This window comes from Scophthalmus maximus, chromosome 15 (assembly GCF_022379125.1).
Source record: "Scophthalmus maximus strain ysfricsl-2021 chromosome 15, ASM2237912v1, whole genome shotgun sequence".
NCBI classification, from domain to species: Eukaryota; Metazoa; Chordata; class Actinopteri; order Pleuronectiformes; family Scophthalmidae; genus Scophthalmus; species Scophthalmus maximus.
Window position 1 is genome coordinate 4,883,817 of NC_061529.1, and position 72,089 is coordinate 4,955,905.

At 45.8% G+C, this 72,089-nt stretch overlaps 1 protein-coding gene and 1 long non-coding RNA gene across 4 annotated transcripts; one reads left to right on the forward strand and one right to left on the reverse strand.

Moving 5' to 3' along the window:
- Positions 1-1,301: 1,301 nt before the first annotated feature.
- On the forward strand, positions 1,302-13,513 carry tmem229b (transmembrane protein 229B). Its single transcript, XM_035611050.2, has 2 exons — positions 1,302-1,623; positions 10,421-13,513. Exon 2 carries the CDS (start codon positions 10,460-10,462, stop codon positions 11,015-11,017), a length of 558 nt encoding a protein of 185 aa, XP_035466943.2. The 5' UTR covers positions 1,302-1,623; positions 10,421-10,459; the 3' UTR covers positions 11,018-13,513.
- Positions 8,942-59,557, reverse strand: LOC118286553. 3 transcript variants are annotated; one of them, XR_007029775.1, is made up of 5 exons: positions 59,258-59,557; positions 30,861-30,949; positions 30,701-30,767; positions 21,756-21,784; positions 8,942-9,075 (listed from the first exon to the last, which is right to left on the reverse strand). It is a non-coding gene; the product is annotated as an uncharacterized LOC118286553 (long non-coding RNA). The 3 variants fall into 3 exon arrangements; XR_004785409.2 differs by lacking the exon at positions 8,942-9,075 and adding an exon at positions 13,508-13,943; XR_007029776.1 differs by lacking the exons at positions 8,942-9,075; positions 21,756-21,784 and adding an exon at positions 27,685-28,201 and having other exon boundaries at positions 59,258-59,556.
- Positions 59,558-72,089: the final 12,532 nt, after the last annotated feature.

The window sequence follows — 72,089 nt, forward strand, 5'->3', positions numbered from 1 at the left end:
CTGGAAACACACGGGGAACAAACAAGGTCACGGCGAAGGTCGGGACAGTTCGAGAGCAATAAGTCTCGACAGGAACGAGGAACAATGGATGTTTGGACGTGATGTGCCGCTGCACAGTTGTTTTCCTGATGAATGAAATATATATTTCTGCTTGAAGGATCATCAACTACTGAAGTTTCACCTTCAACACGTTCTACCAGAAGGTTCTTCGCTGTGAAATCATCAATTTGAACCCAAATGTTGATCTTTTAAAACCCGACCGAGTCGTGTTGTTGCCTCAATCTAGTCCAGTTTTGTTTTGTCTTTATCTTTTGACTCTCAACTGATGGATCAGACACTGACTGTTCCCACTGGGTCACGTGACGTGTTCCCACGATCTTTATGTCATATCTCTATTGAAGCACATGACGGGAACGTGGAAACGATTTTCCCAGCTTTGTATTCGCCGTGTGACTCTGAACTATTGAAGGAAGTCATCAAAGGGCTTTTTGTGTTCAGCAGCATGATGTGACCATCTGAGCCGTGTGACTCGGGGGGTGAGGGGTCAGCGTCATCGTTCCAATTCTTTTTTCAATACTGAAAAATATTCATATTTTAACTTGAAACAAATTTACCCCAAACACAATTGGAGGATTCATGTTGCTGACAGATGAAATATGACAATAAGATAACATTTAAAACTGACAAATAAGTTAAAATAAAAGGAAATAAACAATAATGATGATAATAATATTAAAAGACCAGTAAAATAGAATAAGATTTACAAAGTAATTAATAAAGTAATGTCTATAAACCTCGGTAATGACCTGGGGTCAGGACCCTGGAACTCTTGGAACATATATGACCACGGGAACATACATGTCCACTTACATTTATGGAAACCAGCTGCTTTTCTAGCTTTACATTCATATATCATATTCATAGATTAATGCCATTGCTTTTTTAAAAAAATTCCTGTATGTTTCTGTGTCTATTTGCCTGAGAGTTTTTTGTTTTTTTTTATTTGAAAAATATATATTATTTGTATCTGCTTATTTTTTTTATATGAAACTATTATATAACACATACAGAGAGACTCCCTCTGACAGAAGAGATGCTGTATCTCAACGGGACCTTCCTAAAGAAATGAATGAATGAACAAAAGGAAAATGAACTCTTCCTCTTCAATGCACCCAAAATCTGCTGAGAGCATGAAGATGATGAACGGGGGCGTTTCCAGTGTCACTGCGTCACGCGCAGTTGGAGGGTTATGGATGATCGCCGCTGTGCGTAAAAGCTTAAACTGATGCTCAGCCCGACGCAGGCGGGACCGTGGAGACCCATGGACCCCCCCGCCCCCCCCCATCTGTCTCATCTGTCTCAGTCGGTGTGTCCTCCGGACCCTGAGCTGCTGCGGGGAAGAAACGGTTAACACAAAGATGCGCGAGTGCGTCTGAGCATGTGCCGCCGCTGCTGCAGTGAAGGAAAATGGTCCATTTCCATCCGACAGCAGAGACACGGAGGAGGAGAAGGGACCACCACCACCACCACCACCAGCAGCACCGACACATCCAGGACAACCGGACCCCGCAGTGGAGCGCGATCGGCCGGCCAGAGAGCTGAGGGAGACACCGCAGTCTGAAGGTAATAATCATACTCATAATCATAATCATAATCATAATAACAAAACAACCTGCTCTGTGGATGATTCACGAGCTGCACCGGCGACGTGACACGAGTTCCACATGTGAACATGTGTTGGAGAAGTTTTTCCAGAGATTTTATTTTATTATTGTTATTTCTAACGAACGCAGGCTTTAATGGTGTTTTGCGCTTCGAATGTCCTGAGTGAGTGTTTGCATGTTGGCAACTGTGCAAACGCGTTTTTTTTATTTTTTATTTCATATAAATGTGTCCCAAACTTAACGCATCGTAACTTGTGCAAAGAAAACTGGTGAACATTTTAGTCTTTATAACTGGATGGATTCTTCTTTATCCGGCATGTTGTTTTTACGCACAGTTGGAGAATTACGCTTGTTCGAAAGAAGGTGCATAACTTGCTCCGAGGAGGACCCCGTCCGCAGCTTGTCATTGACTTATGGATTTCATTGACGTCTTATGAGGGATTTTTGAAGTGGGGTGGGGGTTGGTTCATTATTATTAGTGGTGGTGGGGGCTCAGCGCCAAGGAGGCGTGATGCTGCGGCGGAGTCCCGGCAGCAGCCCGGGGCCTGCGCACTGGCCCGTGTAGTTTCCAGGGACAAAAAAAGAAAAAAAAGAAAAAACAAAGAGATGGCTTTGGACATCCAGCGTAATTACATCCAGGAGGAAGTGTCTACAGACCGGGGTCATGTCTGTTGATGCTCTGTGCAGGGACATGAGGTTATGTGGGTGCTGCTGCTGCTGCTGCTGGTGGTTGGATTTTCCAAAAGCCCTCATTGATTTCTTCCATATAAGGCCCAGAGGGTTCACTATGATCTGGGGGGAGATAATCCCTCCATGCTGCTGCCCGGTGAAGCCTTTATTTCCCCCCTCAGACTTACACGTACACCGACTGACCCGCCGCACACCGGCCTTCGCTGCAAGGACGCCCACAATGACCCCTGGTTCAAAAATATCCCCCGGCTCCTCTCAGCTGCGAGAACTATTGTAGCATTGTGTTTGAATGATCCGTTTCTCTTTCGTGATGCACTGCAGGCTTCTCGGCTCTCCCTTCGTGTTTTAATGAAACAGAAACGTGACCTGGTGCCTGTGGAAAACAGCATCATCGCCCCCAACACTGAATTAAAGCAGATTTCTATCGCCTCATTGACAGATTATAGACAGATGTTGGTTACAGTCGAGTCAAGGTATTTAAAGATGGATTATGGAGAAAGAGGTTGGCTTGTCCAGGATTTTTCCTCCGGATTTGAAGGGTTCTGATCCCAGCGTGAACAATAAGACAAGCTTATAACTACAAATATCTACATACACGGGGAAAACTGCAAGATACACAAAAGATATTTACTTAGAATCTGTAGAACGGAAAAGATGCAAAGACGTTTGAGGTAATGCGGAGACACTGTCATGACATGATCCACCAGAGAAGATATGTTTTTTTGCCAAATGGAAAGTGTCTCTCTCTTCAATAACAAAAAAAAATATGACGAGGTCCTTATTGAAAATATTTCTTATGCAGGTATGTTTAAATCTCAAATATCGACGTCTATTGGCTGCAGAAATTCAGCTTGAGACAAGTCTGTATTCAATGACAGATCCAGATTTTCAGCCAGGATCCGTTTATTTATTACACCTTTAGCAAACATGGAGGCGCGAACACCTTCGCCACAGATCAGACACAAAGACACGTGGAAGAGAGGATGCGTAGTATTCATTAAATCATGCAAAAAATATGTAATATGAAGGCTTGAAATGTTTTATTGAGGTACGCATTTAAAAGAATATCGGAAGTATTTTCCACACTCAACATATTGGAGTCAATCGGATTTTGAAAGTGTGGCAGGATTATGATTTTTGTAAACTAGCAGATTATATCATGTAATGTAATGACGTATACAAGACTGTTAACCTGTTAACATGTAAAAAAAACAACAATTATGATTTCAAAGTGATAAATATGCTGTGTGATTGTACGTTGGCCTATAGGGGCAACACACTTGTACTATTTGCGTGTGTGTGTGTGTGTGTGTGTGTGCGTTGGGGTTTGCTGTGGGTTTGTGTCCAGGGCCTGTGGACACAATGATCCGTCAGCGTCTGTGTCAGTGACTTTTGTACAGTCACGTGCATCCCTCCGTTAAAAAGGCGTCGCGCTCCACGGCACGATGGCGACGACCAGTCGATCTCCCGCTTCCTCTGTAGCTGCTCCAAGACTTTTTATAATCTCCCGGCCGTGACCCACATGCCGTTCAGGACAAGAGGGCTTAGCTCCCACGCAGGGTCTCCCGTTAAAACTGCGAAGAGCCCAAGAGCCGTGATGAGAGTGAGGACGGGGAGAAGTGAGAACTGTAAAGACTCAGTGTGTTTATAATGTAATTGATATTTATTGGCGATTCAGAGAGTACATTACAAAAGGTGAAGAGGAGGATCAAGTTCTCCAGGTCCCAACATACCAAAGACTCCACATTACACTATAACATCAGTATATGTAATGTGAGCGGGTTATTATTGTCCAATAATGGATCCTCACCATAATCGTAAATGTAGCACACCACACTTACAAACACTATGAGATCCACCAATCACAATTTATTTTCCCTCTTCATCCCAGACGCTGTCGACAGGATATTGGCAAATACTGATCGTCAATCCAAACGCCCTCTTGATCCGATATTCACCTGCCAACCAGCCTCTACATTTATATGGCACAATTGACATGAACGATATTTAAGTTCACCAGTGTTTTTCATGGTTTAAACGGCGACAACATGAAACATGAAAACTTGAAAGGATGTTTTTAGGCAGGCAGTGTAATGTGATGTAACTTTGATTTTAATAATAACCATGTTGGGTCCAGTGGGTGATATGGATCAAATGTTTTACCGCGGTTTATCTCATTGTTTTTCACGATAGAGATATTTTTCTTAAATTTCAAATGAGACTAAATAACTACTTGAAGCACATTGAACAAACCAGAGACATCTGAAGCTCATCTATTGTAATATTTACAAAACTGTAATGATATACCAATGAGAACATTTCATTTTACTTAACTTAGATTAACTTTACTTAACTTTACTTAACTAAAGGTCACAATCAACAACATTTAACGTCTTGGTAACTTCACCAGATTTCAGATTCTATTTTCAGAAAATTGATTTTAATTAGAGACTCTAAGGGATTTTTGGGGTCCGGCTGGTTCCTGATGTGTTTAATCAAGTTAGTATCCGGATGCTGCTCCAGTATATTGTGATGATTCATCACTAAAAAGTGACTTTCAAAAGGTTTTCAGGTCATTAAAACTTCTGCACGTCCCTCTTCGATACCAGAGACCAGAGACACAGAGTCACCAGCCTGAGCTGACCTCAGGTTTTTTATATGAGAGTGCAGATCCGAGCGAGAGCCCCCCCCCTCCTCCCCCTCCTCCCCTCCTCCACTCCGCCTGCTCCGTCTCTCGGGCGTTCACCTTGCGGATGTGGAGAAAGGATGCTCACGGTGAAGTTATATGAGCCTCTGTCGGCCCCGCTGCGTCTCTCGCCAAACGACTGCAGCTATTTACATTCTCAATTAATATTGCAGCTTCTGAAATGCTGACGACTTTCTGGATCTCTTGTTCCGAGACATTTGAGGACGTTTGTGGCGGAAAACAAATGAAAACAATCGTATTTTTTGGAAATACAACTCATCTGTCACCCACTTGGATCAGTTGACCATAATGGACAGTAGACGGCTCTGCAGGGAACAAGTTTGGCTCAAATTCCAAGAACTTAGCATAGAAATACATATCAAGTCACTGCCCAATCGCACCGGGTGATGCTAATGCATCGAGCCAGCCAAAAATAGATAAAAATAGAATTTTACAATAATCACCAACAGTCTAATACTCAACGGCGTTAAATTTATTTCCAGCTGTACTTCAGAAGAAAAAAGGACTGAAAGTATAATTTGATATTTATCAAAAGAGACTGCTCTCATGCTGCTCACACACCGGATGTTCCACAGTCATCGACCGGGCTCCGCCACTGATCCGGGGGTCAGTTTATTTTGTGCCTCCTCTCTGGAGGTTCTTCGCGCCCCCCCCCCGGCCCTCGTCCTGTACGTCCCTCCCTCTCACCCCCTCCTCACCCGTCACTCTCTCTATCACTGGAGAGGAGAAATTTGGCGGCGACTTGGGAATTCACGTGCATGTCAGTCAGTTTTTTGGTTAGGAGAAACTGCGTGTAGTTTCTCATCTGACAATTTTTGCCATGAGCGATTCATCTTCCAGTTATTTCTCCATCAGTGGATTCATTATAGCGGTTTGCTTCACATTCCTGTCGTAGATGACGGAAAAACCTTATCTACATGAAGAAAATCACTGAATTGACCGGCCGTGGCAGCTGCAGCTGAGGAGATGGAATATTGATCTGCAGCTTTTTTTTTCCAAATAATTGATTGAGTTTGATCGACGGCGGCGTCTTCATCTTGTTTCGTCCTCTCCACAGCCCGAACCCTGGAGATATTCAGCCATCAGACAGAGGAAAGACGCACACGCTCACGTCTACAAACCGCAGAGATGCAGAATATTTGCTGGACTACGACAAATATTCCGCAGTTTTTTTGCTCGAGAGCCTTGTTGGTTTTTTTTTTACGATGACAGATGCATAACTCTCCAGGGCATTGTGTGTGTCCCCCCCCCGCCCCCTCCCAGCGGCTGGTGATGAATCAGGGGTCAGGTCACCTTGGTCACAGCCATCGGATGATACCGCCGGCTTTTTCTACACGCCGCCCACAGTGACCTTCTGCAAAGTCTGCAGAGGCCTGGGATCCGTGCCACGGCCGGGGGCCGGGCCGGCGGCAGGACGAGGACGGGGGATTACGTCGTGACGCCAGGTCAGCGGCGTGTTGTGTTTCTGATTAAAAATCTCGCCTTCACAGCTGTCGGCGCGGTGGCGGCGCAGTTCGACCTCGGCTGCCTCCTGTGACCGCGGTTGCCTGGTGCTAATCCGTTAACACACGTGACACACACACTGAGTTGGTGTCTTCCCTGTGTGTCCGTCGACGTCCCTTCCCGTTCAGTTCAGACGTGTCTCCCGTTGGTCAATCGTGAGGTTTTAAAAGAAAAGAGCGGGCGGCTCCATCACGTGCACCGTTCTGTCCCACCGTCACACCGCGGCAGCAGGGGTCAATACAGGGCAATGGCGAGAGGGGGTTGCCACGGCGAGAGCTGGCAGGAACCCCCGCGCAGATCGATGCATCGGGCCGATGAAAGAGCCGGTGGGAGGGCAGGTTGGTGAGCGATCCCGACAACAGCTGCCCCAACAACAACAACAACAACAACAACAACAACAGTGAAATCAGAGAGTGGCCCGTGTTTGTACCGCGTCACGCTGAGGCAACGCGTCAATAGATGAGCCAAGGGCAAGTGGGGGACGTCCTCCTGAGCCTTGATGGTTTTCAGACGCTGACCAATGGAATCGCAGCAGCCGCCAGCGTGAGTCCGACCTGCGACCGTTTGTCTTCCGCGTGTCTCAACTTTCACCTTCTAAAAGCAGAAAAATAAAAAGGAAAACTGTCCAAAAATCCATGAAAGGTCCATTGTTAACCATCAACATGACGACTTTTACAGTCGAGTCGGTGCCGTGAACTGCATTGTACGGAAAAAGACACTGTTCTTTGTTTGCTTTTGATAATAATTCAAAGTCTGACTTACTAGGAATTTTTAAACAGGCGCCGTCAGTTAGCAGCAATGCTTGTCACTTAGCAACGGATTTGGCTTCGTGACGTGACAATTGTTTGATTAGGGGGAGGTTTCTGTGGCTCAGGACGTAGAGCGGGTCGTCCACTAGCCGGAAGGCCGCCGGTTCGATCCCTGGCTCCTCAAATCTGCCTTTCCAGTGACCTGTGTGACCTGGAGGCGCTGCCAAACGTATATGAATGAGTTATTATGACGACCAGAATGTCTCTTGGGTGCAGAGAAAAAAGCCCTGAGGACACTGACTTATGAAAATTGAAAATTAGTAAAAAAACACGTTAATCGTCAGTGCTCGCAGTGACAAAACGATTTCTCGCTATTTAGAGCCTCTAATATTCCCAGTTAACCTGGATTAACCTCTCCTGGAATAGCTGTTGCACCGCGCATGTACGTCAACGGGGAGAGGACCACAATCATCATCCAGGCGGACACGCATTAAGATTTGATGAAATGTGGATTTTCAAGTGTAGAGCGAAGGAGTCTGTATATCTAACCGGCGGCGTCCTTCTCAAATGTTATATTGTATATATATATATATATATATAAAGGCCATTTGGCAGGAGGTTGAGTATTACACAGCTGAGTATTGCATTCCAGATTTTTCATCATTAGCGGCTTAGTGGGCATGTGAGTGCCTGAACAAATGATGCAGGCGGCCGGAGAAAGAGGCGAATGGAAAGAAGGGGGGGGGGGGGGGGGGGGGGGGGGGGGGGGTGTGATGATGAGAATGAAGGCATGTGAGAGATGAGAGGGAGAAACCGCAAACAGAGATTTACACATTACATCTGGTTTATTCAATATCTATTAAAAAATAGGCGTGATTTAACTGTTGGGTTGAAAGTATAGTTTCACAAAGCTTTGGGAAAAATTTCATTTTTGCCGTGGTGATGGGAGTTTGATGAGAGGATCGATATTAGTTTACTGTTCGTACTGTAAATATAGGGCTACAAGCAGCAGCCGATTAGGTTAGCTTAGCATAAAGACTGGAAACAGGGGTAAACCGCTAGCCTGGCGCTGTCCAATGGTATTAAACTCTGTGTATGAAGATCATACCAGATACATCTGGTAAATTAGGGGCGACCAGTCCGGGGAACCTCCGGACCCACTCCGGGCCCCTCACTCCGGACCCACTCCGGGCCCCTCACTCCGGACCCACTCCGGGCCCCGCACTCCGGGCCCCGCACTCCGGGCCCCGCACTCCGGGCCCCTCACTCCGGACCCACTGCGGACCCACTCCGGGTCCCTCACTCCGGGCCCCTCACTCCGGACCCACTGCGGACCCACTCCGGGTCCCTCACTCCGGGCCCCTCACTCCGGACCCACTGCGGACCCACTCCGGGTCCCTCACTCCGGGCCCCTCACTCCGGACCCACTGCGGACCCACTCCGGGCCCCGCACTCCGGGCCCCTCACTCCGGACCCACTGCGGACCCACTCCGGGTCCCCCACTCCGGGTCCCTCACTCCGGGCCCCTCACTCCGGACCCACTGCGGACCCACTCCGGGCCCCGCACTCCGGGCCCCTCACTCCGGACCCACTGCGGACCCACTCCGGGTCCCCCACTCCGGGTCCCTCACTCCGGGCCCCTCACTCCGGACCCACTGCGGACCCACTCCGGGCCCCGCACTCCGGGCCCCTCACTCCGGACCCACTGCGGACCCACTCCGGGTCCCTCACTCCGGGCCCCTCACTCCGGGCCCCAGCCGACCTTTGAAGACAGGAAAAAAAAAATAAGAGCCCAAAAAAGGCTTTTGTTGTTCAGGCGAGCTTCTGTACTTCTAACCTCAATCTGAGGCGGTGTTTTACAAAGCGGTTATGATCCGCTGTGCACAATGGCTGGCGTTTCCTCCGGAGGCATTATCTCGTAGAGCGATACACACTCGGGGGCCCGTGGTCTTTGAACCCCTCCGTATGATGCTGCGCTGATAAAGAGAGTGGAGAGGAAGGATCCGGCCCTGCGCGGGCCTCCTCACGCTCCTGACGCCGAAGACTGCAGCATGTGGATCAAGAGCACACATGACGTAGGCAGTCGGACCATAAAGCTACAGATTTAACGTAAGAAAAAACCCCTCGGTCAATCAGGCGCTCAGTAAATAGCGTCGACTGAGGGAGGGGAAGTGCTCCGCAGCCTCTAATTTAATCTTCCCGATGTCAGCCGAGTGGTTCATCGCCTCGTAAATTAAAGGTTTTAATCTTTTAGACTTCAGGCCCGGTTGATTTGGCATCAACACAGTGGTTCACTGGAGATGACGGTGCCTCACCGGTGCAACCAAGCAGACGGATGTTGTTTCAATGAAGACGAGTGGCCCTGATGATTTCATGTCAGTAGTTTTCCTCTCAACAGCGGTTCACAGTTAATAAAATCGAGCTTTTTATCCTCTGAAGAGTTGGAGACGTGCGGCCCGTCGTCTCCCGCAACTCATCGTCTTCTGTCCGTGCAATTCTGTTCTGCTTACATTCTATGTATTATTTCTATTTTTAATACATATACTGTATATATATTTCCTTGTTTATTACTTTTTACTGACTGGTGTTTCTTCTATTTTTTTAATATCTCGTTTGCTGCTGTACAGTAACTCGTAGCAAATGTCCCGATTGTGGGACCAATGCAGGATGATCTTATCTTATCTAATCAAACAGCTCAACTCATTATCTGCACTATTTTTAAACTGATTTACAGTTCAAATTAAACAGCTGTTGTCTTGTTTTAGTCTCCTCACAGTGCCAGCTTCTTCGTAACTAAAGTCACCTTTCCTGTGAATCACTGTGACAGTATAGGACATGTCTGCAGTAGCTGATATTTAACACAGATTTGACTCGGTGTGAAGGATGAGGCAGATATTAATCAAAACAGAATTATGCTGGATCACATGTATTTATAGCTGCCGGCAAATCCCTCGGTCTTACATTTCAGACGGCCACAAAAACTCCTCGTCCTTTTTCTCAAGGATTAAAACTTTAAATGAGTTTTGAAGGGGATTAATATACTAACGTGCGTGTTGCCTTCTATGTCCCTTACTGACACCGGTCTTTTCTCTTCCTTCCTCTTCAAGGCGCGGCTCGTCAGCGCGGACGGGACGTCGGCTGGAAGGATGGAGACCTCGGAAAGCCCGGGGGCTCCTGTGCCCCTGACGGCGCTGTCGCGCTGGTACCTCTACGCCATCCACGGCTACTTCTGCGAGGTCATGTTCACCGCCGCCTGGGAGTTCGCGGTGAACTGCAACTGGAAGTTCCCCGGCGTGACCAGCGTGTGGGCGCTCTTCATCTACGGCACCTGCATCCTCATCGTGGAGCGCGTGTACCTGCGCCTGCGCGGCCGCTGCCCCGTGCTGCTGCGCTGCGTCATCTACACGCTGTGGACGTACCTGTGGGAGTTCGGCACGGGGCTGCTGCTGCGCCAGTTCAACGCCTGCCCCTGGGACTACTCCCAGTTCCGCTACAACTTCATGGGCTTGATCACGGCCGAGTACGCCGTGCCCTGGTTCTGCGCCTCCTTCATCGTGGAGCGCCTGGTCATCCGCAAGACGCTGCGGCTGCGCTTCCACGCGGGCCCCGACGACGGCTGGTCGGACGCCGAGGGAGGGAGGGTGAGGGGGAGGAGGAGGAGAGGGATGGGCAACGACGCAAACGGCTACCTTAAAGCGGAGTGATCCAAGATGCAGGGGGGAGAGGACGCAGTGCTCCGCCACACCTCCTCTGGCCTCCTCAGCCACATTGACGAGCCGCCCCTCCTCGGTAACTGTGTGGGAAACGAAATACAAACAGACGGCTGTGTCGACTGGGCCGGTGTATCAGAAGAGCCAGAAAAACAAAACCTAACCGGGGCCTAAGACCCCCCTCATATCACTCACTGTCAACGGAGGAACTGTAACTCCGTGCTGCTGCGATCTCATAATGCACCCACCCATCGACCTTCGGGTCAGGGCTCTTCAGTGACCAGGGCTTCACCCTCAGCTCCCTACTGTCCCTGTGGTCGCAGAGAAACCGGCGAAATGAAAACCAACAGTCGTCGCAAAGTCTCGCGTGGACAAGAGGAACCGAGGACAAACCTTTTTCATTTCAAGGGCACGTCAATGGATCTGAAAGCTCAAAGCCCTGCTGCATAGAAGAACAAACGAAAGAGTAGCCGCAGTTGTGACGCGTCCTTTTTAAAAAAAAAAAAAAAAAATGTACATACTGTCCCTTTTAGTATTTATTCAAAGTACTGTAGTAATGTAGCTTACAACGAGGCTCTGAGAAGAACATAATACCCACAATGCCTGTGGGGGAAAAAAAACTGCATGACAAAAAAAACCCAATTGTCTTCCAATGTGATGTACATTTTCGACGGAGCTCCTTCAGCAGTCGCACCGCACTGACTGTACGTCTTCACTGGACGCTCGGGAGGCGGTGTGGCTCGACCAGTCACCCCAGTCGGGTCTCGGCTCTCTCCTCCTCCTCCTCCTCGACGTGTCCGAACGCGTCGCGACGATGCACGGCAGCTCCTCCGCATCGCGAGGCGCACCGGACAAATGCAGTCCGTTCGTCAGGATATAGCAGGGACGCCTTTTCCATTGATGGTAACAATCGTGACCATCGGCATTAATCTCCAAAGCTTTTCTTTTGTGCAACTTTTCTTGACTCACTGTCTCCGTCTAATTCATGCACTTTGATCGTTGTCTCAGATCTGCCAGGATCATTCAAGACATAACTTTCCTTCGTTCGTGTCGTCCTTTCGTTCCTTCCATCGTGGGCTGTGAAAGGAAAACGCTCAACGATCAATTCAATTCATGCCGGGAGTCGCAGGGCACGATTTGTCTGTTTCCGGCCCTTTGGATTACTGTATATATGACCGGTTGTATGGAGCAAACGGCAAGAAATATGCAGCTATTAGTGATTATTGAACGAGGGAAGACGCTCACATATCGCCTGATGTAACCGTTCTTTCCCACATGCATGATTTGCGAGCCGATTATGGATTTTGTTTCCTTCGACCCGGTGTTAGTCCGAGAAAGGGCTGCAGAGGTGACGTCGCAGCGTCGGCTTGTGTCCATAGGAGCAACTGTTCAACCACTACATGTTACCGTCAACAGCACTGATGTCTTCCAAGGTAACGTTAGGACACTTGAAAACGCACATACAAACACACAATCCTCGATGACGTTGTCGTCCTCCACGTTGGATGCTGGCGACTAGCTCTGCACATTGGTTTTCATGCAAACAAGAGCGCATAGCATCACTCTGGTCGGTGTGCATGAGACATATGACCACGCACGTTGTGGACTCTTGACTCAGCTTGTCACTGTTTCCCCAAAAGAAATCTGATCTGAGTCCACGTCTGGTCCACACTCCTCTGTGACTCTGTGGATTCGACCTCGGCCGGCGCGGCTGCGGCGCCGTCCAGCGTCTGCCCTCGACTCTCTGCCTGGAAACCCGGAGGTGGCGGACGGAAGGATTTATCGGCCGTCGCAGATTAAGTGCTGCCATCCGGTGGACAAAATTGTAGACTGCAACCGGAAACCTGTCCAGCTTGAAAAGAAACGACGACGTGTGCACAAAACACTTGAAGGTCGGGAATCCCTATCAGGGTCAAGGAAGGAGAAGGTTGCTTGTTTATCCGATAGTGGCTCAGAAAGCAACGGAGGTTTTCTGACCCAACAACTCAACAACGGCTCAAGGCTTTTACCTCTTTCAAAAAAATCTATTAAACGGCATTATGACAAGTGATATGCAGCTAATATCTTTATCCAATTCTACCGCTTAGACGAGACAAATCAGAAGAACGCGCAAAAAAAAAGAGGCGTATTTGTTCTACGTGTGAGTGGAGTATTGAGTGAGTGTGTATCGTGTGTTGTACAGAGACGTCTGCCCTGTGTGTGTACGTGCATGTTGCGAATGCTTGAAACTGAACTGAATTCTCGGGTATTTTTACTTCCGAAGGCTGCATGTCCTAAAGTTTTCGATCTCTCCTCTGAACTCTGACTTTACCCGAGTAGTTATTATTAATCCCATGTACTGTAATTGGTTCTAACCTTCTTATTTTTCTTAATAAAAATGGATACAGATTGTTGGTGAGACGACTGCACTCGTTTATATCGCTCCACGTTGATTGTGTTCACGTATGATTTGTCCAAAAATTTGGGATTAAATGTATTTATTTGATCGTACACATCTGTGTGTTGTGGAGAAATTTTCATTTCAGTCTGCTGACGAAACATTTCCAAATAGATTGAATCGTTATTAAATACAAAATGTGGTGTTGGCATAGCATCGTCAAGTAAATCACAAAAATGAAGTAGCTAAAAACCAACACAATTATATCAAACATAAAAGTATATATTGTAGAATAATAATAAACCAAATTCATGTTTGAAAAATACATATAGAATACAGACATAAGATAGAAAGATACCTAGATTATACATTGTACTGAATACACACACTGTACAATGATATTAATATGCACTGTATATCAACTATACATAATAATTTATACATAATTAACAATAATAATACAAATTATTATTAGTAGAAGTACTGATTTTCTTTAAGCATCTTCCTGGGAGCTCAAAACAAAGATGGCTGCCGGTTGGCTAACTGGATGGAAAACAGAGTCACAAGTTAGAAAAAGAGTCAGACATCTTTGTTCCCGAGCAGTTGACTAAATCTTTTTTATCCTGGTGGTAAGAAAAGTGTCTTGGGATTTTAATAACACATTCAGAACAATTAAAGTATTTTTAAAACGACCTTCTGCTTATTCAAATATTCTTACAGTGATGTTAATATTTGCACGGTTAATTCATGCCAATGCCAATGTGACATTCAAATTCTTTTCTTTCCACCTAAATGAAACAAGAATGTGAGCGAACGGCCACGTTCATAGCGAGTGTTCAGACATTTAACTTAACCATAAATATCCACCCAATGATGGCACCAGAGGAAACGAGTGTGTATCAGTAGGATTCATCCTGTGAGGACCATGCATGTGCAGAAGTGTACGACAATCCATACAATAATTAATATACACTTAAAGTCTGAACTAAATTACCATCGATAAAAACCAAACAGGGATTCTACAACAGGTGAGTTGTGGAGTGTGGGTCTCAGTGAACTACAACATCACGTCCATGTCTTGTAGGAATTCAGTGAAGTTGTCCCAGTAGACACCGTCCCTCGTGTTTGTGCCTTAGAAACATGATTGTGATTGGATTACTAAGAAATCAGATGTGAGCATCAAGACCGAAGCAGCTCCTCCGACAAGTGATATGAAAACTGACTGGTAAAATCAAATTCATAAATCAACCTCAGCGCCCGTCCAGAGCTGTAGTACACCAGTTTGGCCACACGATGGCTCTTTTTCACCAGAAGAAAAGAGACGAACCAGCCGCGATTTGCACAGCCCGAGGACACAGGTGGACCCTGAGTCATCAGTCTGCATTTGTAGATTAGTTTGTGATGGAGGCTTTTTTTTTATTATTATTCTTTTACGACTGGACTTTCCAACGATTGGCTTAAAATATAACCTCTGGACAGTTGTTTGGTTTTATATCTGCCAACCATCCTCCCTCAGTTCAGTCATTGTGAAAAGTTCTTTGCTGTTTAACCCATCATACAGTTACGAGGTAATCTTAAAGGGATAGTTCAGAGATTTTTTGTAGTGGGGTTGTATGAGTTACTTATGCATAGTCATTATGTTATATTATATGTCATAGTAATACATGGTCGACGTACGCTGAAAAAAAAGGGCAAACTTAACCGTTTTTTTTCGATGGTCCCCTCGGCAACAGTGGGACTGAGACTCACGCTACTTCCACCTCTCCTACAAACTCCGTTAAATGACATCGCTGATCGCCATCTCCATAAAGGCAACATATTAACTATGCATAAGTTACTCATACAACCCCCCAAAAAAAAAAATTGAACTATCCCTTTAATAAGAAAACATATAGCCGATATATAATTAATGCTGCGATGACAGATTTGTTATGGCTTCTAATAGAGGCCTCGAGTCAAAAAAAAAAATTCCACCTCCTCCCTCTGCTGCCGCCACACCTTTGGCCAGGTAGTGAGAATCTGGGTCATTTACATGTCTTGGCAAATCCTTTAATCGCCCGGGGCCCTCGGCTTGTGCGGGGAGGTGTGGTCCGCTTCGCATTCTGTGGCGTGAACCCGTCGTCGTTCTCCTCCAATCAGCCACTCGCACTCCAAATATGGAGCTTCGCGCGCTGTAATCAGTGCGACGCGGGTGACGAGTGTCCGACCCCGGGGCAGGTTTCAGGGCCTCTTATGTGACACTGTTAATGCGTTGACATGTGTGAACCGTACTGTAGTTTCACGGTTTAGGTTTCACCGGGCTGGTTCTCAGTGTGACTTCATTGTTCCCTCAGTGTCGGTCCGCTCGACAGGAAATATAAGTGGACAAATTTCCAGGAAGTAATATCCTTAGTAGGGCAAGAGCAGCGCCATGAACTGGCACCTGGCTGGAGTGATGGAGGGAGCAGATTACATCAGAACTAATTGAGTTTTTGAAAATATTAAACAATAAGACAAAAAGTCGCAACTTTATAAAAAAATGTTCACTTGCTTTTTGTTGCTCCTTACAAACAAATATTACATTTAAAAAAAACAACTTAATCACTTTGGTCTGTTGTTTACAGCTTTAATAACTGCACAACTAGTTGCAAAAGATGTCCAGGTATTTGGCTGACATTTATCCATAAAATCGAAATTCATCTCCAAATATAACTGTAAATAAATGACTCTCTTATTAAATTATAGGTGTGAAAATACACCTACTAAAAACATGACACGAGTGAAGGAGAGAAGGAAATACATGTAATCGGAGTCATATCGGAGAAAAATCTTAACTAAATTATTCATCCATCAATCAACGAAACAAACGGCTGGTGAATCATTAATGAGCATAATCATTTGTTGCTGCCTCGGACCGAAACCTTTATTCTTGATTTACGAATTACATTTACAAGATTCCATGCCGTCAAATAAGTTTGAACTATAGGAAGATGTTGATTGAACCACATTCTTGCTTATGAGGCAAATGATCTTTGTTCCGTGTTCATAGATCGTATTTATGGCGCATGCTTGCCACAGTGGGTTTGAAAGTGACCATGTCATTGGGTCCCTTTTATTGAAGTGCTGACAGAATTGTTTTATTTTACTGAATATTGTTTGGACCTAATGTGTTCTTGATCACGTAAGAGTCACCTGAGACATTTATACCGTCACACTTTGGTCCGAGTGTGTGAAGGTGTGTGAGGGACGACACCGTTGGACCGTTCCCATCGCATCAGGGGGGAAAAGACTTTAGCGTTCGCATTTCCACTGAATCGGAGCGGGGCGAAGAAAGGGCCCCTCCGTCGAAGGGAAACTTTGTGTGACGTGTGGACCGGCGAGTGCGTCAGCCGCTTCGCCGAAAAAAACCCCCCACATTCATGCCTTCACAGCTTTTGGACGGAGGCCGCGTCTTTTGCTCAGATCCTCCTGGAAAACTCCACTCGGAACTGGTATTACTACTATTAGTCACTCTTTCCCCCCGCCCCCCCCCGCTCGGCAGTCAGGCCCTCTCGCAGCCGGGGTTTGGACGAGCGGCTTGTTGATCCAGCTCTCGTCCACCTCTTGACCTCACGGTACTGTGGCTCTTCACACTGCTCTGCTCCGGACAAACAAATCTCCTGGGACGGTTTGTTGAGGCTGGTTCGCCTATTCGCCGGACAGAGCACATAAACTGAGCAGCACCAGCTCAGTTGTCCCTTCATTAGGAACCCCAAGCTAAAAGAGTCTCCAAGTGTGCTAAAGAAATCTAAGGAAGTAGTTTTAGATGTCTTATGTGTGTATGTAATATGTCTTGACAGGTCCTTTATTATCATTTTTAAATGAAAGTGCCTGATGTTGTCATGTATTTATTTGGTATTTCCTTTAATAATATCTTGGGGCTCTTGATTTGACAGCGACAGCAGAGGACAAGAGGCAAAGGGCCGCGGCCCCGCAGGATGCTCCACCCGCTGGATGGGACAAACATACTGTGTCTCTTACAGTACAGAAAGAAGAAAAAAACGGATTCGGTTTTTCAACAGAAGCAGCCGGTATTGCAGTTTTTTTTTACACATTACAGAAATCTTTGGAGCGACAAGAAATAATCTAGAGAAAAAACTACAACCTCTTCTGAAACACTGTGAGCTCCTCCGCCGCGCTGGAATCACGGCCGATTTTGTCAATATTTGACGAAAGTCAGGGGAAGCCTTGCTGAAAGGTGACCTTTCAAAACACAGCTACACTCACTGTTCACTTCCTGCCCTGCGTGATGTGAAGTGAGACACTGTGGGGCCCGGAGGTGGGCTCCCGAGCGCTACGACATGACGGATCCCCAGGGTGACAACCCCTTCCACATTCGGGACCGTCCTCCTCGCTCTCGTCCCGCCGGCCGGCTAGCAAAACTGCGCTCCACATCTGGCAGGGGGGCCTGCTGCGTTTAAAAAGCCACAACAGGCAGGCAGCAGGGGGGGGGGGGGGGGGGGGGGGGGGGGGGGGGGGTTCTCTGCCTATCTGACGTTCGACAGTTTGAACCTGTGGCCAGCTGTGGCACCTTTGCCGTTTTTGTCAACGGCCGTGTCTTATCTCCCGCGAGGCTTTGCATAACAAGAGGGAGCAGCCCTCTTCCCACGCTGCTTGACATGTGTTTCATTTCAGACGAAACAGTTTGACACACAAGTGTGTCGAGGAGGAGCTATATAGCGAAGATGAAGTGTTTTGTTCTTTTTTACCAAACCCCCGATTGAGGCAACGGTGAATACGAAGGTTAACTGACGGAGGCGCGAGTCAGGCGGGATCGTGGTCGGATCTGCAACATGAACAACGTCGGAGCTACAAAGCCTCCTGTTGCAGAATGTTATCCACTTGGATATATAAATACTGTATATATATATATATATATATGTGTGTGTGTGTGTGTGTGTGTGTGTGTGTTTCATAACCAGGGCTGCATTCAAGCGGAGCAGATCTGTGCCTTAGGGTCAACGGAGAACCTGCCAAGAAGAGGAAACGTTCCACTGCCCCGCCCACCTCTGTGCCCGCCGTTTTCTATATTCAGACGCACGTTGTTTGCACTGCAAACAATAGATTCACAACATCCGGGATTTCTGTCGGATAGTGATTAATGTTCTTCCTTTTTTTTTTTTTTTTCCTTCGGTGGAAAGCAGCAAACGTTGCACTTAAGTTTACTCAACCCGAGTGTACATGCAGTACACATACATTTCCAATATAGTTTTGTGTTTTGCCACTTTTACTTCGAGCTGTCCGAGACTACTCTGCTGTCCAGGGATGTGGCCGGGCGTGAATTATGTCGAGAGAAATGAGCGCAGTTATCAAAATGAATGTGAGGCTGCATCTCCTGGGGTCCAGAAGGAGGAGGAGGAGGAGGAGGAGGAAGGAGGCAGCAGGAGCTCGACCCGGGCTTCATTCAACATCCATCCTTCCTCCGCTTCAGACGGCTCCAGCGTGTATACATGTGTCTTTAATTCGCACGTGTCGTGCCAGCTGCCTTTCCATTCAGATGCGAGCGCTCGGGCACCGATCAGAGTCTGTCTTATTTGTCCAACGCAGCCGATGCCAAGCTCCCCTTTAGTCCAGCAGGCCCCAGGACCCGAGTCTGCTTTGTGTCTCGAACGTGGTCCGCGGAGCTTCAAACAGGCGCCGCACTGTGGCGGGGGCCAGGCCGGTCCCCGGTCCCCCGACTTTGAAGTGGGAATCCTTGTACTTTGGCACATTCTCACGTCATCATAGTTTGGTTGTGATGGGATCCAAATGCAGAGGCTGGCTCTGATACGTTGGCTCCTTGTGAACTACACGTTTTTTTCCCAGTTTCTCCCCATAAACTCGAGCCGAGACCCTCATTTGGCCACGAGGCCCCCGGAGGTGACTGGTGATGCTCCCCGCCAACGTCTCCTAATGTCTGAAGTGAGCAGTTTGTACCATTTAATCCTCTGTTGACCAGGGTGTGGAGTAAACTTTGGAACAGTGTTAAACACAGTTGTTTTTCAAGAGTGTAGACCTTCGATATTGGGACAAAATGAACCTCATGGATAATGTACATGATAATGTCAGCTGTTCTAGTGCAATGCATTTTGGGAAACCAAGCGAGCATCAACAGTAGAGCTGAAATGATCGGCTGATTAATGGTTCACTCGATACACAGAAAAATATCCTTGCTATCGTCACGAGCACTAAATGGTTTCTGTAATATTTAAAGAAAAAAAATATTTGAAAGAAAACTTTTTTGAATTTGCTGCTCTTTTTCGTCTGGTGAACTAAATATTTGGGGGGTTTTGGACTGTCGGTGGAACAAAACATGACATTCAGATACACCTGCGATGGGCAACTTGGACAAAACCATCACACCACACATCCGTAGATATTATGAATTATAATAATAAATCCTCGGCTGCAGCTCTAAACAGCTGTACGCTCAGAATAACTTGTAGTTTTTTAGGATGCACATTGACTTCCTTTAAATGGGTATAGTCCTATTTCATGCGCATTGAATCGCACGCGTCCCAGAGCACCGCCGTCTGTGGCCTGAGTGACGGGACCTCAAACGCCTCTTCAGTGCGTCTCCAGAGCGTTGACACCTCTTCTTAAAGCTGGTCCACGTGTGATCGGATCACTCGGGTTGGGATGTTAATGGCGGGTCTGAACAGCGTCAGCGAGGAAGCTGTCAAGAATACCCCCCCCCCCCCCCCCCCCCCCCCCCCCCCCCCCCCCAAAAAAAAACAACAGTCACGGACATCACCACCAACCTCCACGTGGCGGCAGCGGTGAAATCCCAACCCGCCGTTGGAAGAGGACTTCAAGAGCAGATGTATTCAGGCCGCACCGCAACATGCACACCACTCGTCAGCTGCGAGGAATCGGAAGGCCAAGCACGGCATCTGGAAAGGCCGACGTGTGGAAAGAGACGGGATCTGCTCATGATTCATCCAAGTTCATCTGTGAAGGAGCACGTCTGGAGGCGTTGTCGCGGCTGCTCCCCGGAACAGACTCCCTGATCCTCATTACCTCCGCCGAGGCGGCCGCGCGATCGGTGCGGTTTGCCCGTTTGTCTGTTATCAGGATAACTCAACAGCCCACGGACGGATTTGCACGGTGGAAAAGAAACAAGCCAAGATGGGTCTCGGCCACGGCAACAAGTGATGATGTTTTTGGGAAATTTTTTCTTCGCCATCGCGAGGGGGGATAAGTCAGACTTTGCGGAGGTCTGCTCTCTCTGGGCGCTCGTGTTGGGGATGTTACTCATAACTGCAGCAGTGGAATGAACTCAGAGCGTCCTCAGAAATCTGCCAGTTTACAGTTACGTGAGGTGGTTATCGCAAGCGATATAGGTCTGCGGGTAATGAACTATACTGTCATTTTGTCACCTGAAAAGTGGGAGAATGTTCACAAGGTGTCGCGTCCCCGAGGGGCGTCGTCGACACCTCCACGGTCGCTGAGGTCACGTGTGAGCCGTCGACCCGCCGCGGCTCATGACTCGCGTCGTGTCACTCCTCGATGTGTCAACGTCCAATGGCGGCCTGAGCCTCAAGGAGGTCTGCGTGCACCGCAAGTTGTGAAATGTGTCCGAGGTTCTTTCCGACATCTGGATGCGAGTTAGCCCCGGGAACCAGCATCGTCACAGGCGACACTCCTCTTCCGCCCTCGTCTGTTGACTCCTTCGCGTCGCTGAACAGACGTCCCGCGGTTTTTCGCCCCCGAGGTCCCAGACTAACACGTATCTGAGTGTTAGTCTGGCCACGCCAGGCTAGATGTTAATAGCAGGAAGTTAAAGAAAAAAAAAAGATTGGCCTCGTCTCATGTTCATCTTTTGATCTTGAATGCAAATGTACAAGCAAACAAAGCCAAACAAGCCAAACTGCCGCCTCCAAGTTATGACTTAACCGTACCTAACGGTATCACGGTCACATCACCTCTCTGTTTACACTGCCGCCAGCTGCCGCTGTGCGAGCGCTCACGTGCGAGTCTGCTCACAAAAGTCTTCATAACTCAAACAAGCGAGGATAAGAATCTTAACCGTATTGCTCACCTCACCCCCCCCCCCCCCCCCCCCGTCCTGAGCTGAGCTGCAGGGGGCTTCTTGTTGCATAAGCAGCCTCCCCGGTCATCATCTGCCCGTCATGTTTTCCGACTCCGGGAGAATGACTTGCCTGTAGAGGGAAGTGTTTGTGTTTTCCACGTGGAGCTTCCAAGCCACCGGCAGTGGCGGTGGTGGCCGAGTCTGACACAGGCCTCTTGAGGAACTCCAGGATGCCATTAAGTTGAGTGACTGGCTGTGGCTCTGTGTGTGTGTGTGTGTGTGTGTGTGTGTGTGTGTGGGCTGTTGTGTTTGGGTTGTACACTTACTAAGCACTGGTGGACGCCGTTTCCAGATCCTGCAGAAGTAAAATGACGATTAAAAAAATTACTACATGTATTAAAATGTTCCTTTCAGCAAAACTACAGACGGGGAGTGTTTGTGTAAACTGTAAAACATCCATATTATTTTTAGAGATGTTCCGATTCCAACGGCAGTATCGAGAAAAGGCCCCTGCTGCTTCTGGAAACGCCGGATCGGGCATCGGCAACTGCGCCGATCCGATACTTCTTCTTTAAAGTTGTTCCACCCACATAAAACGGCACTTTCCAGTGTGAAATGTTTCAAAATTGCCGACCGGAAGTCCCTTCTTCTTCCCCGCTCTATGAACAGTACTTGCCATTGTCAGAAGAGCTCAACTGCTGTTTAGGACCGACGAAAAAAAGAGATTTTTCTGGTTGTGCAGCGCCAATGTGTGTTTGTCTGTTTGTTATGTCGCAGGATTATGCTAAAACGACTTATCGGATTTCTATGGAACTTTGTGGAGGGGCGGGGCGTGGAAGAAGCCAGAAAAAAGTTTGAGCGGATTCGGATAAACGTGTGGATCCAGGAATTCTTTTTGCACTTTCTTCGCTCTCCGAGCGGCCTTCTAGTTACTAGATATTTTTTGCAGATTACTTTTCATACAAGACATATGGCAAGCTTTTAACACACCATGCAATTATCAAAATAAAGTCCCTGTTATCAAGTCAGTTGAGGCCATAATTTTATGATAAAATACATATTTTATCATTAAATGTAAAAAGAAAATGTGTATCTACCTATTGTAAATATTTCAACCTGTGGATATGATTATCACCCTACTTTTACTTTAAAGTACATGCTTCAAATATGATACTTCTGTCCCTTTTCTTCAATAAGATTTCAAATGCAGGACTTTTGGCACTGATGTGAATATTTTGGTACTTTTCAAATAAAGTGTAACCGCTGAGCAGGACCGTGCGAGTGTGAACCGGACCGGGCCCTGCTGCATGAACCGCCGAGGGGGCTTGTTGCTGGGGCGCACGTGAGCCGCTCCTCGGGAGGCTACAGCGCCGCCGCTTCTGTTTGTGCAGGTGCTCTGCAGCATGACGTCTGATTATGAAACATGCCGGGCATTCATAACCTGTGTTTTCTCAACCATTCGCGCTGTTCGGGAAAAGCCCCCACTCCAGAGTCAAGGAAAACAGTGTGATTTCCGGCACAGGTCAGTCCAGTGGTGTAGCCCCCCCCCCCCCCCCCCCCCCCAAGTACTCCCCCACCAACCGGCCCGCGCAACCCCCTTCGCCCGCTCCTGTTGGTGAAGCTGCAAAGCATAAGTCAGGCACAGTCAGCGTTTATTTATAGAGCCGCCGTGATGTGTGAACTGACAGATGATATTTCCAACGGGCAGCGTATAAAGCGTGTATCTGCAGAGAGCCACCTGCGGGCCGCCGCCCGCCCGCCTGCCTGCCCGGGCCTCGCTCCTCTCCCAGCGATGGAGACGTGGAGACGTGGAGGGGGGGTGGGGGGGGGGGGGGGGGGGGGGGGGGGGGGGGTGGTTCAGCTGAGCTGTCAGTCTTAAGTGTTCATCACAGAGGGCGACGTCTCTATTTGGAAGGTGTCCTGTAACGCTGTGGGGTGTAAAGCGTTGAGCAATGACCACCCTACAGTTAGCTATCAACCAGTAGCAGCTGGAGACTCTGGATACTTGAACTGTACAACAAAAGGGTAACATTCTATTTAAAATCGCCCAACATTAGTGTTGACATTATTTGTATATAAACTAAATTGTTTATGACACATTTATAGTCTATAGTTGTAAGCAGCGATAATGACTTAAAGTGTCAACAGTGTTTGACGCCTCTGAGTTGAAATAGGTTGCGTCCGATGCTGAAAGATGAAGCGTTTGATGATAAACGATGAAATACCAATAAAAAAACCATTCAAATACAACATGAGGTCATTAGAGCCGCAGACAACTTGTCAATTTGCCAATTAGGCAACAAACAACAAATGAATCTGCACCAATTTTTGAACGATAACAATAATGAGAACCCTAATTCATACAGAACTTTAAAAGAAAGTCAACAATCGATACAGTAGAAAAAAAGATAGAGAACATTTTCAATGAATTAGTAAATGAACAAACCAGAAGAAGTTTCCAGTGAAAAACTTTATATTCTCTACAAGAATTAGTCTGCAATAGTTTTCATCATTAAAAATGACAAATGTGAAGGTTCCAGCTTTATGAATTGTTTTAACACAATAGAAAATTTAACTATGTCAAATTATATATTTACCGTTGCTCGGATGAAATATGACATTTGATGAGAGCACCTTAGACATTTTTCTAATATTTTATCGACCAAACAATAAATAAATTTGAAAATAAGTGACAATATAACTGAACTCAAGTTGTCAGTTGTTGCTCTATAAACTGTTACTGTCAGTGATTCGCGATGTGTAATCGAATTTCAATTAAATGTGATTTCATCCATGCTAATCTGCATTATTATTATAATCATTCATTAACTGTAAATACCAAACTAACAGATTTAATTGATGATAATGACTTCTTGGCTTCATTGTTTGATAATGAATACAGTAATAATCATTTAACTTGAGCTAATTTCCGATTACAATTTTGTCATAATCCGATATATGTTTATTGCAGCCAGATAATGCTACATAAATGGCCTTAAAGTCGAATGTTACCAACAGCCTCGACTTCAGCGTGACTCATACACAGTCAGGCGTGTTGACCGGCCCCAGAAAAGGGTCAAGTAGCAAAAAAAGCAGAATTTGGCAGCAACATAAACTGCATCTGTTTGCTTCGCTCATGTTGACTGTGGTGCGGCGCTGAGCGCGGTTTGTGTCGCGGGACTGTGGTCCTCGGCTCGCCAGCCCCCCTCCATGGGAGCTTCTACCTCCCCCGCCTCCCTCCTTGCACTTTATGAAGCCGTTAAAAGTTATTTTACATCATGTCTACTCTCCACAACAATCCCCCCTCCTTCTTACAAATCTCTCTTGTCATTATAAAAATAGTGCCCCGCTGCAGCTTTGCACGCCAACGTCTGGCGATAGAATGGCCCCTCTGTGGACGCAGGGGCTGGGTACGGCCGGCGTGTTTAAAAAGTGTGCGTTTCATGCAATCGGAGGAGGGAGATGAGTGATTGCTTGCAGGTGACTGCAGCGCTGGTTGCTGGATAGGACCCGGTTTGAGTGTGACAGGAGAAGTTTCCACCGTCAGGTGTAATTATGACAAACGGCCGGGGTCAGAGCTCAGGTGTCCTCGAAAAGAGCCCCGCGATTGGGGAGTATTCATGGCCTGGGCAGGTCCTATGATGTATACAGGTCTCTCACTCCCTGCACTGTAGTTAAACTCTCTGTATTTTAAGTAGGACAACATCAACACTGTTCTGTTGGTATGGAAATACATGGCAGCATTTGTCAATGAACAGTGAACAGTTGTGTGTGACTTTCAGGAATCAACAATCTGGCGATCATATCCACGTCGTGCAGCGATTGGACGGGTGTAAGAGGTGAAAGAGGAATCAAGGTGTCGACTAACTTTCTGTCTCTGTCTGTAAACTGTCTCTCTACTACTTTAAAGCTACAGTGTGTAACTTATTCACAGAAATTGAACATATTGTAACTATGTGTTCATATATGTACAATCACCTGCAACAAAGAACACCAATGTTTATTCTTCAACTTTGAATGATTTAAATCAAGTGACATGAGGTGGACCCGACCTCCGCGTGAGTCGCCATGTTTGCTACGACGTGTTGGATACGGTTGTTGTACCAAACGTCCAGAATACGACACATTCGCGTTGAATGTTCAGCGCTGCCGGAAACCGGAAGTGGAATCAGCGGTGCGCCACCATAAAGTTTCCCCCGTCGGGTGCTCAGTTAGTTGGTTTGCAACTTAACCACCAGATGCCGCCAGAAAAAAACTTGAATTACACACTGGTGCTTTAAGTGTTGTGGTAATGGTGCGTTCACACCGAACAGAAAGTAGATTACATATAAATTCAATGCAAATACGCGACTAGACGCTAAATTCGCTTTACTATTTAGAGTTGTAATATTTTAACTGTGAAAGTGAAAATGTTCATGTGACGCCAAAGCCAATTAGCCTCGAGTTTCATCCCTATGTCACTGTCGTCAGACGCCCTGATGTTATATCAGACATGGAAGATAAAACTATTGTCGCTGTGTGTGGGCACCCCGAGCTTTTTTAACATGAGTTGGCTATTTGTATCGTGACCGGAGCACAAGAAGGAGAGAAAATGGCAGGAAGTGAGCGAGGAAGTTGGACACGTCTCTACCCAATAAAAATGAGGTTGAAATATCAATAGTGCAGCCGTCTCACGCTGGTGACATCATTCAGAGTCAGAGTCTTCACAGTAGTGATTACAGAGTGGATTCGCTCTGCCAAGTCTGTCTCAGCTGTCAATCATATTGTCTCGCGTCAAATAACTTACTAAAATCCAAGCTCACACAAAAAAAAACCCACTCGAACATACATCAGGGTGATAAGAAGAACTATCTCTTTGGAAAACTACTTTGACTTTTTAGTTTGACACTTGTCCCATCAGCTAACTTGGGAGGAGGCGGGGTTTATGATCTATACTGCAGCCAGCCACCAGGGGGCGATCAAGATCTTTTGGCTTCATTTTCTCCTCCATCTTCATTCACAGTCCACGGGATGACATTGTAAGAATAAAAGCAACCACAGATTTTATTACTGCTGCCGCTGCCAGTGAATCATTGAACTCCTAGAACGTAAGAAAACAGAAACTCTCCTCTGCTCACGGCTCAAAGGAGACAGAAATAGCAGAGGCATGACCTGACCCGCTTCCCTTTTTTTTTTTTACTTTAAATCAATGTTCTTAATAGTCTTTAATCCTCTTCCATCATCTCGGCGGGCCCTCCCCCCTGATTGGCCGAGAGCCGGTGGCCAGACAGGGGCACAGAGTTCACAGCCATTGTGATGTAACAGCGAGCGCTCTTACCTGAGGAGCGGCTCCTCTTTTGTCTGTCCTGAGCTGCTGTTGACCTCCGCCAGTCAACACGCGTTACGTTACTGACTGATATCGTCTGTACACACACACCCTCAAACCTTCCATTAGCGCTCGCGAAGGCTCCTTTAATGTTTGCTTAGGCTGCTCTGACATGTCAATCACACAAGTAGGCAGGTATGCACACACACAAACACACACACACACACACACACAAAGAGACAAACAGCACAGGCGCACACATCGACTTTGTCAAGTGACAGATGGAAAATTAGGCTTCACAAACTGGATTTGCAGGATCGGGGCTTTGGTGTGTGCTTCTTTGAACGGCTGTCCAAGGGTTGGATGAGTAAGCAGGTCTGTCTCATTGTCTGTGTGTTCATCACTGACCTCATTCTTTGATTCTCTCTGGAAAACAACTTGGTCGCGGGCTCGACATGGAGCCAAGACAACCAGGTCTAGACAATGACTGCGAGACCAGCAGGGGCCAAGTGGGAACGCTGATTGCGGGGGAATCGTGTTTTGATGTCAACCACAACAATTTGATTGAAAGAAATAATAAAAAAACAACCTCAGTTCAAAATAAAATTCCAGTGAAATTTAAAAGCACTGAGTAAGATTCCATATTGATTAATCCTTCCTGTTCATTCTCCGCAATTATAAAGGGTGATTGTATCGTCTTTCATTTTCCTCCAAACGCATCTTTTTAAATGTTTCCTCTTAAGTTTAGCTAGAAATGATTTCTTGAAAGCATCTTACCTCAGTTTGCAAAAGTCTCAAATGGGTTTCAACTGATTTTTTTAGATGCACCGAAAATTGTATTTCACTAAGACTGTGGATTTTTTTACGTCGGAGTTGCGCTAAGAAGGAATCTCACCGCCATTAAGGACAACAGGGACAAAAAAAATGTTTTCAATGTACATTTATTGGGCATTTAAATATTATATTTAAGATAGAACCTGTCATTTAAGTAGTTTTATTTATTTAACATTGACTTATTCCTTTGTGTTTGTAACTTTTAGACCTTTGGACTAGACATGTTTGGTCCCCTGCAGCTGTTGAAGGACGGGGCCAGATCAATGCTACAAAGGTCACAGGGTCATTGGGTTATGGGTTCACACTTCAGTGAGTGAGTGTAACCCCCCCGGGTCCTGTCCAGCAGGTGCCACAATGTGACCTTGACTGGGAATCTGCGATGCTGGGAATGCGAGTGTCCGAGCGCTGGTCCTCCGGGGAACGACGCGGGGCAGATCTCTGACAGAGCGGCTGTGATCTCCGTCGGGGTCGGGGGGCTGCTGGGGGTGACAGACTGAGCCAGACTGGACCGCGGGTCACTTTCCGCGGGATAGCCTGACGCCCTTTGATGTCCGGTCATCACGGCCCGCCGACAGTTGGCGCTTCTTGGTATCATCGCTTGTCCCGCGTGTACAACTGGCAGACCACCCATATCTGAAAAAATGCCCCCGCCAGGTTTAAGTTTTCCTCAGGAATGTGGGCCATCTGAGCGCCCCCCCCAGCCCATCTGGACCCCTCCGAACCTGGGAAATCCAATTTCAGGCCGTATCAGAGTTTTAGCGTGTGGCGCGCTCCGAGTGTGTGGCCCTCGTCATTGGGGACAGTTGAGAGGCTCTGTAAGTGAATTCCAAAGTATTGGTATCCCAAAGTCGGTATCGTCTTAAAGAAATTAACATGTGCCCACTTGTGCAGTATGAAGTCGATAAATGCCTCGGAGATCAATTTACACTCGACTTGAATGACAAAGAATTCACGCAACTCAAGATCAACCTGCTCGCTTGAAAGATGAGATCAAGGATTTCTTTTCCTGGCTCGATATTTCACACAACACACGCACGCACGCACGCACGCACGCACGCACGCACGCAGGCAGTTTGGAGTACTTTAACCCCACTTCACCGTTACCCATCTAGGCCAAAGTCTTCTCGCGCTGTTGTTGATTCGGACCAACGGCGGGTGATTGGCTTGCGATAGGGAAAGCTTTTCATATAATGTTTATAGGAGTTTGTCGGAGCAGATGTGAAATGTCGGGGGCTGTTAAAAGACGCAGATAAAAGAAGGTGAAGTGCCCGTTTGAGGCGATAAGGCGGCGAGGGGGAGGGAGGGAGGCACGACGGTTGTCTGACACAACTAACCTGATTGTTTGGGTCTTGAGACTGAAGCTGCACCTGTCTGTGTCAGCGTGTGTGTGTGTGTGTGTGTGTGTGTGTGTGTGTGTGTGTGTTGGGGCGGACGTGAGTTGACAGTTTGATGAGGTTGGTGAGTGGAAGGTTGCACATGGACCTGACCTGTGCAACCTTCTACTTTTATTGACAGTAGCCATAATATATGTCTCAATGGCACGTAACCAGTACGTGTTGCGTTCACGCTGGCCATGAGAAAATTCCTGTCAGAGCACATATTTGTAATTGCCTCTTGGCCCGTGTACTGCCCCTGATAAAGGTAAACTTTTGGGTTACAAGGATGTGAAAGAACTCTCCTTAACTTGGCTTGGCATTAATATTCATGTCATTAATAAACGCATGGGAGTTTTTTTTTTTTACTTTAAGCAAGCCTTGATTACTTAAGACTAAATGTAAAGAACACACTAAATTATAATTCACCACTAATTGTACAGTTGTTTCAACTGTTATTACTAATAATATTCAAAAACAATTGTCAAAGTATTGTTATTAGCCCCTAGGGCCAATTCTTTGTACAGCCAGCAGTAACCACACCATAATAATTAAATACATCAACAAATACAATCACAGTGAGTCATTTAAAAGGCCAATGGCAGCAGGGACAGATGATTTTTATATCTCTTAATTCTGCATCTTGGCAGAAAGGGGTTGACCCGGGATATCTGTGAATTGTTCTTCATTACGGTGAAAAACTGACGTGTTTTTTAATCTGCCTTTGTCATGTTGACGCTCCTTTTTACTTCTGGTCAAGGCACAAACACGCAAAAAGGTTCAGACAAAATCCTCGAGCTCTGCCGCCCAACAAGCGCGAGAGCACTTCTAGGAAGAGCGACACGTGATTGCATTGTCTGCGAGACACATCCGTACTCGGTTTATGAGTGTGTGATGATATGAGTCAGAAGTGATTTACCCAGAATGCTCAGGAGAAGTCTGCGATTACTCTGGGTTTAGTGGCTGTCACCGTTGTTTTGTTGTGGCTGTGTATTTGAGTCATAATGTGGTTCGTCTGGCAAAGGGTGTCGGACCATCTTGCTGGTCTTTCTCGGAAACGTGACAAACACACACACACACATATACTCATTCTATTAGTGTCAATGCCCCGAGACATCAGAAAGACAGTCAATGTGGGTGTCACCTGAAAGTCAGAACCAAGGTTCATGTCTTTATTACACAATTTACATTTGATCCAGCTAGTTTTGGTTTCACGTGGCACTATATGAAGCGCACCAAAGATTTTTTTTATGACGTACACAATGTCCGGTCGTCATCATCACACCCCGGCTGGTTGACAATTCAGCAGGTAGTTGTGTTTTGTTTGAATGCAGAAAATTTAATGAACCGGTTCATTTTGTTGATTCATCTTGCGACTGTGATATCATTATGGTTTTACTATGGTTTTACTGTTGGTGCAGCGCTCGACATTGTAACTTTTTACTATCTGAGGCAAAGACTGCAAGCGGTGCTGAGAAAATTGCAATCAAATATGTTTCGTCTTTTCACCCCGTGTGGTACGGGGTGAAAGTATAAGTGTGAAAGGATAAAATACCTGCACAGTACCCAAGTAAAGAATATAGATATTATCTTAAATAAAGCATAAGACACAGATTAACGAGTTTTGAGGCCTATCAGACTCTCTGGACAGTTGTCACGGTGACGATCATTTTAGCTTTCATTCACGTAAGTAACAGAAAAACAGCCCTGTGCTTGGAAGTTGGTGGCGTTGGTGTTGGTGGCGTGTTGTTTCTCTTACCAGTCAAATTCCAAATCCATCCATGAGTTTGGAGAAACATCAGGTGGAAAAAGACTGTTAAAAAAAGCTGTAAAAACATAATACAAGTAAGGATTTTACAGCTGTGAAGAGTTTTGTCATGATCATCGTTTTTAACTTGCAATGCACCCACCAGACTCACCCTGTGATTCACCGCGGGACTTTGTCTTCAGACGCCTGCGTAGTGAAAAGCAAGATTGCTGTATTGTTTGGAGCTTGATGTTGGTTCGCCTGCAGGAGAAATGATGAAATCTAGAATAAGATTCCCATGGGTTCGAAGGTTCATCATATAGCTGCAGCACTTTGCAGAAACATTATGGTGCGCATGTGATTGGTCAGTGTGGCGTCTTTCCTGATGATGTTGCAGTATGAATTGTGTCATTTTTTTCCAAATGACCCTCTATGTTGGCTCCTTCACTGTGTGAACGATTAAGATTTTTCATACAGCGCTGATATCCGTCTGAAGATGGTCTTATAAGTGGATTGATTGTTGTTGAGAAAGAGTTTGATGGGAGGAAAGAAGACTAATAAGCGCCTGATTTACCTATAATAATAATAATACCCACTAATGACTGGTTATTCCTTCTCATGCAGGTGCAAACAACCTGTCAGCTGTCGTCTTTATGTCCAGATTAATCGGTGCCTTTATGAAAAAGAACATTAGGTGACGCAAAGCGTGTGATCAGACCAGTGAGTCCTCTGCTCTTGCTTCATCAGATCCTCGGAAGATGGGTGTGGTGAAAACCCTGACAATAATTATGGTTTAATTAAGGCGTGGTTAAGTACACACTTAATTGACATGTTTTCCTTCATTAATTCTAACAACCGTAAACCACACCTCTGTCCTGGGTGAATAAACAATCCCAAATATTACACGTGATACATTAACCTGTTAACATATATTTGTATAATTGCATGTCAGTATAGCGCACACACACGCACACGCGCACACACACGCACACACACACCACACACACACACACACACACACACACACACACACACACACACACACACACACACACACACACACACACTGCAGGGAAACAGGTTTTTTCACCGACCTCGTACATTTCTCTGACTTATGCAGACAACCGAGCAAGTAAACTCACGCTGAGAAAGGAGCAATGAAAACTTGTGATTCCGGATTCCCTTTTTCCGTCGAGCCTTTTCCGCAGAATCGCTCCTTTGTCTTTGTATTTACTCGAGTAAAACACTCCACCACAATATCTCAGATCCTTTCCAATGTGTGTTCGTAGAAAAAGGTGTTAAAACAACCTCCCTGGCTTTTACAAATCCCCCACCACCTTACACCTCACACACACCTACACACACACACACACACACACACACACACACTTAATGTGGCTTTATAGTGGCTTTAAAATACTTCTTTTTTTTTTACAATAATGCTCACTCTGCAGCTTGCTCACAAAGCTGGCAGGTCCGAGCTTGTGATTGAGTCAATGAGACCATTATGTTCCACCTACTGCAGCCAGAACCTATAACCTGCTCAGGCTGAGGAAAGAGCCCAAGGTGCTTATGGGCCCAGAAGAGTGGGGAGTCTCACACACACACACACACACTCATTAGCATGCCAGCTCTGGCCCGTCGACATGATGTACATTTAGACAAAAATGAGCAGGGACAAGACACACGCACACACACACACACACACACACGCACACGCGCACGCACACGCACACACACACACACACACACACACACACACACACACACACACACACACACACACAGCATGTTTCTGGCTTTTGTGGGTTACGTCAAAGTGTATATAGTCACGCTGGAGGCCCAGTAAGGCAGCAGTGGTCATTACACACCACCAACAAACCAAAAAGGTTGGTTGGGTGAAGAAACAGTGAGATAACTTCCGATTCCAAGTTTCTTTCCACTAGTACGACAACAAAAGTTACAGATGTCTGACACCAAGCTTGCGCTCTTTTGTGCCGTCGCCATTTAAAGGAAACTTCACTTGGACTCAGCCCATGACGCTCGGCTCTGCAGCTTCTCCGTCAGTCTCGGGTGGACTCAGCCCGAGCTTATCCTGATCCGGGACTTTCTGTTTGGAGGCTTCGAGGCTCAGCTCCAACGTTCAACTGATTTGGGCGTCACTTTGAAGTTTTCTCACGAGTCCTCCTGGATCCATTTTTACTGACGTACGTCTGTCTACCTGATATTAGCATTCGGGTTTTTCCAGCTGTTTTTTTATTATACAGCCGGATTCCAAAGGTATTTGCAGTAACAGTTAAAAAAGGTATAAATCGAAGCCTGTGACAGACTACGGTGTAACACCAGCAGGTGAGAACAAGCACTCGTCCTCCAAAAAGGCCAGCGCTCCTTACTACTGGGTGGTATGGCCTATGCATATCACGATATATTCTTAAAAATGTCAATGTAAACGTTTCTGAATGGGTGAAACACTGGTGTAGCAACCCGTAGGTGACAGCTCACATGAGTCTGAATGACACTACTCCTGCTCTTCTTCGAGTTGCAAAACTTGTCTGGCTGAAAATCATTTAGTGTGAACTCTGGGGGGAAATATTCGCGGCGCTATGATGTCATCGAAATGCTCCACCAGTTAGCAGGTATAACCAAAATCCATACCTCAGGGCAAATTCATACTGTTTATACAGCTCACGCCTAGTTGGAGGCGAGATATTGAAATGGGTAAATGCCGCATTTTGCAGTCTGTCTTTTCTTTGTTGCTGTTGTTAACCACCGTGTCACTGACGTATCAAGAGTCGCTACTCACGTCATCTATCATCTTTGCAAAGGCCATAGTGTCGGAGAGAGGGGACGGGACTTAACAGAGAACGCGAATGAAAGATTTGATTGGGGACTATTTGATGGTGGAGCTTCACAAATCTGGGTATTGTATTTGGAACTGGATCCGGAATTGGAGTAGTTATCGCGAACCCATCCCTGGTCGTGAAGGAGGGATCTACCTCCCTCTTGCCCTCCACTGGTTCTCTTTCTCCTACGGAATAAGGAAGAGAGTTTAAAAAGTTTTTCACACATTTAAATCCACTGCACTACACTCAGATGTGGCGCAACGGCATGCCCCGGGGTGGGGCAAACAGTCTCAGGTAGACTGGGTGTCATTTTCCTTTGCATTACATCCACAATCAGGTCCTAACCCACTTCATGCCTTTATGTAATAATCTGCCGCACTGCAGGCGAGGACAGGCGAGGAGTGTAGAGTGGCGGGGTGCGGAGACCTGCCGTCGCACACGGGGGACACAGTTGTCGTTGGAGTGTACACATTAGCGTCTGTGTAATTACAGAGGCAGCGCGGTGTGTAATTTGCGTCATCGTCACCACAGAGAGAGTGAACGAGCTGTGCAGGAGGGCAAAGGTGTTACTATAAAGGGGGAAAGAGGTATGTGTGTACAGTACAGTATGTGATGCCACACATACATACGCCACCAGGGGGCAGTGGAATAGTTCCCACAGGAGCTGGGAGAGAGGAGGGAGGCGGGTCGGGCTTCACTGTCAGAATACAGGTCACACTCTGCTTATCTCCCCGGTTTCCTTCACTTTTTTTTTCTCCATCCATTTTTTCTGTCTAGCTTTGCTTTCCCTCCTCTCGCCGTGTTTTCTCTGAATCCCACTCAGACTCCACTCCCCTTGCCCTTGTGCGGAGCGCCTCAGTCCCAGAGTGAGGCACACAGAGTTATTTTCAGTACAAACACCTCCGAGCTCGGCAAAAAATTACTGTACACGCCGAAGGCCCCACTCACGAGAGGTGAGAGGTGGTTCACGAGGTGTTTTCGGAGGCGGGGTGTCGGAAGAAGTGAGCTGAGCGCGGTGTGTGGGCGGGACGCAGCAAAACCGGGGTTGGGGGAAAGATGCACCGGTGCTGCATATGGTGGGAGCGAGTGTAGGTGAAGTGTGTGTGTGTGTGTGTGTGTGTGTGTGTGTGTGTGTGTGTGTGGACGTTCACATGGTGTGTGTGTGTGTGTGTCTGTGTGGACTGTGTGAAACACACAAGCCTCACATGCTGAAGAGATCGACCAGAGGAGATGTCTGGCCAATGTCTTTTCTTCCATGAACGCTGCTGCTGCTGCGGTTTTAGGGAAGCTGAGAAGTGTGATTGGGGAGGAATTTTCTGTTTAGTTGTGGTCATTTATGAGGAGTGGGGTGTGTGTGTGTGTGTGTGAGAAAAGAGAACGCCTGAAAATGTCATGTGTGCTATTAAACTCTGTTGTCAGCACCAGTGGAAGAAGTTCTCAGATTCCACACTGCCGGTACAACAATCTGAAAATACTTAGGTAAAAGTAAGCAAGTATTATCTGCAAAATGTCTTGAGTATAAAAAAATGATCATTCGGCATTATTAGATCGCTAATCCTGATGAATCAAGCAGTAGATATCTGCCGTGGCTTGTCAAGTTTCTTTGGTGATTTACTTTATATTCAGTTTGGTACTTTGGTACCAACTGAGGGGTCACATGACAAATCCGAAGGGTAAGAGGATCATTGGGGGTAGGAAAAAACAACAACAACAATTAAACCATGTGCTGCTGCATAAATCTGTACTGCATGCATTCAATTTCTGGAGTTTTCTATGAAACGGTGGATAATTTGACGTCTTTGAGCTTCTAACACTTAAAAAAAATATGAAACTATGTGAGAGGTTACAGAGGAAGTCGCTCTTTGGTTTCCGTCAATTGAGTGCGTTTCCATAAAAACCAGCAAAATACACTTTGGTATGTGTTTCCATCCATTGGTTATGGGAACTTTTGGGGATATTGGTTAATTATTAGAACGCTAACACTGATTTTTGCGGCTGGGGCCCCCTTTCAAGGTTTGACGAGATAAATGTGGGACGATTACTGGGAGACGAATGAATATTAAAAAACGATTCTGCTATTTGGATCTTTTTTTTTTTGTCATTTTCTGGACTTTTCTCTAATCTTTGCTTTTTGTAAAACATTAGAATAGATATTTGAACAAAACCGTCGAAGAAGTTAAGAGTAGAAATGTCTAACGACTCATAAACATCTGAAACATAACTTTCTTTTAGCCCAAAACGTTTTCAAACCACTGGGCTCGAGCTTCATCAATGTTTTATATATTTGATACGCTCGTCACATGTTTAAACGTACGTCAAGCATTAAGAGAAAATGTCGAGTAAAACGTTTCCCTCTAAATGTGTTGTTAGAGTGTAAGTATTTTAAGAGAAAAACTACGGTACATGTAAATTGTACTTGAGTAAAAGTACGTCGTTACTTTCCACCACCGGGTGTCAGTGTGTTTGTGTAGGCACGTAACGCAGGCCTGACGAGGTGGAGAGGGCACCGGCTCAAAAGCCAGCGGTGGCGTGTTTGTGTCTGTGGGCTGGTGGGTGGGTTAAGCGGGTGGGGTTTTATTTTTGGGGGGTTGCATCCATTCCCGGGTGGATGGTGAAAAGTGCAGCACAGCAGAAATGCATTCCAAGGTTGGGGGGAGCGCTCCACGGGTTCCACGACTATCAGGTTCTTTGGCTGGGCTGCGGGTTTGGCTCCGTCGTAGCTTAATGGCAGGAAAAGAGGGGAGAGTGTATAGATGATTAGTAGTGAAGGGGCCAAACCAGAGAAAACTGTTTTAGCCCCAACCTTTTATTGTTTATAGATAAAAAACTTTGCCAGAGCCTTTAAAAAAAAGAAAAGAAAGAAAAGGCGAGCAAAGTGGGGAAGAAAAATCGCAGCCTTGGACCATTTAAGAACAAAAAGTGATTCACTTCAGGAAGAGAAAGCTGCTTGTTATGTGATGGTCAGCGTGTCTGTGCATGCTGATACATGCATGCATGTGTGTGTGTGTGTGTGTGTGTGTGTGTGTGTCGCGTAGCCCGGAGAAGCCTGCAGCAGGCCCCGTAGCCGCCCGGACTGCTAATGAACTTGGATCGGCGTCCGCGAGCGTCGGAGCTGAAAGGGCCCTTTCTCCGGCTCGGTCAAGCCGCTCAGCTGTCACTCGCTGACCTACAGTTCTCTGATTATGTCACTGTCGCTCAGAAGGCCAGGCTTTCATCCATCATTATGGGCCACAAGTGTGGACGGCCCAATCAAACGGCCCATTAAAAAACCTTTACTGGTCTCTTTCAGTTTGTTTCCCCCCCGGGGTTACAGACACTGAATTTGAATAGATAATGAACAACAATGTTGAAAGAGGAAAATAAATAAAAGTATTCTGAGTACGGGGGTATTTTTTTACTCTGCAGTATTGGTACTTTTACTTAAGCGATGGATCTGAATACTTCTTCTTCCACCACTGCAGTCTGTGTGTGTTCAGCCTCTTGGATCTGGAGGAATGCATTGAACACCAGTCGCCAGGGGCAACAGGCCGTTGGGAGGAGGAGGAGGAGGAGGAGGGGTCTGGTGTCCACCCGTCCACACCTCCCTCTCTCCGTCTCCCTGCCATCCTCCCTTCACAGGGGCTTTGCCTTTGGCTGAACGCTGGGATTCTTTCACAGAGGCTGCCGGTTGCCAAGAGAGAGCGAGCCCCAGAAAAAGCTGGGGCAAAATGTATGTGGGTCACTGTGAGTCAGAAGGGCGCTTTTCATTCTCCTCTTCCCTCCTTTTATTCTCTCCCTCTCTCTCTCCTCCTTTTCGTTCCTTTGTTCCTCTCGGGTCTCTCTGGCTCGCTCCTACCAGCCCCGCGACTGAAAAGATAACACCGATGTGTGTCAGTCCCGTTTATTATTCTCCCCTGCGCACCGCTAAGACAAGGCCCAATAAGATGCGGAGCGGTGCGCTGTTGACTTATCAACTCCCCCCCTCTGTGTGCACATCTCCGACTATCTCTTTGTGTGTGTGTGTGTGTGTGTGTGTGTGTGTGTGTGTGTGTGTGTGTTTGGCTTGTGTTCCTGACCCATGGACAAACAAAACTCTCTGTGAAAAAAAAAGGGGGACGGACTCCACTAAAAAGGATCTAGAGCAGATGTTTCGCTGGCCTCGGTCTCACTTCCTTTCACCAGTCCCCGACTTCTTCTTTCCCTTCCTCTTTTTCCCCCTCTGATGGACGCTGAGCGGTTCGTGCTGTTGCGGCGGAGGCCGCCCCTGTTGGTCTGGCCCGACTGCGCGGACGCGGGAAAAAAGTCATCCCGGCTGTTGACACTGCGAGGACGGATCAGGAAGACAGCATGCGCCGTTGGCCCGGGCTCTCGCTTATATGTTTGTCTCTGCCTGCCATATGAGCCATTCGTCTCGCTCTCGTCGCTGCTCTCGCTGGCCGCTCGCCTCTTTATTAGTTATCAACAGTCGATAGGGAAAAACAACTCCCAGGCCGAGCGGCCCGCAAAGTTCATCAGTGCCGTCTAAACCAACCAGACCTTTGAAAACCCCTATCTGTGGTCATAGCTACAGAAGTTTCAGGTTCAGTTTCCTTTTTTTTTCCTCTTTCCTTTTTTTGTGACGTGTCATCTCTTTTAGAGGCAGTGAAAGTGAGTGTGTCTACAATGGTTGGCCCTCTTTGTGTCTGTATCCTTCCCAAGGTCGAGAAGAACCCTGACAATGGGGTATGAAGTGTAGATATCCCAGATATCCACATCAGAGCTAGCTATTATTTCATTAGATTGATATCAGGTTGTTGGGCACCACCCTCTTTCTCCCCCGTTCGCCCTTCTGCGGCAGAGTTTCTCATTTCAGCAAAGACAATGGCCTGTCTATCCTGCGGTGCTGAGTAAATGTCAGGTACTGTCTACCCTCCTCCTCATCTATTCACTGAAATGCTCCAGGGGCTGAGGGGGTAGATATCCATCTAGCGAGGTCTGTACACATGTGTGCTACACGGCGCAGCTCCAGTCAAGTCGCCGGATCGAGTTTCCCCCCGTCACGTATAGTTTACAAGAACTTACACAAGCTCAAGAGCAGATTGCAGGCATCTTAGCTGCGCTTAGGCATTATGAGTGCTTTTCTTCTCGGCCCCAAACATATTGATTTATTGGTGGATTATCAGACAGATCCCTGATTGAAATCATGAGTTCGGGGGGCTTTGACCTGAAAGCAGCACTTGACTGCCACAAGTGAACTATCGCTCGTCGTCCTCAGTCTGGAGAGGATCATTTTGTTTCAGTCTGAACTGGAAACTTTTTCTTCTCCCTGGTTGTTCCATTCTGACTCGGATCGACGCAAAACCACACAATATCTGCAATTTGACCATTTTTGGTAAAACTTTATTTTACTTCAACCAAATCTTATATCAAAGGCAGAGCAGCTTGATATTTAAAGCTCAGTTAATCAATGTGTCAAATAATGTGTGCGTGGAACTATAGAGTTATCGCCTGACTGCAGTTCACCTTTTTTAGCGCCGAATCAGAAGTAATCATACTAACACACCTGAAAACACATGTCACATGGCCTGTCACATACACTGAGCATGTTGTGTAACAGGAAGCAGATTTCGCACTCCGCAGTTGGAGTGCGAACAAGAAAACTATGGTGAAAAAGTAAGAGTAGAGATTTCTTCTCTTGGGCGACGAGGTGGAACTGTTCCTGACAGTTAGTGTGCACAACTTTTTGCATTCGCCGCTGGTGGTCGAGTCGTGACGAGAACCGAATCCGGGCTGCGTCATCGTTTCCAAACGTCTCCATTTTTGCCCGTTCACACTTACGACCCAGCCCTGGAGTTTTCAGACTAAAATGGCGCGAGGGGCGTTTCCAAACTTCTCCACACCTTCAGGTGCTCGAAAACGGCGGAGAAGTCTGGACAGCAGGCGAAGACGTTGCAACAGTGAGGTGTTTTAAGACGAAAATCTAGTCATATGGATCCATCCACCCATCCATCCATCCATCTATCCATCAATCTTTCCATCCATCCATCTATCCATCTATCCATCTATCCATCTATCAATCTATCCAAATACTACTTTGCACAATGAAAAACACAATAAAGATTTGGCGCCTTTGTTCTTCCAGGTACAGACTGAAGGTGGATTAGTCGTCGCTGGAAAAAAGGGAAAAATCCTTCCTCACCTTCCCCCTCCTCGTGCTTTTCCAAAAGGTCAGCTAAATGAAAGGGGACATGGCTCCGATCTAGATTGGGGGTTGTTACTCCTGGAGGGACTGACGGCATGTGTTATGTTATATCATTAGGATAATAATTCCTCCGATATAAGATACCTCTGGCAGTCCTCAGCTTTTTCATACCTCCGCAGCTCTTTGCTCTGGACATCTGGCAGACATACGCTCCAGGCTCACGGTGAAAAAAGGGAGGATGTGGGGGCAGGGGATCGATTCCATAACTCTGCGCGCTGCCGACTGAGAGCTCGGGTATTTTCAGTGAGAGAAATATGGCTCTTTAAGTGTGAGCGAGAGCATTTCTGTTATCAATCAAACCGTTTCGATTGCCGCTGATGGACTATTCCTAAGCCAGAATCTGTTTCTGTTGTAACTATCTGAGGCGAGGAAAACCAACCCCCCCCCCCCCTGCAAATCTTCAGTCACCTGATTTCCTGTCTCTGATCTGAGCATTTTTTCTTCTCACTTCCTGCTCGGCTGGTTTCCACCAGATATTTCGAGAAGCCCCGTCTCAGTGATGATGGCAACAACATGTGCGCCGCACACTTGTTCTAGGCTTCAGTGTGATTTGAGCAATAGGTCATAATGTGTTGTGACTGACTTTGTTTATAAAGTCCTCCGGAGCTTAATTGCCATCAGATGATATCATTAACCGGGACCTACTTTCAAGGACTGAATAAAGGGGGGCGGATGAGCATTATGAAAGAGATAAGGGACGTGGAAATCCTGCGTAATTTAGTGGATGCGCTGAATGTCATTGAAGCCACCAGGAGGAAACTTGGATCGCCACATTGTGCAAAATATGGAACAATGAAGGAAAGACTTCCTTATCGGACGGACAATCTTCTCTGTGGCTATAGTAAATAACAGGAACAGCAGTACACTATCACAACTTTGCATTATCTTAACCTCTCCCTCAGTATCCCTCTGTGGCCCTTTCGCAGGAAGACCCGTCCACCTCCAGTCGAGCTCCGTTCATCTCCCCAGTTTATTTTTTCTTTCCACCGCTCGTGTCCAGTGAGGATTTTGCCAATGACCTAGTTTTACTCAGGATCTCAATAGGGAGCGTTGTGCCAAACGCTCCCGATGCCAGACAGGTCCGAGGACAGGCCACGCCAGATAGCGTGAGAGTGGAGAATCCTTCAGGAGGATCAGCATCCGGCTCCATTACTTCAGTACAAAAGTACCAGTACAACACAGTAGAAATACCCGGTAGAAGTGCCGCTTTCAAAACATTACCTAAGTAAAAGTATGTAAGTATAACCAGGAAAATTTACCAAAAGTATCAAAAGATGCAGAAAAAAATGGCCCCTGTGACTGCTGTATCGATGGATCAATGTTCCTCTTATTATACTATTACTCATCCATTAATGAGTAAACTCATTCAAAGTTTTTGAACTGTTGAAAGGCTGCAACTAATGATTATCTTCAATGTGGATTCATATGCTGATAGAGAGGAGGAGACACAATGTCTTTTAAATGTAGGGATTACACTACACATGTTTCAGTGTCTCTCTCCTGGAAGGCATTCATAAGCTGCTTTCAGATATGCACTGAAGCCCTCTGGTAAAAGCTTCGGAAAAAACGTCATAGTGGGCCTGTGAGAATACAGCAGGAAAGTGCTCTAGCCAGACGCCAGAGAATGTTCCGGAAACGTTCCTGTTCATGACTGAAAACAGATATTGTGTTGCACTCGGTTGCACCAAAGTGTTTGTGAGGATATATTAATATATTACAACTTATTATATGATTTGTATGCAAAGTCTTGATTGGCATAATAACTAGTTAAAGCTAAAGTAAATGTAGTGGAGTTAAATGTGGTAGGTAAGGTGAAAATAATGTACTTTCCACCGCTGGAGTCGCTGCACTTTGATTTGGAAACGTGGCGGTGAACCATAGATCAAGTGAGCGCGACCTTTGGAGGAGAGAGAGAGAGAGAGAGTCCTCGTCTGTGTTTGTGTCTGACTGCCGTATCCAGCAGCTGTGCTGTAAGTCAGCTCCGCTTCTTGTTCCTTGTGAGTTAAATTAAAAATTTATGAAGCACATAAATTGAGGGTGGGAAAACAAGATCTAGCGGCTCATAGCGGGGTCTATTTTGGTCGTTTGGGTTGTTTTAATGTTGCCGTTCTCATCAGTAATGTTCAGCTGGCTACTCCGGGGGTTTTTTTTTTATGCTGGAGGTACTCAAACCGAGCTACCTCATGGAAAATGTGCATCATTACCACACTCGGCCTGGCGCGCAACAAACATCAACACACAAGGAAACGTATTCAAGCATGTACACTCACACACACGTACACACAAGTACCAATGTCAGTGGGCCCAGACGTAGCATATAGTCACTCTGTCTGATGCTAGCATACAATTTTTCAAATGTCTGATGTATCACTTCCTGCTCCAGTTTTGGGATGGAGGCGACGGTGGGAGTTGGGGATGGGGGGAGGTGGGCGTTTTCCCGGGGCAGCTCCGCCTAATGAGCAACTCTTTCACTGAACCAGACAGTTTATGGGGTGGCTGCCAGCCTCATTAAGAGCAGCTCTTAATTGCCCTTTTCTAGCCAAAACCCAAAAGCTGAAACATCTGCTGGCCCAGGAACCCCGTTCCTCCTCCCGCTGTACCCTCTCTCCGCTCTGCTCTGGCACCGGCCGATCGCCCGCCGCCCGACGTAACCGACTTCTTCCATGACAACAAAATTCAAGCAGCGCGCCCTCTAGACCTGCACGACACAGCTGTGTTATGGCATACGACATAAAACAAGCGACAGGTTAGCACTTTGACAAAAATCACTATAGGAGTCAATGGCTACTTGATGCCAAATCAAAAATGCTGAGATGGAATGCCCAATTAAATGCATTGGTTCTGATATTAATAACTATGTTTTTGATGTTACAACCAAAGGACACTTTATCAAGTACATGAGTACAACCTAATGCGCCCTTTGCAGCAGCCCTGCGATAACGTCCATCTTTACGAGGGTCATAAAGTTTTTAGTAACATTATCTGAAATATTGTGTAAATTCAGTTTCTGTTGTGGTTTACTTTATATTGAGGGGTTTTTGTTCTCTGTATTTATATACCAGAGGTGACAAAATATTAGAAACACCTCTGAATATAATGTAGGCTCAGCTCAACACCACCACTACCTATGACCTCAGTGTGAAAACATATAATTAAAATAACGTTTTTGAAAGTGTGAACGAAAAACCTTACATCATTGGCACCCTTTACAGCAACTTTATGGCAGAGCAGTTGTGTTGGATTACGCTGGACGGCAGAGGTATATACCTAATAAAATGGGCACTAAATTGTTTACCCTAGAAGGCCTGACAACACTTTTGAACACATTTCCTTCTTCATAAAACTTTTCGCTCACATTCATGTTTACATTGGCAAGCAGTCTTCTTTTGAGAAGGCCCATATACTTAAAATAGAAATGGATGAAGTAACCGGGTCGGAAAGTAAAGACAATGCAGGAGTTCCTTAAGCCTGTATTCTCAGAAATCACCAGCAGAGGGCGACTCACTGGTTGCAAAAAAGGTCAGTTTCGATAGAAGTCTATGAGAAAACGACTCTACGTCTTACTTGATTTGTAACATCTGTAAACATTTTCCTGAGGAGTTTTTGGTCTCAACCGCTAGTTTCACGTCTTCTTTAGTACTGCATAATGTTCATTTTGTAAATTGTGATCCCATTTAGAGTAAACTGGACGATAAAGCACAGTATGCATTGGGGTCTGGATACCGTGAGATCGATAGCCAGTACCGTCCAATGGGTGCAGGTCGCAGACTCTAAGTCAGTCCCACCAAACCCCAGACGTCATTAGGATGTTGTTTTTTGGGCTAAATCTGGGCAGTCCGTCATAGCCTTAATTTAGCCCTAAAAAAGTCATTAAAAATTAGGCTGTGTAGGTTAGAGACCTTATAGAGACATCTTTTAGACCAGAAAATGGCGGCTTTTTTCGCCTTTCACTAGCCAAAACTGGATGTGGTTAAACTTTAGTCGTATGCAAAGATGTCTTTTCAATACATTTTTGCAGGGTGGGTCCTCATGGGAACGTGCAGTCATCTTGACAGTCGTCTCCCTACAGCTGTTATCATCGCTAAGGACCATTTAGCCAATAAACTGACAGAAAATGGTGACAAATGCGCCTAAACTTTGCTGTAACCAGCAAATAAAAGCCTTTTTAGCTTGATAAATAATTCCCTATCTGTCGACGGATGGAATAATTGACTCCTCTTTTCACCGTTGACTAATGTTTATGTTCTAAAGAAAATGTTCTCAGCCTCTCTTGGCAAATTGCACCAGAACTGACAGGACACAGACACGTATGAGGCCTGAGCAACGTCTGGCTGTGGAGTCATACTGATGTGAAGACATACACGAACCATCTGGGTCCTCATGGGAGCGTGCAGTCGTCTTCCTACAGCTGCTATCATCGCTAAGGAGTCACAGTGTGTTACGGTACGTTGAAAGCAGAACCTACCAAATATGCAAGAGGCTTTCGCACAAAAAATGAAAAACAAGTGAAGACGAGTAAACGCTGGCAGTGAGTTTGTGTTTAACCTCAACTGAGTGTGTCTTTACTGTCACCATAATTCAAACTGCGATGCATCTCTGCCCCCCCCCCGCTCATCCAAATATGGTTACTTCTGGTTTCATAAGACCAAGATGGCGCTGGCCAAGATGCCAAACTAGACTTCAAAACGGCCGTTCACAAACCAATGGGTGACATCACCTTGGGTTGCCACTTGGCCCGGCCCAATCTCTTGACGAATGTAGAATGGAGCCTCGCGGACGGGCATGGAAGTCATTTTATAGTCACGATGCTCCAAACGCTCCGCCAATCACCTCCAATCATCATCTCCAACTACAGACGCTGAGCTCTGCAGTCTTGAAATGTAATTCCCTCCACCTCGCCAGACTCTTGCTGCATTAGCAGTTGGTCGTACTGTACGTGACTTTTGGATGTTTTCCGTACGAGTTCGTGTTCTGTAAATGTTGTGTATCTCAGGCTCAGCTGGGGGTTTATTTTGTGAGCCCAGGGACAGTCTGTGTCGAGCTACTCGAGATTTCTTTCAGAGCATCACATGAGCAGAACCACCCCGCCAAAATAAGATTCACATTGCTGCCATGTATGGCTAAGACCTTGACATGAGTGTCTAACATCACCCACTCAACCCAGCAGTTCTCCTCAGCTCTACAGAGAATTTTAGTGTCCTTTAACTCATTTTTTTGGTTTTTACAATCTGCAACTTTAGATATATTGATTCACTCTCACACCATCTTTTTGTGTCTTTCCAATGATAAACCCACTGTGCACTACCTGCCCAACACCAACCTGATGCCAACTAGATAGTGAACATACTGGAGCACTTAGCAACAAATAGCCGGATGTGTCACTCAATAAAACAAAATGGGGCTAAAAGAAGAGTGAATATTGCACTTAGATTCATTAGATGGACACAAACACGACACCCCATGAAGGATAATGTGGCTCCCCGTCCTATAGATATGTACTTTTTAAGCTAATAACGTGTCACAAGTAGCGGTGCTGCTCGTCAGTGGACCCAAAAAAACCTCCAAGTGTATGGAGGTTTGACCTCAGCAAGTTGCACATGTGTCCTGCACCTCCGCAATGTTTAGTTTGGATGAAAGTACAGGCTGTTCTCAGCTACACCAAAACACCATCTGTGTGTATGAGTGGGAAAAAAAAAAATCATGACTGAATTGAACACAGGTGTAGTTTTTGGTAACTTTTAGTTTTCTAGTGTGAAAAGGAAGGTGGTAACAACGACGGGACAATGGTGATGATATGATCTACCGTACCGTGAACAAAGCGAAGTCAATTCTCCGACACCGCGTTGCCTTGGTAACAAATCTTTTTAGAGTCTCTGAGCTGAGAAGCGTCGTCGGAGGCTGTGGGAGAGTTTTTGCCGGAGAAGGCCGGTTGATAAGTGTCCCATATACAGACTGGCGGCAGGAGGAGACTGATAAGACCAGCGGTTCAGACAACTCCTCATTGTCCGGTGCCCAAGGTTACACTAATTCCCCGTGTGTGACAGAGGCTTTCGATAATGAGTCACTGTGCGGGCGGAGTGGCCTTCCTTCCCTTTGCGGTAGATACGGCGATGAAAAGAGAGCAGTCCTCTAGCTTTCAGCCATGGAGCTTCTCATATTGTGAATGTTCTATGTTCTGCCTCCTTGTGCTTGCTGTGAATTACAAACCAGAACAGTTTTGAAATACGTTTGGGAACAAACATGCCACTGTAGCATCAATGTTCCGTCATGACCTTTTAATAATCTGAGAAAAAACAGGTCAGATTTCTGGTGAGGGCAAGAAAATGTTTTTTTTTATAGATAGTTCAGTGGGTTGTTACGTGGTTTATGAAGCCTCGAGAAGCCGAAGAACTTCCTCAACTGATAAAGAAACTTCACTTATCCTATCAAATGCAGAAACTACATTTCTTTTTTAGCAGACGTGGCATTTTGTTCAAAATATTTTAGTGATTTTCATGATTAAGACGTTTAGCAAGCAAAATTATAAAATTGAATATTTCAAAACAAGTGTTGAACACGGAATATCAAGTTAAAAAATGCTCTGTGAAATTCAGATGGGCATACTGAGCCAGTTTATTGACCAAACTATTCATCAATGAACAGGGAGGATAATAAACTGATCAATGAATTGGTAATCAAAATGATAATGATTTAATTGAATAAGTGTAACCATATGACAATACTGGGACAAAGTCATTATTATTTTTGCTCTGACTGGAAGGCTAGGGGGGTTTTGTTTCGGGATAGTGATGTAAAAATTGTTACCAATATAGATTTTCTTTTAATGTGTACATGATTTTGAACATAAAAAGTACTCCTCAAAACTACGCACTCAGTCCATAGATCTGTAGATTATACTAAAAACTGCATGACAAGAGCCGCTTCCTCCACGCCGTTCTTATCTAAACATGTCCTGCATTGTAAAGTGTGTCTGTTGTGTTGCACACGAGCGGGGACATTGGTTTCCTCTGAGATTTCCTTGAACGTGGATCCAGAAACTCCTCTCGGAGCAGCGTCGATCTTTAAGCCAAAGCAGCGCGTTCCAAAAGCCGGTTAAGTACAGCAGAAACAAAGTCAGAACCCGCGACAAAATGTCTACACCTAAAGCTACAAGTGGTTAGATTCCTGCAGTGGTAAAAGGCCTAAAAGAAAAAAGGAATGTTTGAAATGATTTGACCCCCATATTTGTGTCTTGTAGCTACAGCGTGAAAACAAGCAAAGGACCATAAAACATACAACTGCGGACATGGTTCGCCCGGCCAAGCGACAGATTTGTTTGCGGGGCCTTGCATGTCGCAACAGCTCACCCTGATCCCTCTCGCACCGCCGTGTTGTGTTTGGGTGTGGGTTTCCCATTGATTACCTGGCTGGGAGGGATGAGACAGGCGGGCAAGTGTGGGAGAGCGAGTCGGGGAGAGCGTGTGCAGCGGAGGTTTTTTCTCGGCTTTTGCAGGCTGCGGACAGCTGGACCACAGTTTCGAGTTTCTCCTCCACTGCGTAGGCTGAAATTTCAGCCCCTGAAAATCGAGGGTAATAAACGATTGGGGCTCTCAAAACAACCCCTTCGTGTGGTTTCTTTTTTTTTCTCCCCGCCCTTTCCCTATTTTTCCTGTCCCGGTTCCTCCGCCCCGGCCTCGGCTCAGCTCCGACAGGCTCTGGTATGATAGCAAATGTGATTATGTCAAAATATTTTACTCAAACATGGTCAAATGGTTAAATAAAAGAGGAAGAAAAAAATCCCTCCGCAGCGTTCGTATTCTGTTGAATCAGCAGGGCTCACAGCTGCTCTAGGCACAGCGTGGTTCACGTGGTCGGGATTATTCCTTGACCGCAGTGTGTGCTCTTCCTGATCTGAAGTCAGTCGCAGAAGGTTTTGAGGAAGTGAGAAGTGCTGATGGGACGGTTGTTTAGCTGCAGCCAGTGAGTAACAACAGGATGAAGCAAGGCTCTGGCGTGGCCTCGGACACGACAGGGGAAGTGGGAGCGGAGCAGAGATGCATCGCAGTTTGAATCATGGTGACAGTAAAGACACACTCAGTTGAGTTCAAACACAAACTCACTGCCAGCGTTTACTCGTTTTCACTTGTTTTTCATTTTTTGTGCGAAAGCCTCTTGCATATTTGGTGGGTTCTGCTTTCAACGTACCGTAACACACTGTGACTCCTTAGCGATGATAACAGCTGTAGGAAGACGCCTGCACGCTCCCATGACGACCCAGATGGTTCGTGCATGTCTTCACATCAGTATGACTCCACAGCCAGACGTTACTCAGGCCTCATACGTGTCTGTGTCCTGTGAGTTCTGGTGCAATTTGTCAAGAGAGGCTGAGAACATTTTCTTTAGAACATAAACATTAGTCAACGGTGAAAAGATGAGTCAATTATTCCATCCCTCAACAGATAGGGAATTATTTATCAAGCAAAAAAGGCTTTTATTTGCTGGTTACAGCAAAGTTTAGGCGCATTTGTCACCATTTTCTGTCAGTTTATTGGCTAAATGGTCAATGAATTAAATCTTTCTTGAATCACAATCAACATCTGAAGCAGACTGTCCCAAAAGGGTGGCACCTGGTACGGAGAATGAGAAGACTACCGGCAATTTATCCAGGTGTGCAAATGTTTTATGGAAATTCCTGAGGGAATTCATCCAACACATTTGTTAGACCTAAAGGATAAACACGATTCAAGTCCTCCTGAACGTATGGAAATAAAACTGGAAGGCAATTGCAAGACCGGCTCTGGCTATGCCTTGGTTTCTTGGCAACCTCTCTGTAAAGACAACACTCCAGGAAGTAGGACATCACCACAACATTGTTGTTTTGAGATTTTTGATTTATATATGACAATTTTTTTTATTTTTTTTGTCAATTTGGGCTTAGTCAGGCTAACTGCTCTCCCCCTGCTTACAGTCATTGAGCTAAGCTAAGCTAATCACTTCCCCCTTCCAGCTGTGAACTTTAGACACTGTGAACTTTAGACACACGAGCAAGCATGGTATTGATCTCCTTATTAACTTCTCAGGGGGGGGAAAAGGGAATTAATGTATTTGCCAAAAGGTTGTCTTCTTGTTTCTTTATATCCTAAATGTTGAAACCTCAAAGTTGAATCGAAGAGTTTCCCACAAATGGGAACTGGCCTTCCTCTCTGAAAGGTTCTACAACTGGACCGACTTGAGGCGGGAGGACTGCAAATCTGCGGTGACTCGTACAAAACGGTCACATGAACGAGGCCTGAGCAGTCAATCAGTGGAGCAGGGGTTTCACAACCCAGCTGTCGGAAAGCTGAGCTCGCCTCTCTCCTTACTCAGCAGAGCAGAAAAAAAACACACACTCTTGTCTCCTCATTTCCTCGCTCGCTCTTTTACCCTCCTCCCTCCTCCATCCCTCTCCTCTGTGATGAATGGAAGGTATGAATTCTCTGTGGCCTCCCTGGGTTTCTCTCTGAGGCCCTCAGCAGCTGAACAAACAACACGCTCTCGACTTAAAGGCGCAATCAGGAATTTATTTGAACTATGTACGTTGCGGGTATATTTGTGTATGGCCCTGAAAGTAGGAAAATAGATTTTTGTAGGGCTGTCATAACTTAAAACCTTGACTTTTTTTTACAAAGTCTGCAACTGTAAACAAACCTTTTTATGAGCTGGTGCTAAGCACTCTCATGTATCAAGAGCTCAGGTAATAAATTTTAATGAATAAAAAAACGACCCACACCCAAATAAATCATTATGTAAACAAAGCCGGTAATGGGGGGGAATGTCTCTCAGCTTGAAACATCTGGACTCGTGGAGGAGGTGGTGGTGGTGGTGGTGGTGGTGGTGGTCGCGAGGAGGGAAAGGGAGCGTTGTTGGTCAGGTCTGGAGGGGTGGTCCTCATGGTCAGGAGTCAGACCCAGCTGTTGTGGCCTATTTATCCATGCCACAGCCCCAGAGGTTGTGGTGGCGGAGGGTTGGATGAGTTAGTGTGGCAGAGCATGAAACAGAGGGAGAGCGGAGGGAGAAGGAGTCTGTATGACCAGGGTGGGGGGGTGGGGGGGGGGAGATGGATGGGAATGATGAGAAGCAGATGGAGAGTGTGTGTGTGTGTGTGTGTTTGTGTGTGTGTGTGTGTGTGTGTGTGTTTTTTCAGAATCTATCTGCCTGTGACGCAGGTCGAGCTCTCCAGGTGCATTGTGGGTAGCCTAGAGGAGAATAAGCTTCCAGCTTCTTGTGGCTCCAGATTGATCACAGAGGACTGGCTGTGGTGATTTTTGCCGTCTGCAGCGGTGGGAGAGCTATTCAGTACCAAACCATCAACTTAAAGATAAGTAGGGATGTATTAACTGACAATGCACTTTAAAGTATCAAAAGTAAAATGTCCCGTGGGAGTCACAGTCTCATGTTGGTATTATTAGTTTATACTGAGGCATCAATGTATTTTTAAGTACTTTATAGGGTCAGGGCCCATCCAAAGGGCCACAAGATCAATTTAGAGGGTTGTTAGATGATTAATGGGAGAAGCAAGAAGAAAAAACAATGGTCTGCTTCACAGATTTGCTGTCATTTTTATTTTCCCTTCTATAAACGTTTCTGTTTCTGAGACATACTGGATAACTTAACCCTCTGGGACCGAAACTATTTGAGAGTTAGTTCTAAACCAGAGTTCGCAAGCCAAAAAGTTTAGGAACAAACACTCTGTTTTGCTGTCTGAGATTTTCCTGTGTTTTTTTAATATGAACTCTGAATTATGAAAAGTCTCTGGCAACAACACATGCAAAATAAAAGCAGTCAATTAACAGCCATGCAACACTAAGGTTATAGCACTGACGATGCTGACGTGCTGATGTTTCGCAAGTGTAAGTTCTATCTAATGTCATGCCGACACACATGCAGCTGAGGCTGATGGGAACGTCAATAGTTTTGCAAGTATCCACCACATTGGCGGCGCCACGCAAAAGTGTGATGAGCGCCAACGTGATCACAGTTCATCCTGAGGTGGACGCGAGTGAGCGTGAGAATCAAATGACACGACAATCCATCAAGTAGCTATTGAGACATTTGACAATTCATCGCCTCCCGTAAAGTCGGGCCGCTAGCGGGGGCTAGAAACAGAAGTGCATCACCCTCCAAAAAAGCGAGGAAGTTTAACGCGAAATAAAATAGAAACGCTAATAAGTAAAGCACACGTCCTCGAGTTCAAGACCTGAGTGAATTCACCATTTTTCCACCGCTGTCAGGCAGAAAGGTGAGGCTGTGGCTGCTCAGTGAGATGATGCGAAACACACAGTAGAGCGCTGGAGGCCTGACAGCTCCTTAACGATCTGCAGGCCGTGTAATTCGAATGGTCCTCGCTCCCCCTCCACCCACCATCCATCCATCCACCCACCCACCCACCCACCCCTCTGTGCGCTGCAGCAGCCAGAACATTCCTCACACATCTGGCCCCGGAGTCTTTTCCCAAACGCTCCCTCTCCCACCACTCTGTGCCGTAATTACCCACAAGCCCTGTGTTCTCCTTTTCTCTTTTCTCTTTTTATGATCCTCAGCCCCCCCCTCCCCCCCCCCCTCCCCCCCTCCCCTCCTCCTCGGCTCGAATCATAAAAGCATGGAGCATACAAACGTCATTTATAGTCATGATTTAGAAGAACAGGCATCCTGGTGTCTATAGAGATGTGCCATCCAGAAATGTGCTTTTCCCTGCGCCCAGCATGTGTTGCCAGGGCTTATAAAAAGACAAACATAATGAATCAGTTATCCAGTGTGAACTGCAATTTTGTTCTCCGGATAGTTGTTTGCCCCTTGAGATGTTTGTGCTGTTTTGAAGCAGCCGAGTAAGGAGTGGGAGTGGGAAAGAGCATAGTTTCTGTTTATATAAATGTCTTATGGGACGGTGCGACTGGTTTCCAGAGCCGGAAAGTAATACCCAAGTACTGTGCTTCAAATTTTGAAGTACTTTCATTGAGTATTTCCACGTTAACCAACTTGATACTTTACTCCACAGTTTACGGATGCCATTTTTACTTTTCAAAAAACATATAAGAGGCTTGATAACACTGTTAAAGATACGTTAATGTATGTTTTCAACGTTTAAACCAGTTGTTCATTATCTTTTTGGCTTCCGACCCTTTTAAAAAAAAAAGAAGCAGTGTTTACCACCTGCTGTGTTTCAGATGTTGGGGGTTATTTTCCCCCCTTTTACGGTTTCCATTTACATAACAGTTTCAAGCCCAAAGATGTAAAATTATCCACTATTTTCAGAAAGAAGCAAAATAAAACCAACTAATTAATCTAGCAGAAGTTTCGTTTTTCTTCCGTCCTACACTAGGTCACGATCCACTACCCCACCATCCTACCAAACTATATCTGAATAAGTAGAAATATAACCAGCTACAACAGTAAATGCTACTCAAACACTGGCACATTAACAATCTATTAATTTCAGATAAAACAAACCATGCAGTTACCTACAACACTAATGCTACCATGATCACATATTCTGCTAACATCATGAGGAAATCATGTTGCTAAGTAATCCTGTAAGTAACAAAAATGTTGATACTGATCGTATCAGTAAAGTGTTCACTGGCAACCTATTTGTTTAGTGATGACAGCATGATTAAACTTTTTTTTTTTTTTTTACTGTTGTGTAGACATCGGTAGTTGTTTAGGGAAGGAAAGGGTTTGAGAGGAAAGAGACTTTCATTGTGTTTATTAGCATATAAACAAAACCACAATATTTCTGGTTACATTAACCAATGTGGTCTTGTTGCTGAAACACAAGCACAGATGGGACTGTGTTGGACGACCACCATTCGCATAATTGAACCTAAATGTAACTTTTTATTTCCTGAAGAAACACTGCCTGCGAACATAATCCAGACGCTGATTCCGTTTTTCACCATAATGTAATTAGGAAAACTATTTGTATAGAAAACAGTTTTATATCAGCCACAGGTGACATCCTTCCACTGATTATTGGTACTTTGAGTACATTTCACTGCTGGTACTTATGTACTTCTACTGAAGTAAGATTTAACTTTATTAAACCAGGAGAAAGTGCCACATATGCCAGTGTCATATGCCCGTCTACGAACCAATCAATATCAAGTATAGGAAGATGCAGCCCACGTTGGTGATGACAACATTCTTGAAAAAATTCTTTCATGTTCATCCGAGATCGCAATGTGAAATCAAAACTAACAGGATCAAATGTAAACAATGTAACAAAGACACAAACCTTGGTTCAGACCTTGGTCCAGATTTTGAGGTATGAAAACACCCTGAGATTAAAAATCTGGAAGGTTCTGGCCAAGGTCACATAAACATAAACAACAAACCAATATGAACGTTCCCAGGTTCCCAGCATCGACACTGTGTGAGTGTCCGGCTACCTTGTCATGCAAAACACTATGATGAGCTTACAATGGGAGTATTTGTACATAACCTAATCGCTACTTTGGATCTGAATACTTCTTCCATCCTTAGCTGTGTGTGAGCGCGAAGCATCTGGGTCAGGGGTTCATAGTACGTGGGGTCGGTCAGCCACATGTCTTAGCGTCCACAGGAAGTGAGGGCGCATGCGAGAGGGCGCGAATACAGGAAGGCGCTTTGTTGTGGCTCCCTGCCAGGAAAGACCTATTGTTAAAAGTACCCGTCAGTGTTTTTTATCTGAAGGCACTGTTTACTCCTGCTTTGTCTGTAATCTCAGGCCCCTCGCTCCTGTACCTCCCACCGCTGGCGCTCCGCCACACATTTGTCTTGCAGCCCTTGTGTTTTTCAGATAGTGGCTTACTTTCACACTGTGGGAACAATTGTTGCGACACTTGAGTGCCTGCTATCTGAATTGGATTAAAGGTTTGTTTGGGGGTGGATAACACCCACTAGAGCTGATGGTGGGAATACATATGAGTAAAGAGCAGTCTGTGACAATAACACACAATACCTGTAAAATTTAAAGGAGGCAGGAGGTTGATGACAATAAAGGGAAGAAAGGAAAGCAAAAGTTCTTTCAAGTATGAGTTCTCAGGTCCTCAGAAGCACGTTGGAGTTATTCTTATGTCTTCTTTATTGTTCCGAGAGGAAAGAAATCAGACACTTGTCTTTAGCCTTCACCGAGAATCACAACAACCTCAAACAAAGGTTCCTCTGCAAACTGGTGCGAAACAGATTTATGACCACTAACTGAGGGACTGGTTCAACACCTACATGGGTCATTTGCTCTACTTGAGGAACATTTTGTTGTTCCATGTGGCTCCCGTTAGTTTGATCTTTGGGGTTTAACTCTGAAAGACTTCTCACAGTTTGGTGTCGGTGTGCTAGACGGTAAAAAAAAAGTCCCGTCTGTGACTAAAAATACACCCAGACAACTAGTTTTCAAATTAATAAAAGCTATGCTACTGTGCAAAACTCTGACTTTCTATGGAACCACTTCTTTTCTTTTTTGAACCCGAGTGATTCTCTTCTATGTGTTTGTGATTTACCGACAGTTCAGTGCATTTTTTAAAGGCCAAAAAACTTTGATTTATAACGGCTGATAGATTTTCGAATAGTTGGTTCCGGATTTAGAGACATTTCTGTCTTTGTTTCAGACAGAAACCCCATCAACAACATGATAAATGTGGCATTAGTTTGCAAAAAAAAAACCAGTGCCATTGTACAAAAATAGCAAGATCTTCCAAAGAATGTGCTGCAAGCAGCTTGTTTTCCCTTGACATCCTGTTTTATGATGTACTTGTATAATATGTAAGTTATAGCATTTGATATATTTTCTCTGTTTCTTATTTAGTGATACCTCAGTGTTTTTAGGGGGAAAAAAAGCTTGAAAAAACTGAATGATTATGGCATCAGTCTGCTTTCAAAAAAAGTCTGTGCCATCGCAGAAGAAAAGCTCCTCTCCGAAGAACATTTGTTGCTGGTTGTGTGTGTGTGTGTGTGTCCCCCCCCCCCCCGAGATCCCTGACATTCCTTCTCTTTACTATCTGACTGTACGCTCAGCGGCCCCGCAGCCCTTGCTCTCCCCCCTTCAAATCCCCTCGGCCTGCCTTCAATAGAAATGGAAATTTGAGGCCCTCCCCTCCCGCGGCTCTCCGTCTCCTCGCTCCACTCCCCCAGAAACGGGCCAGGATGTTTTGAGAAGTGGGATATTGCTCCTAATGGATTCCAAACACCACAAAAGTTTATTAGGAAGCAGGGCATTGTAAAAGCAGGAGGTGGGGGTGGAGAGTAGGCGAGGGGGGGGAGGTTGGTGGGAGTGTGGATGGTTTGGTTTGGTCTTTTGCGGAATATTCATCTCTAATCCTCTCTGCTGTAGGAAATCAACATTAACCTGCTCCATATTTTTACTATTACTGGGGTTTTATTTTTAGTACAGCCCGACACTTTTAGACTCTTCCAGATCAACTTACTCATTTTTTTTTCCTTCTTTGTACTGCACAGTTTCATTGGTGTGACGGATGTAAATCAAATGACAACATTTGCCCGGTCATTCACAGACGTAACGTTTGGCAACCTCTCAGATATTACTAACAGAGTGGAGATGGATGTGGCTTCAGATGTCGCACACAGCAACAGTCACAGTGCCCCTTCCGAAAAATGATAGTATGAAAAAGTGGAATTTTTCTCAATGGGTACAGTATAATACTCGGGTGTGTATCTCCTGATTTATCACTTTTGGAGCAGAGAGGTGCATGGTCAGGGTCAAGGTCAACAAAGATATGGCCCAAGATATCTCCATAAATAAGAGGCAATCTAAAGCTTGTATTGATTAGAAAATGATTCCCCATTATAAGATAACAAAATGGTTTCATGCAAGTTTTTTCATCCTATCGACACCATGTTAATGAAAAGTGCTCTATAATTGAAATGTTTTATTATTATTATTTATTACATTAATGCATTAACTTTTGCAATCAAATAACAGTAGAGACACGATATACAGCTTATTTAGATTCACCAATCATTCGTCATCAGAAGTTTTTATGGCATCATGATGACTAATAGAAATGGCTTTATTACATGCATCGCCCCTCCAATGCCCCTCATGACCTCAAGTGACTCTACAGGGAATAATTCTCAGTCATCAAAAATAGACATTAGAACATAGAGAAAAAAATGATTGATGAGAAGGAGATGAGAAGATTGCTACCACTCTCCTATCTGTCATATCTATTTGAAGCAACAGCCAGGAGACTGTTATCTTAGCTCACCTTCAGGTTGACCTGGCTTTGTCGAAAATATGTTTGTACAGATTAAACTAACAAGATGTAACGTGTCCATTTGTGAGATTCAGGGGATTCAATCATCTTACAGCTCCAGATCCCCCAAAAAATAGTTCCACCAGGACATAACCCCGCATGAGTGCTATCAATCTTCCCGTCTCGCTCTCGGCGAGGAAAACTAATGGGCCTATCTCCCAAAAGTCAAACAATTCCCTTTCACGGAATGATTCATGCCTCTTCTATCCATCTTTCAGATCAGCCAGTATGTAAACCAACGTGCATCTTATGGAGAATTCGTGTGCACATGTGCCTCGTGCGTAGGTGTGCGTGTAGACATGCAGTGTAAGCGAACGGGGAAAAAAAAGTGGAATTAAATTGAATGCCCTTTGCAGTGTGTTGGCTTGTGTGCTGAAGCAGTTTTCCTTGATGTCCGTGTGTGTGTGTGTGTGTCTGTGTCTCTGTGTCTCTGTGTGTGTGTGTGTGTGTGTGTGTGTGTCTGTGTCTCTGTGTCTCTGTGTGTGTGTGTGTGTGTGTGTGTGTGTGTATTCATGGCCTGCACTTGGCTGGGTCCATCCTTGCGTCAGAGGCCCTAATCTGGTCGCCTCCTCACAAAGCCTCCCTTTGATGTGCCTCCACCGCTGCTGCTTCCTGCCATGTTCAAATAACGCTGCACAATCAAATTGAGTCTGCCTCCACTGAATGCATTAGTGTTTAATAGCGTTATTGATCAGGCCCACAGAATAGTTCCACAAGCCCCTTCTCTCAATTCTTTCCACGCCTCGGGGCTGCCGGCGCCGCTTCAGAAGTGAAGCAGTGGGCTGAGGAGCCCTGGCAGGACCGAATACCCTCCGATGACTTTGCCTCTCAATGGGCGATGTGAGCTCCTTTAGAGAAAAAGGTGGGATTGCGTTTGTGATTTCCTGCCTGATCCTTTAATCCTTTAGTCCCCTTTTCTTAGACAACAACACATAATTGCACTCCTCAAATCCTCATTTGACCCCGCACGTACTGAAAGAGCCACTTGATGATTCGCAGCAGACATCCGAAGTTAAAGGAAACGTTGGACATTTTTTGGGGGGAACTATGCTTATTCTTAGTCTGTGTGGTAAACATGGAGCTGGAGAAAGGAGCGGGTTAGCTTAGCTTAGCACAAAGACTGGAAACATTGGCCTGTTGCCCCTAGTTGCCTGTCCCCACAGTACTTATGATATTAGTTGTTAACCAAAAAATGTAATATATTCAGATTTTCGATGGGTGTGAGAGGAGATACTTCTCAAACGTACTGCAGATTTTGAAGAACCCAACACAAAGGAAAAGATAGCAGTATGGTGACTAAAATGCAGAGCAGAACTAAAAGATGTGGGTTTTATGTTGCATGGCTAATTTTGAATGAGAAGATTGTTTAAATATGTCTGTGAAATTGTTCGAAATCGAGTCATTAAAAGCTGATTAGGAACTTTAGGAACCGATTTGAGACGATAAATCATGGTGCTATTCGCTACTGCGAACTCTTAACGCTCAGGAATGAAAGATGGTGGACGTCTTTTTGCTAATCCTCAAGTTGCGTCTCCACACACGTCTACTCACGTGTATGATGATGTGTGTAATATCATAAGCGAACCCAGAACGTCGGAAGCCGAGTCATGTGCCACTTAATGACATGCAGACCTGTCTGCAGCTAGCTGTAGCTCGTCAGCCGTCAAAGAATATCCACAATGTGCGCAAACTCAAGGAAGCTGGTCCCCAGCTTTTGATAACAGGACACACCCATGAACAAATGAAAACACATATAATGCAACAGCTGGAAGTCTACCTATAGCTTCCAGAGAACTTCTAATTGATGTCTATTATTAGCCGTAATCTACTCTGTTCAATTTCCACCTTTGGAAATAGCTAAGTCGTTCCCTGTCTTTATGTCAAACAGTCTCCAGCCACATGTTGAATGGACAAACATGAGTGATGCTGGTTTACTTATGAAGTGAATTAGTGCTCCGTGTTGGCCTCAATATATCACGAGCCTGTGCTTTATTTGAAAGTACAGACTTCTTCACGGAGAGTCGAACTGTCAGCTGTTTGTGGCCTTGATGTTGCCAGGCTATAGTGAGCGTTTTCACTCTGTCTATAGAGAGTCTTTCATAGTTTTGCCGCTACAGACCAAATTAATTCATGAGAATTGACGAACTTTGCGTCTCCCGACGTCTCAACTGCACAAATGGAGTGAATCTGTCAAGCAGCCAACAACTACAGCTGTCACCGATGACGGGAAAAAAAAAAAATAATATGAACATTCAGAGATAATGAACCTGACTGCTCCAATCATCTGAGGGGGTGTGTGACTGATAGACAAGGTACACTAATGTGTTGTTGTTTTTATTCATAACTGTGTTCCACAAGACACAAAGCTCCTCCTCCTTGGATTAATGGCGTGTCTTGTGTGGACTAATCTTTACGTTTTTACCTCTGCTAAAAGTTTACTTCACATAAACAGATGTTGGGGGGGGGGGGTCACCTTCAATGACCTGCTCCATAGGAGCGTGATCGGGGCCTTGGTTCCGACACAATTGGACCAAATCACTCACACATGAAGCAATATAGCCACGCAGCATACTCACGGAACGGTCAGAACCTCGGCTACAACTCAATATCAACCATGTACACCTATGGGAAACACGATTAAAACAACAGGCAGCTAAATCAGCATATCGCATACACACGGAAATTGCACATGTCCGATATGTCCGTCGTGATATTCCAAGCTAACAACACAAGCTACATATCAATTGAGAGCTCAGAGTTCACTCATTCCAAACGTGTTTTTATTATAACTCTCCGACCAGCTGTCATCGAATGAGCAGCCGAAAAAAGAGGGGAAAAAATTCTGTATCGAAAAGTGACAGAAAAATGATATCTTGAATCACATGCTACATGCTAAACATGAAGCTATGAAGCCACACGGCATTTGCAAAGAACGGGGGAGACGCTCGGCTACAAGCCGATGTCAACCCTCTTCACCGACACGAAACACAATTAAAAAAACAACGAGCAACTAAGTCAGTATATCGCGTAAACACGCCAACTTTACATGATAACATATTACAGACTCGATAGCTGCTGCTACCAACATGCTAACAACACAGGCTACATATCATGCTAACGCCCAGCCTGTGCATATTCCAACGCTTATCCTTCCTCTATAACTCTCAGACAAACATTCAGCTGACCAGCTGCTGACCAATGTTTGTATCAACACAGCGACCGCACATAAATCATGTCTTACCGTCGAAGTATTTGCAGGAGAAGTTGTGTTTTGATCCATAAATCCAATTCCGTTGGCTAGCACAAAGACCGCTCCTCATTTCAAGATATTTATCCGCCTGGTCCGTCCTACTTCGCCTACACATGCGGAAGTCGCATGTCAAAATGGCGTCGGGGAAAAAAGGCGTCACAGGGGGGCTCATCCCCTCACAGATAGCGAATGGTGCTGTCCGTCGATTCTACTGGCTCTGACGGTTCTATAGACGTGTCAATCACCCAGCTTGACCAATGCGCCGCTGAGATACAGGCCTCTGTACTTTACATTGAGTCCCTTCGAAGGTCTGACAACATTACGTCGCACTACAAAGATCGTTTATGGAGCGACAGATGCTCACCCGTCTTCATTAAAACAGTTCTGTTAGATGTCATCAGTTTGAAACCTCACATGGAACAGAGTCTGTCTGAACCATGTCCCTACTAAAGCCTGTAACTTTGCCCTGATTCCCTTAATCAGCATGAAATTTGGCACAGATTATGTTCAGATGTTGTTCTATGGATATCGAGAGGAATGGGCTTCATCTACATTATTACATAGGAGATATTCACTCTGAAATCTTTCATTTATGTTGTGTTACATCTTCATTTACTATGACCCAATAACATCTATACTTGATTCTTAATCTCTGCTGAAATCTCACAAGTGTAACCTTTATATAGATACCAATATTATTAATATATGCTATGTATACATATATATATATATATATATATATATTGCAAAGATATACTATTTTCATTTTGGGCATGTCATTTTTTGAACAGGGGCCTGGAGCATAGCTAACCAAGATATAACATCTGAATTAGTGAAGTTTTAGGTTTTTTTAAATATGCTAGGCTAATAGGCTAAGCTAAATCATCCCTCTGCTGCTCAGTGGGAACAGAGGAGTGTAGTAGAAAGGTAAAGGGGGGGGCGGCGGGGTCAGCTGAAGACAGGAATTTTCTGAGACATACTCTGCTCCCTCCTCCTTCAACGGGCCAAGTATAGCCGTTAAATCCCCCTTTCTTCTTACTGGTGACCCGTGAGTGATGTGGGGGAGGGGGTCACAGGGTCAGTGCGGGAGGTGGGGAGGAAGGGATGTTGATGATGATAGTTATGATGATGATGATGATGATGACAACGGTAGTAGCAGAGGGAAGAGGGAAGGGGGGGCAGGTGAAGATGGCGGTGAATCCAGGCGAGGAGGCGTATTTCGTCCTCCCATTCTTGTAATCCCTCCAATTTGGATTATTAAATCTAAATCTGTGTTCCGGATTCATCAGGGCCCGCATGGCTCGCAAATTACTCCCAGGTGCGCCGACGACATCGCTGCGCATGACTCCGCTCGTGGATGCAATCCAACACTGTTGTACTTCCTGAAAAGTAGTCAGCTATGAATAATGAGTTATATATAGTTGCTGTCGGGTGAAACTCAATGTCCCTCCTGTTGTTTTTGCTCTCCGGTGACTTGATGAACCCATAGGTGGGGCCTCGTGCCTTTTGTCATTCAGTCTTCTGGCAGCTGATGCCAAGTTCGTTTAGCACCTGCAAAAGTTAGGAGCGGCAGAGGTCATGCCGATACTGATGGTGTTACTGCTGCCGTTGTTTTTCACTGGGCGCAGTGTGTTCTCCGGTGACGTGACCGTGGTGTCAAGGTGTCTTGTGAAAGTGAGAAGTGAGAAGAGGGCAAAGCTCAAGTGAGAAACGAGTGGGAGTAAGAAGTGGTTTACAGAAGACTCTCTAACTACCGTCGGACTTCATATCTTCTGAACACTCCTTTGACATGACATGACTTTACGGAATTATTCTGGCGAATGTGTGAATAAGGTGCATATCAACACAACACATCATATTTAATTGGAGTCCTCTCTCTGGCCTTGTAACGAATGCAAGTTCAATACTCTGTTTTCTTCTAGGTTCAAGCAAAACCGCACACTTTTTATACCCTGTGACATAATAATATTGATCATAGCAGATTGAAACCTGTATTCAGTTACTTTTGGAAGCTGTAAACGAAGCACTGACATGTTGGCCTCAGACAGTAGAATGACGGCAAAATCAAAAACCACACTAAAATTGCAGATATGATTTACTATCACATCTCAAGCTTTAATTTTAGAGTATATTACAAATTTCACTTTTACTTTCAGCAAGTACATTTTTCCACTGGCTCTCACATCCACTACAAACGGGAAAATGGCTGTTGACACAGCACCCAGAGTCTCGTGCATTAACGAATAACACATCATTACGTATCATTAAATTCTCATTACTCGGGAGAAACAATAAATATGTGGTGGCGTGTGTGATTAATCACGGGAGGAGTAAATAAGACTTCTTCTGATCCGAACCCTGAAACTACCCTTTGACTTCCTGTCCCTGTCTGGACTCGTACGATCCAGGGGACTGGCACGCCTCAGCCAATAGAATTGATGCCCAGGCGAGAAATGGGCACGCCCAGGCCTACTTCTCATATATATTAAGTTGAGTGTCTATTCTTAGAAACTCGCCTCGCACCTGAGCTGGCTTCAGGGTGTTCTCGTTGTTTAAACGTCGCCTTCCTTTTTTCTAAAAATGTCTTCTTCTGTTTTTTCCCCCTCCCTCATCTGGGTCACACAAGGACAGCTAGAGAAAGATCCATTATTAATTTCCATTTCGCTCAGCTTTTTCCCCAAATAAAATCCATGTGGCTCTTTTGTGTTTTTGGAAGGGTACAATTTGTGTTTTGGGCTGTAGTTACGAAGAAGTACTGTAGTAAACAAAAGCTTCGGGTCTTACGTTAAAAAGGGCTTTTTGGTTTATCCGAGTGTTCGCAAAAACCCCAATTTTGCTCTGTTGGAAAAACCTCACTGGATTTCTTTTGTCATAAAAGCTGTGATCAGTGTTGTTGTGGCGAATAAACAAAGACGCCAACCTTTTGAATGGAAGGGCCATGACCATAAGGATATTAAACAACGACAATGCAACTGGTTTTTGCTGAAGACACCAAACTGCCATTTCATTTCTTACCCTCCGTCATGGTTGTTGTTGTGGTGAACGGCTCTGGTGGAGACATTTAAAGAATATTATTACCACAACTAACAGTTCAAAAAAAAAACCAAAACAATCTGAGCCAAATTATAGATGCACCTAGATTAAAATTGTGTAGGAGCTTTTCTGCCCGAAACTCTCCCTGAGGCGAAGTTGAACCGGTGCCAAGCGACACACATTCCAGTGTCAGGAGCACGAGCAATGGCTGACAATTGGAAATAGCGTAAGGGCAGAGAGACAAGACAGAAGAAGTAGAACTGGGGGAAGGACATGTCGGAAGGGGGACAGAGAAGTCCCGCGCACAGCGGGCGGTTTCATATTTTCGAGGGGGCCCCTGTTGAATCGGGCCCAGTGTCTTGAGTTGCTAACGCAGCACTGCCGGGGGTCAGCGCTTCTCCGCTGCGACCGAGGGAGCGTGAAATCTGGACGGGTGCATCCGCATCTCTCAAATCCCTGCCATTGTCCGGACAGAGGGGTGCTTGTGGGGCTGGTTGGACGTGTGTGTGTGTGTGTGTGTGTGTGTGTGGGTTGAGTTTCTCCGATTCTCAGTGGAGGGCACAGGAGATTCAATGTGATTTAGGTGTTGAAGTAATACTCTCTCACTGCCACGGCAACAAGTCAGTTAGTTGGTACAAACTTTTGTCGTCGTCAAGGTGGAAAATTGCCTTTGGTTTCTGCAGTTGGCATCAGGAAGAAAGAAAAAATTTAAAAGTATCGGAGAGGCGATTTTTTTATTTTGTAGTAATGACATCATCATGGTGTCGAATATGCCATATGATGGCGAATGATTGGTTCAACTAAAGAAGCTGTAGTCTCTAATGTGATTGGTTGCAAAAGTGAACTCATTACTACACTATATGACTTGTTTTCTGACTTCATAGTGATGTCATGATGACGTTATTCCTACCATATCATTAAGTTTCAATCTACAGTAAATAAGGTCCGTAGTCTTTCTTTGTCTATAATCAGGTAGGATACAGACATACCTTGAAAAAACAACCATTTTTTTATACAATGACTGATGTCATTTTCTGATTTCTTTGTTATTTCTTCATCTTATCTTGGAAAATATGTTTTTCTGAACATATTTTTCAAGTAATATTCCCTACGGGTTTGGGTTTTTGTGTGTATATATACACACACACACACACACACACACACACACGGATGAAAACAATGACCTGTTTCTAGCTAAGCTGGGAACAAAAAACATGCCTTCGAAAAAGCACAGGTGCAATTAAAAAACTTCTTTCAGGATTCATTCGAAATAAGGAGACGGTTCAACTGGCAAAGCGAATTTTGGCAACTTTCTCTGTGATGCAATTTAATGTCATCTGGCAGCAAACTGCACCGTCTGATTAAATCCCTGCATGCTCACATGCGTCCACAATTAGGCCGTTGTTTTTCCCTGCGTGTTCTCCCTGCAGCGTTGTTGTCAGTGTGATGCAACACCACATTCCGTCCAACATGTCAATCAAACGCCACTCCCAGTGACTAACTGACTTGTTGGCCCCCAACCTGCAGTATAGGCTTGGTTTTTTGATGGACAGTTTGTTGCGGAAGTACGGTCGCTTGCTGTAAACGGTAAATGTCAGTTGGGTGTTGCGATTGATGAACCTGGCTATATTTCTTGGAGCTGCTGCACAAGCTGGGTCACCCCCGGTGCACAATGAATCCGCTCGTTTGGATCTTTTTTTTGTCTTGGGAAGGAAGAGACGCTTTCGTCGAGCCTTCAGAATGAGACGGCCTAGTCACCCAAACACTGGGACGCAACAATTCGATTGCAGCCTCCGAAGGACACGGGCCCCTGATTTGGGACACAGCATATAGGAGGGGTTCATCCTTGACGTGTGGCAGGGGTGTTAGCACTTACAGCAAGTACTTGCTAAAAAAAAAATGGCCACCGCTATGCTCGAGAACCAAAATTGCCGGATTTTTTTATGACACCATCCTCGATTGTCTACAACACATCATAAAGTGTGACGTCTGTTTGAAATGAATTGAGCACGCTGATATGAAACCTGCACCTTGGCTAATGCATGAACTTTATCTCACAACAAAGGAGCGTTGTGGTTGTGACTGAAGTGTCTCTGTCTTTGAAGACACCCTGTCCCTTCTCTCTGTGTCTGTATTTCTTTCTGTGCCATTTGTCATGTCCTGTGTCTGGTTCTTTTTCTCCTTTTTCCGACCACATCACACTAGCCGACCACATCACGTGACATGGTACCCGGCGCGTCACGGCTACTCTGGTCCTCCTGTGAGTCTTTTCGACAGAAAGTTCTTTGGAGGTCTGGCTCCTCAGCGGTTGGTATGGACACCGTCAGGTTCTTTTTTTTGCCCGCGACCCTTTCAGAGATGTTCTCCATTGGTGGTTTGACCTTTTTTCTAGGTGTGCTGACACGTCGTGTTCACCCACAGATGACGAAAGACCAGAAGTTGAAAATGACGATGTGTGGGAGGCCCATGGCATCAGAGCACAGGTCGAACCACAAAGAATTTTATATTTCATATAATGTCAAAAAAATGCAAGTAATGATGATAAATGGCTAAACTGATAAATGGCTAAACTGGTGAATAAGTGAATGATAAGGCACACGTTGCAGAGTTTCAGAGTCACCTCTAGTCACCTCTTGGGCCACCGTGCGTCTCTCGTGGGCTACTGGAGGTGAGTCTGTGGGCCAAGTGATTCTTCTCAGGATCTGTTGACCCAGAAAAAAAATGGGTCAGATTTTGTTTCGAAAAAACGCAAAACCTTGCAAAACCAAACCCAGTCGAAAACTGTTGGCAGCAGCACAGCCGTGGGTGGAACAAAATGTCGACCCACACCCACAGAAACCGCTGCATCGCCGAGAGGCAAAAAACAAACGGTAGCCAGAAGTAGTCAAATGAGTTTATTAACTAGTAAACAAGCATTTAAAATTTTTATCCCAAAAGCACCAAAACTCCTTGATTAAGTTGAAGTCTGTCGTACTTTAGGTTCTGATGTCAAGTTATATTAAATCCACCTTTACAGAGGTGTGTATCTTTAGTTAATTGAGACTGCAGCTCTGTAGCTGAACTTGACCTTAGACTTAACCAGAGTGTGAAGAGGGCCCCTCCCCCTCCCCTCCCCTCCCCAATTGCCAATTCCAAAAAGAAAGGCAAGACATTTCTACAGGGATTATTGAACAATAAAATCAGCATCATTTCACACAACCGCATTGCTGTTGTTGTTTTTTTAATCTCTAGCTTGGTTTGGATGTTTTGTATCACAGCCACACGCCACGGGACGGACATGAGGAGGGGGTCAGAGGAGAGGTGAAGGTCGGGGGCAGATGCGGGGGCAAGTGGTCTTGACGGGGGTTCCAGTTGGAGGGTGATGTGAATGGATGACAATGGTCCTGCTGCGTGGGTGGGACGGGGAGGGTGGTTGTTGGTTGGAGGAGAGGTTTTGGGAGGATAAGGAAGGTGGGGTTGGGTGAGGGGGGGGGGGGGGGGGGGAGAGAATGGCAGGCAGGGTCAGGGGGAGGCTATGGAAATGCAGATTACCTCTTTGAATTCTATCGCCAGGTTCAGCTTTGATGTGAGGGGGGGGATTTCATATGGAACTAACTTTCACCATGCCCCCCCCCCCCCCCCCCCCCCCCTCCCGCCTTTAGTCCCCCACTGCTTCTCTCTTCCCTGACCCTCCACTCTGTCTCTCTTCAATTGACAAAACAGACCCTCAGGCGCATCGAGCCGCCTCCTCCAGACGTATCCAGCTCTTTTTCATTCGTTGTTGTGAGCCATCGTGTCGGTACTAAAGCCTCAGACCACACAGAACAAGTATTAGCGCCCACAGCAAACTGAAGGTTCTCCAGAGGATTTGGTGCAAAATCTTGAGAACCGCCCTCCTCTGGCCATAGAAGGAAATGCAATGCAATGGAATGCGTTGGAGGGGGGGGGGGCGCGCGTTGCATCAGGTAGCACGGAGCACTCACACGTACTTACACATCGTGGGCTTCCACGGAAACGCTGGTCATCCACTCTGAATGCGGTGGCGTCGTCGCGCATCGCCGAACCGCGTCGTGTGGCGTTAGAAGCTGACGTGCGGCAGCAAAGGGGAACCAGCCAATCGAACCCCGTGTACATAAATACCCGAGGCCCATGCGCCACTGCCAATCAAATCGCGCTTGTGTAAATACAAGTCGTGCCTGGCCACAAAGTGAGCCTGAAGAGGGGAAGCAGCTTGGTGAACCTGGAATGTGTTCGTCCGGTGGCGTGGCACTCCAGCACGAAAAGCTGGCTGTGTTGCGTGCCCCCGAACCGGAAACTATGATTGGTTGTTTTGCCGTTATGACGCTTCGTGTCAAGCGATAAAGCAAGCGAGTTTGAAGACTTATCACATTACATTAGCAAAACACTGACGAGCGGTTTCATGAGAAAGTCATCACGGTGACCATGTCATCGCTCGTCCCAATGACTGTGGGGTAAACAGTCAAAAGTGAGCGTCCGAGGATGCAGGTATCTCTGCGTCGGCTGAGTGGCCTGCACACTAAGGTGGAGTGAAATCGTCTGACTTTGTGTTTGTTTTAACCGCGACCACGGCCTTTCCCGAAGCCTTGAACGAACACTTTCCGTTGCATAAACTCGAAGCTTCCCCGTGGAGTTTTAAACCTCGAGTAGAGCTATTGGAGCCGCATTTCTCAGAGTGGGTCCCCTGCTTTTTTAAGCAAAGCACGCGAACTCGGTTAATGCGACACACGGCCCTGCCAATGTTGTCCACTGAACTGCAGGGGGCGGTGGTGTGCCAAGGTGGAAGGACACAGAAGAAGAACATGTCCTCGGTAGAAAAAGGTAAGAAGATTGGAATAATATCGTGATGAATGAATAATTGAAATGACAGGGACGACATGATCGTGTCCGTGTTCACGCGTTATTCCATGGTGGTTAGCCCCTCGTGCTAACCTGGTGATCACTGCAGAAACACAGCAAACCAGATACAAACAAAACTCGAGGTGGACACCTCGGCTCCTTCTAAATGAAGTTAAAGGACTGTATTAGTCCATCACACGGTCTTTTACTAACTTTTTTATGTAACTGGGTTTGTTTTTTTTGCGAGAAAATAAATCAGAAAACACTCTCACAGGTGGTTTTGTTGTTCGCGCTGGAGAACTTATTCTCCATTCACCAGAAACCACTGGAACTCGAGGTGGACACCTCGATAACTCTTCTTCGGGACACATCTAGAGGTTCTTTTTTCACAGCAAGTCAGATGGGGTGCGCGGACTTTGCCGATCGAAGGCAGAATACTGAAGCTCAGCGAGGAAGCGACTGACAAAACAATCGAGAGAAACAGATGCATTTTTTTTTAATGTCCAGTTTAGTGCACGGGCAACATAGAGTTGCTCAGTTGCCTCGCTACACACACACACAGCACACACACACACACACACACACATGTAAGCCACTCATGTGGTTTTCTCCACGCACACCCAAGGCCGGTCGATCGGACAATTGATCTCTGCTGAGTATAAAACCTCGTGTTGTTTTGGATGGACAATATACTGTAACCCCCCCCCCCGCGCCCCCGTCGCCAATTCCAAACGCTCTCCCCGTCCCCGCTCGTCTCACCCTGCGGCCCTTCCTTTCACCGCAAACCTGCATTTCTGATTAGGGAAGAAGAAAAGGACACACGCACGCACGCACGAAGGAGTTTTGAGGTGGTCTGGAAAATGCAGAGTGGGCATATTGAAATACAGATAAAAGAAAAAAGCGGGTGAATAGTGGGCCGCGCACAAACGGCCGGCTAATTAAATCTTTATACCGTATTTCTGAGGAGAAGCTAATCTGGTGGGTGGGAGCTGGCCTGGCCTGAGTTTTATAAAAAACAAAAAAACTTTTCTTTTCTTGTTCTTATCCACTCTTTTTCTCAGCCCACCCCTGGTTTTTTTCTTTACCATGTGTGAAATATATATATATATATATATATATATATATATATATATATATATATATATATATATATATATATATATATATATATATATATATATATATATATATATATATATTCCCCCCCCCCTGCGTTTGATGGAAGATTGAGAGCGAGCGGACAATGCGGAGCCTCATTACTGGAACGAGCCCCGCGCGGAGATGTGGAGGGGGAAAGGGGAAAGGGGAAGAAAGTAAATCACACAGCAAGGAGGAGGAACTTTAGGGCGGGGAGAGAGAGAGAGCGAAGGGTTTTTCTCTTACATTTGAATGTAGGAATACATTGGGTGGTAGGTGAGGGGGAGTCGGGCCGAGCGGGTGGAATAACAACAGAGAAAGAAGAAGAAAAAAAAAGAAGGAGAGGAAGTGTGCTGTAAAAGAAGCAGTTAGTGGCCAGGCTCGTGTAAGGAGGACGCACTGAGACTAAACTTTTGTCTTCATCCCAAGAAGGAGGAGGAGGAGGAGGAGGGGAGCTGATGATCTGCAATCAGATGTTTCCTCCTGATAACAAGCAGCTGTGGCGATCACTTCCAGACACACACACACACACACACACACACACACACACACAGTTGTTTTTTTCAGCAGCGAGGCCAGAGGTTGACGTCCGCATGCCCCGAACCTCAGCCTCCAGATCCTGGTCCAGATTTCTCCCCCAGGCCCCACGTCTCGTTCCAGGACCTTTCCAGCGGGCCCCTCGCCGGGCCAAGTCAGGAGACCGTGAGGCCCAAATGCTATTTGCCAAATTAGATCACGGAGGGCCGTCCACAATATGTAATCGTTGGCAAGCGATCTATCCGTCTGTCCATAAGTGAATTTGCGCTTGCGCGATTCACAAGTGGACTGGGAAAACATGAACATGCGAACCACATTTTCATTTGCGATGTTTTGGTGAGGACGTGAACGCTCGAAAGTGGTACTTAAGTCATCGAACGGTGCACCTACTAATATAGTCACATTCGCAATGGATCAAATGACACAAACTCCTTCATATCGTGCCACTCTACAGTTTCCCTCAGCGTGTTTTAACGTCCATCAGCTCTTTAACAGCCTGCACCTCTAAGTGTGTTGGTTTTTAGTCTCAACATTCATGAACTGATTTCAGCAAGAAAGGCTTCGACAAACCCACTGCACACTACCCGCCTTCAACGGCGCCTTTTACGCGGCATCATGTCCGTGGCGGGGAAGGTTGCACCTGTATTCTGCCTCCACGTTCTGTACGACTGCAGATTGGCAGGGAGCATTGTTGCATTGCTGCGGAGGTAGTCACAAAAAGCCGGATCGAAAGGCAGGATGGCGGGGACAGGCGCCGATGCTGTCCTGTTGCACGTCACGTGGGTGCAAACAACAAAATACGGCACATCAATCGACACCAATTTGTATAAGAGGGGGCTGAGCATCCAGCTGGTGAACGTGGTGTGGAATTGATTGGCCAAATATTTCTCATCGGTGATGGTGGAGACTCAAACTGAGAAAGAAGGAGGGGGAATGTTCGACTTTGTGCAGAGTTGGATTCATCATCTGTCTCCACTGAAAATGTGAAGGGGGAGCTGACGTGACTTTCAACAATGTTTCGGCTTCGCCGCGTGATCTTGGCCCGCGGGCCGGTCGGTCAGCGAGCACAAAACGGAGTGAACTCACAAAGGGGCGCGCATGCCTGTGCAATTTAACATGACTCGGTACGACGGAGCTCGTTAAAAGCGGTGAGGGAGAGCCAGCGAGAGGGAAACCAGACGCAGGTAGAGAGAGTACAAGGGGCGCGCGAGGAGAGGAAAGAGTTAAGTCCATTTCCTGGGTATAAATTAAAAGCGTCTTGTAATCACATTGCAGGAATGCAGTCGGTGTACACTGTTAAACACTCCCTAAGCCCTGGCTCCACTTCACTCTCTCAGCGCTGCACACAAAGGAGCCTTTGTTCTCGCTGCTCTTGAAAAGTAATGCTCAGTCACTCCCTCCTCCTCCTCCTCCTCCTCCCTCCCTGCTCATTCTCTCTCCGCTCTCGTGCTGTTTCTGTCATTCCCCCGCTTCTCTCAGTCCTCGTCTCTCGCTATCCCGTTTCTCTTTTCATTCACAGACTCAGAAGTCTTTTGGGCCTCCCATCTCCCCCCCCCCCCCCCCCCCGCCTCTATCGCGCTCCCTCTTCATTTCGTCTCTCGCCTGCCTCACATACGTGGAGGATGTTTCTTCTTGCTGCCGAGCTTGTGCATGGCCAGAGGTAACAAGACATGTTGTAGCCCCCCCCCCCCCCCCAAACACAAATGCACAAACTCAATCATGACAATTATCACATCCGCGGGCGAGTCATGGGCTCGGCTCAAACAAATCCACAATGCCCTCAACATCACCAAAAAAATGGGATTTCTCAAAGTGCACTTCCCCCTCAAGACTCGCTCTGCCCCCACCGACAGATTTTTCTGGTTAACCGCACATTTACGGTAAGGAACTGAAATGGGCCGGGGGTGAGGCGGGCGGGGGGGGGGGGGGGGGGGGGGGGGGGGGGAAAGACACCAGGCGGTTGTCCTGGTGTCTTTCTCCTCTCAAAGCCCCTCCATCCTGCCTGGGAATATTTAGACATTCGATAGATATACAAAACAGGCACACACACACACACACACACACACACACCTCGTACAGTGGGAATCCATGAGTGTGGAAACCATTATTATTATGATTATTTTTTTTAGCAGTCAGTTCATGTGACAAGCTTCTAATATTTCCCAGCTGGAACACATTTTCCTAGTGTAAACCCCTCGCTGGCTCCTCCTCCTCTGAAATACCTGGCGGCCTTCACCTGTTGATAGATTTTTCTATTATGTCAAAATAAAGGAGGCGGACAAAGGCATGTTTCTGCATTGAAGTCCCTTTGTAGTGGATTGACTAATATCTTCCCCTGGAAGAGCACCGCCCCTTTCTTTGGAATAAAAAAGCAAAAATCGCCTACTGAAGTGTCTTGGGGCTACTGCTTATGCACTGTAAAGAAGGAAGAGTGAATCACGTGTGCTTACTTTCTTGAGTCATATCAGTGAAAAATGGCAGAAGACGTTGGTTCTCTGAAGTTGACGCAATATTGGCCTTTGAAACAGTAAAGTCATGGAGGCAGCGGGGATTTTCCAATCATTTGTTGGTAAACATAACTCGACACAGACGGTCTGTCAATCGTCGTTTCATCAAAATAAAAACCCAACTGAAACACTAATAAACATCCATTACCAGTATCTGCTGGCACTTGATGAAGAACTCATCTCACGTAATCTCACGCAATGGCATCAGCTAATTTAACGTATTTGCAGTATCTTGTGTGACTACATGGTTAGCACTAATGCTAATCACCATGGGATGATGGGATGTGAACAGACAAAAGGGTTGTTTTTTACCAATCTTACTTTTCTGCATCGAATGAAGTGTTACACACCAGCAACACTGAGAGACTGACGAGGACATTTATTTTTCCCTCATGGTTGGAGATTACATCGTTTTTACGTAAAGCTGGTGAAACATGGTGAATTGAGGGTCGTGAACCAAGTAATTCACGTAACGACAATAACGTGTAAAATCTACAACCAAAGACAGGCCATCAGTTGGTGTGTTCTGATTCTCTTAAGGGGGTTTTTAGGTCGTCGTTTTTTTTAATCTCACGTGTCACCAAATCTTGGATTCCAGTTCTTATAATTCATTTCTCGTTCCAGAGCCATACACGCGGAAGCGTGTCTCAAACTTGGCAACAGAGGCAGATGCCTGTAACTTGATCGTTTCTCTTATTGCTGTTCTACAAATGCAAAATGAAAAGATTTTTTTTTCCTATTGTAATAATGTCCTTTGAACTTGCTCGCAGTAC

Bases quoted from the DNA above. Each gene is read 5' to 3' on its own strand.
- tmem229b (XM_035611050.2), top strand. From the start codon at position 10,460: ATGGAGACCTCGGAAAGCCCGGGGGCTCCTGTGCCCCTGACGGCGCTG.